The sequence below is a fragment of the Sinohyriopsis cumingii genome, chromosome 5 (genome assembly GCF_028554795.1).
Source record: "Sinohyriopsis cumingii isolate HCF-2022 chromosome 5, ASM2855479v2, whole genome shotgun sequence".
In the NCBI taxonomy this organism is placed as follows: Eukaryota; Metazoa; Mollusca; class Bivalvia; order Unionida; family Unionidae; genus Sinohyriopsis; species Sinohyriopsis cumingii.
The window spans coordinates 89,606,153-89,678,241 of NC_142965.1; the positions used below are offsets into that span (position 1 = coordinate 89,606,153).

The following is a 72,089-nucleotide window of genomic DNA, read 5'->3' on the forward strand; positions in this document are numbered from 1 at the left end:
AATGGTAGTTTTTTTATATTTGATTTTTTTCTTCTCAAATTACTGCTAATTTAACTTCGTTTCTGTTTTTATAAAAAGAGTACAATCAGTCATACAAATTAAACAAGACGTTCAATTAGCAGTATGCAGACACCAAAGTTCCCAGTTTCACCGGAGAGGTTGATAAGTATATATATTTATATCTGGTGGTAGATTTCACTGTTGATTTTATTTTTCAAATGTTTTTGATCGTGTACATTATAATAAAATATGTTTTTTTTTCTCTTGTAAACAAAGGTACTGTCGGAAATACTTTACAAGTTTAAAAAACAAGTATATTCTTGTTTGAAAGCTATGTACGAACACCAGATGGACTTATCAGATATTTTAATTGCAATGTGGGAGCAAGACAAGGATGTGTTCTAAACCCAATTTCTTTTTGTCTTTTTAATGATGATGTTGTTCAAAAGTTACGAACTAAGTGTAATACTGAGTGTAATAAATGTATTTTCGTCACATAGAATAGACCTTTGCCTTGTTGTTTGCAGATAATGAGACTGTTTGTGATGAAAATGTACGGTTACTGCAACAACAAATGAATTCCACAGATGAAATTTGTATTGAAACAGGAACGGAAATCAATGTGGCAAAAACAAAATTAATTTCGAGAAATTATGAACGTTGTTATCGTAGGTGCAAACGTATTGAAACTGATTTTATAAATATATGGGGCTGCTTTTCACATCTAGGTTGAGCTGGGCTAAGGCTAAAACTACGTTGGCAACACAAACGTTGAAAACAGCATACAGATTTTCTAGGCATCAAAAAATATTTGGAAGATTACATTTACAGAATATACCGGTACTTAAAATATTTGATTCTATGGCGAAGGTAATATTATGTAACGGTTCAGAAATATGGAGATTTAAATATTCATCAGAAATAGAAGCAATTCAACACAGATTTTGTAAAAGATATCTTAACGTATCAAATACTGCGAATAGCTACGTTATTCTTGGTGAATGTGGACGATGCCCTTTGAGTGCAACTTATATGTCTAGATGTGTACAATACTGGACTAAAATTATTAATATGCCGGCAAGTAGATATCCATTCTAATGTTAAATTATGTTAGAAAAAAAACTGTATGAGGCCGGCAAAAGTATATGGGCCAGCAAAATTAAAAAATATTTTTTCTCCTCATGGTTTTTGGTTATGCACGGCTAGCACAAGAAATAGCTGAAGAAACAATCTTCTATGTTCAGACAACGTCCTTTTAATTCCTCGTTACGGATTTGAACAACTCAATATATTTTGTACAGTCAATACAAGTGTTATTGGAAACAGAAATGTTTGACATTACATATACCTTTCATTTTCAGAAGGAAAAAAAACGTTTGTATATTTTCTTTCTGCTAAACATGATTTAATGATTGAACGGGGAAGACACGCTAAAACTGGAATAAATCAAAGAGTTTGGAAAATATGTCTTAAAGAAAATAAAAAGTGTGTAGAAGACAAGTATCACATTGTATGTATATGTACTTCTAATAATAACTGAAGACGAATATATTTCGACGAGATATATTATATCAACCTTTCAGAGGATAAATTCACTCATAAAATAAACCTTATTACAAATGTTTCAAACGATTTGCATTTTGTTTGAAAACTCAGAGCTGAGGTGTTTAAATTAACAAACACCTAAACAAGTGTATTTTAATATATTGTTTATGGCACACTGTGTGTTGTACTCAGTTTAACATGTCATGTATTATGGGCCAGAGGCCTAAAGTACTGATTAAACTTTCTGTTCGGTTCTGTTCTGTACTCTTTTTATTGCGAATGAAGTAAAATATGTAAATTAATGACATAAAATGAATGAAGGTAGTCCAAAAACAAAAGTAGGATGAATTACTTGTCCAAAAAGAACAAGATGAAAAGGAAATTACTTTGCTTGGGCTGAATCACATATATAATTTTTCATGTCTATTAGCATCGGTAGCAGCCTTTACAAGTCGAGACACGGCCCAAGCCTGTACAAAGCAGGCTGTTAAATGAACAAGGAGTGTGCACCACAAATGAGGTTTACCAAACAATGCCGAAGGCTGTATCATATTCACGGATATGGATTGCATGACTGAACAATAAACATACTGCATGCCATTATTAATTCCCAGTAATGTAGATCTATCTACCTAAACGCAATTGATGAAAGTTGAGACGAGTAGTATACCCTGGCCATATCGTTATCCCAGGAATGTTGAAGGTGAACCTAAACGCAACTTATGAATTTTGTCTACGAGCACCATGCACAGAGCGTAGTTTAATCGACTTTTCAGCACATCTTAAATTGAGCGTTCACGGTATGACAACCGTATGGCTGAATAGCAAACCACAAGGCAGGATACTTCTTTAGTACGATGTACATTACAGTAATATAGAAAGTAGAAGCTGTTGCGCATTTTAAAAATGTAAAAAAAAAGAATCACGCGCAAAACACTTTAGAGAAATAATAATATCATCAGCACGATTTATTAAGCGACGTTAAAGACATAATTGATTGTTAACTGCGGTATCAAGTTTGGAAAGAGTTTTAATGAAAACATACGTCCACATTCTAACACGTCTACTGAGTAGGTTTTAAAACTGTTTTTTGCAAGTTTCTTTATAAAACATTACAATAAACTAATTCATCATAAATGGTTTAACACAGTGGAAGCTTGGCTGAGTTTTCATTATGTGGCTTTTTAATTTTTGAAAAATGCGGATCAGCTGTCATTTTCTATACTGCTGTAACGTACATTGTACTAATGTTGTTGCTTTTGCTGTTGTAGGGTTTAACGCCATTTTTCAGCCCGAGATTGGCTGTACATGGCGGCTAGTATAAATGTTGGAGGAAGTATATAGAAGTCGCAAGTTTGCGCTGTTGCCTTCAGCGCCTCCCCATAGGAAATAAAACCACAAACTACGCGGTGGTGGGAGTGACTATTTCTATTATCTTTGGCTAGTGTACAGGTAATCACACCTACTCATCAGCTTAGCACATTATATAAAATCAAAGTGTTATATGTTGACATTTACCTTACGTAAATTGGTGTTGATTTTTTTTTTTAGTGTATGCTGTATACGTCATGTAAAATTGTTAAATAATGTTTACGTCATAATGATTTGAATTCGTATATGATAAATAGTGGAGTCTCCTGTGCATGTAAATCAGGTGATGATCTCGATTATGTCACAGTTTGTCGGTGGTTTATATGTATTGGCACGTGCCATGGTTTGAATGACAAATACGTATTGATTAAGGTGCAATATTTGCTGCATAAATTAGCTAAGAGAAAAATCAATCATTTCAACACTGAATTACGAAAACTTTTTCAGGAAAGTTTACAATAGTGCCTCATACCTCCATAATAAGTGTTTCTTGGGGGGAGGGATATGTCCTTCCTTGTTTGTAGAAATCCTATCAAAAGTACTTCCTGATAGAATAAATGTGTTTCTGTTTGACTGTTTAGTTATTTAAAAACACTCTACTCTATAGATTTTCGAATAAATGAAAATAGATCTAAAATATTAAATACACTTGTGTGTGAATATGCATTTAACTCAGTACGTATAGTCGCGTGTCCCAAACAAGATTAACTGCATTCCGTATCATTTACAAATGTGTTCCTTTAAGTCGGCGGATAAACAAATCCGTTTTTTTCCATTTGCTTTTGGGATAATTTTATTATAATGTTACAGGTGTATGTCCAGATCGTTACTTTGCTGTATAATGATGATTTATTTCACACACACACACACATGCACACATAGATATATAGATAGATAGACACACATACATACATACATACATACCTACATACATACATACAGACAGACAGACATACAAACAGACAGACAGAGAAGTAGATAAATAGATAGATGGCTAATTTGATTACCGAACTCATGACGTTAAACAAGAATCTCAAACACTTTTGCAGTTAATTATTCAGGTTGATAGCCATGAATTGTAACGTGTCAAGGGTCAAGGTCAAATACAATGGGATAGATGGACAGCTCACGCTTTTTTTCAGTTACTAAATCTCTTCAGTGTGTTGTAGTGTCAAGAAATGGTGTGTTTACCACAAAAGGTCTTATTCAGATCATAAAAGCACAAAACAACAAATATAAATAGTCAACACAGCATAGTATGCGACTTCCAGGCTTTGATGTGTTTTCTCACAACATTTAGTGCTCAAAATGATGAAATATAGTATTTTCAAATAAGTAGAAGAGATGTTTGATAAAGCATGTTGAAAGAACAACAATAGTCGCAGTGGTAAATTGCATGTGAAAATCAGCATAGATTTTAAATTTGTCCTAATTCACATAACCGTTAGCTCAGATAATCCCAATTCCCAAACTAATCTTACACAGGAAAATAAATTGATTGTTCTCAAAATTTGTTCATATGACGTACCGAAGTGGTAACGATTTTGTGCATCCAATCAAGGTTCGAGACCAGACCCGGGTTTTTGTATTATAGTCCAATGGTAAATATGTTAGAGACACAGTCTGGAACCGGATGTTAATAGAAAGTCGCGTTTGTTGGCTGAGACACAGTTTGTCGCTTTGAGCAACAGTCTGGAACAGGATGTCAATAGTGTGTCGCGTGGGTTGAATGCAACAAAGTGTGTCATTTTGCTGCAACAAAGTGTGTTGTTGTGTCGAGTATATTATTTTGACATCTAAATAATAATGTAATTGAGTTGGAAATTCGATAATGCTAATCGGAATAATACATTTTCAATGGATAACAGACGGCAGTGTTAACGACACAGTGACAGTGTCGTCAGCTAAAGCCGTCTATGGGAACTTTTATCTTATATAACTAGGAAATAAACGTTGAAACAACTTCAGAGAAACATTATAGTCATTATGAGTACTAAATGTAATGAATCGGTAGTGACTAATTTAAATTTAATGTATTGGTAGTGACTAGTCTATCTTGCTATTGTACTGATGCTTGAAATTATCAGTTGAGATGACGAGAGACTTTTGTTCTGTTTGCTTGGTCTTGAGATCTTTACTCGAGTCCAGTAGAACTACAACTGCCTAAACGGCGGATCTCACCCCTATTTATATGTTTTGGGAACACACTCGGGAAATCCACGATAAAGTTTTCACGAATATGAATAAATATGGAAGAATTCGGAAAGATTAACCTGAGCGCCCCCTAGTGGAAAGCCAAGCGCCCAATACACACAATAGTAAAAATGGCGCTCGATTTCAAACGACAAAAATTGCAATTATTTCACAATAAATTATACAAAGATTCAATCAATGATGAACAGTTGAATCACACTGTTGACGAAAAATTATGAACTTACATGAGTATTGCCTTAATCCTGGAGAAAAATGGATACAATTGCCTATTTCTCTATCAAGATAGAAGGTAACTGATAACAGTTTATAATCCTATCATGTACACACTGGGCTTTAAAAATCTTTACCCAGATGATAACTATTTAAACACATCATTTTTATGTGATTTAAATATTGTATAAAATTACTTTTCTTTTGTGCAAGGGTCATATATCAAAAACTGTTACTACAATTACTATTATTTCCACTGGAAACAGGAGCACAACTTTCCAACATGAAGGGAATGTTAACAATAAAAAGAGATTATACATTATCCCAAACATTAATGATATGTGCCAATGCACTTTATAAGAATAGGAATTGGTTTTTACAATTATTCGACCTTCATTCACACATAGTTTTTGACAAAACAAATGTATTTTATTTATTTGACGGAAAACAAAACAAAGTCTAATAGTTATATAAGAGCTGAAATGGAGCACCAGAAAAGAAAGAAGAAAAAAAAAACTACATTTACAACGGTTGTTTAACACTAAATGCCACGAAATCGTGTTAGACATCCTTGGTTTGACCCATGTACATGACACTGCTAAGATGCACTTTATACTACAATATTATCTGATACATGTCACAAGCAACACTCTAATGTCCGCCTATCCTAGTGGAGAAAAGGAATGTGTGTGTGTGTGTGTGTGTGTGTGTGTGTGTGTGTGTTCGGGGTGGAGACAGTGCTTCACTGTTACGATAACTACTAGTCGTAGCATGGGATAGGGTATTTGGGACCTGACATCGAAACCCATTGTCCTGCACTCGCATGTATCATGAGTGGGTAGTGGGTTATCATGGGTTTATAAAGGGGTTTTACTTGGAAGCGTAAATCTTGTATCATGTGCTTGTGTTGGGTGTGTATTTGAAGATTGACTACACCACCAATCATTTTGGTTCATGAAATAACTGTATCACAAATGCGATAAATATTGTGCATTAACATACATACATACATACATACATATAATTTATGCTCATTAAATTGCTACCAATTAGCCATATATATGGTACTCTGAAAGACAGTACTAACAAATCCCACAATCCCACTGAATCATCTAAATATCTAAATATGACATTACATAATGTACATTGATGTGTGTGTGTGTATATATATATATATATATATATATATATATATATATATATATATATATATATATATATATATATAACACTATCTTATACTGGGCAGAGCCTAAGTAAAAACATTTAACAGGTTGTCATGGTCACAGTGTCCACCTGGACACAGTTTTAATTCATATATTCAAAACTGAAATGAAAATTTTACCGTTCGGCAGGTTATAAAATATAGTAAATAATCATAAGAGGTGACATTGTTCAGTTCGAAGAATACAAATGTATAAGATCAAGGGCAAGTCACTATTTACAAAGGTTTGCAAAAACTCTCTCTCTGAGAGAAAGCATTACTATACACACAGATGATGTGGTTGCAAAAGGCAGTAGTTCTAGTGGTCATTAACAGCGGGAGAACAATATGAATATAAAATACAGATTTCGTGTTCATGATAAAACAAAAATCATCCGTGTTTGCTACAACAAACATATTTTAAACATTTAGAGAGCAATCGGCAGTTATTTCGAGGAATTCTGTAAAACTGACAATAAATAATTGAGCAATTCGACATAAAGCCGAACAATGAAAATGGGAATGAAAGCTGAAACATATACTATAAACAAACAGATATAAAAAGTATGAGCTATACTTCATGCATATTATATACCAAATTATACTTCACGCATATTGTATAATCTACAGTGTACATTACAGTCACTTCTCATGTGAAACCCTCAGATTGACTGGCCGTGCATGTATTTCATCAAGCTGCACATGAATTCACTAAATGCAGTGATACAGCAGAAAATGCCACACATCATAATAAATTATTTTAACTGTAAAATGTCATGATTTAAGTAGAGCTATGCAGTGTAAACACAGTTTGTAAATGCGAACCAGCGCTATGGTAAGCAATATTGTGAATAAGATACGAAATATACAACATAGAAAAACATGTCATCAATCTATGTATAAAAAACTTGTATAAAAATATAGGTACAATATAAACATTCATAAGTAATCTAGAAAAAATACATCCTAATGGTTGTGTCTCATTCTACCAATCCGTTTACATCATTAGGACTCGTCCTGATGGCCGTGTATGATTTAAAAGCATTTATGAAACACTACCACACACAATATTCAGACAATCCCTTCGTCCAAAATAAAAAATAAAAATTATCATTCATAAAACAGTTGAACCTGTAAATGATAACTTTATACATTATGTCCATTGTGTACAATATTTCATAGTTTCATCGACCCAACTATTTTGACAACCATACTGAATTTGCCCTTCATTTCGTCATGTTACAGCAATGTTCTATTTCGACTGTATATATTCTATGTCTTTGTCACAGGGAATCTCTCTCCGAAAGTTTTCATTCTGCCAACACTCCTCGCGGTTCGTTTTGTTGATCATGGTGAATTTGTTTATTGCTTTAAACCTATCTCACCACATACACCATCCTTTTCCCAGAATGTCTGTTATCTATTTCCAGCCTCTCTTAATCATCCTCTTCGACATAATACGTCATATGAATTTTCTCACAAGAGTGTCTATGTTCTATTGTTTCGACACTCGATATATTTTCCCCTTTGGAAGTCTGTATTCTCCCAACCTATCTCATGTTTTATCACAGCATTTATGATGAATTTGTCCACTGATACCATCTCCTATATCAAAGCGGTAAAATTATTATTAGTATTGTCCAGTTTTGGTGACTTCATGACTTTCTGTTCTTTTGTAACTGGAAATGTCATTTCTTTCTTCCGGTTTTTATTGCCATGACGTCAGCTTTCATTAGAGCAATCATCCATGTGTATGTCTCTCGTCACAATCGTATTTCTCTAATCAGATTGTCTGTTTTGTTGTGACTTCCTGACTAGAGCTTGCTACTTCCTCTAAAGCTAGTTTGTTTGCTTTTTTCTTTTTGCTTTTTAAAAGTATCCATGAGGTTTCATTCCGAAAACCAGCAGAGATTGTTCTTGTCTTTGTCACACATGAACCTTCCATAGGCCCGTCTATATTTCTCAGTGTACCTCATGAAAATAAATTAATGGAGTTTCGTTTTTCTTTTGTCTTCACAACTCGAGGTATTTTGTTATGCCAATTTATTATTTCCTGAGTTGTTTGACGTTGTCCTTATTCTATTTTTAATTTCTGAACCTTTCTTGTGAAGAACTAGAAAAAACGCATGCGCACTCGTGAACGCGTTCATTTTGTTTTAAAAATTTCATCTTCCCCCCTCTTGACAACTCTAACTTAGCAAAGTGAAAGAAAGCATAAGTCAGCCAAAAAGGCTCGTACGAGTATTATCATCGAAAAGAAATCTACAACATTTTAAAAACTTAATAATTTACTCGTAAAATTATCCAGTGCCAGACCAGAATTATAAATATTTAATGATAAAACAGTAAGTCACTTAAATTTCTGTTGTTGAAGTTTCTATTGCTTTTGTTGGAAAAAATATACATTTTTCTAAACGCACATTGTTCGACCCAAATCATATTGTTTTGTCGTTTCGCATCCATTTCCTTTAAGCCTAACGTTGTAGTAAGAAGCTTTGAACATTTCGCATAATGTATTGAAGAATGATAATGCGAAATTTGAATTGCAACATGTTATGATTCTTTCCCTTTTCCTTTTAAAACACTTTTAATATCAAAACGTAACGGATAATTAAAATATTTCGATTCATAAATATTTGATTTTAAAAGTATCTTAAGTTTATATTCCTATACTTTGAAAGACAAATGTCTGAATAACGACATTTACCTTATAAACAATCAACAGGAATGCTTTAGACGTCAATCTAATTTATGGCGCGCTACTGTTGCTTCAGTTTGGACTGATGGGCTGCAGTGGATTAGCTGATCGTAGCACACGATCAGCGCGAAAATTGTTTTTATTGCAGTGGAGATTTTGCATTCAAACGTATTTATAATCCTAATGCGGCAATAATAACGGATTTATGTTTAACTTTCGCTTTAAGAACAGGTCAGACCTGCCTTCCGACCACTGGCCAAAAAGTTCCGAATGGTCAGACGTGATTGACCGTTATCATTATGCGTCATCACACATCTTGTAAAGCAGCAAGGTAGGAAAGAGTATCGGAAAAGGATTTTACCGCAAATTGAAGATTTTTCGTCGAGATGGCTGGCTTGACACAAAATTTACGATATTTTGGTTTCTTTTAACTTCACAGATTTTATCCAAGTTTTGGTAAATGAATAGGAATATAAACAAATTACGATGTGGGATCTTCCCTTCATGATCAATATATGTGACAATGTTACAAAGCATTTAAATTCAAGAGTTCTTATGGCAACGATGATAAAATTAAATGTTAACCAAAAAGTTAGAATGTGCCCCCAGCGAAGTGTCAGAGTTTCACTATTCAGACTTTTTTCGTCATTGTGTCAGCCGTATTTGGTAGACTTAACAGATGTGCGTAGAAAAGTCCGTGCTCACGAGTGCGAGTGCGTACTGAGTATGCGTGCTCACGTATTCCTTTGCTGAACATGTGTTATTATTGACCGAAGTAAGTTGCTCAAGTGATACCATTTGGATTTCCGGTGCTTTTCTGGAACATAAGCACAATGCTGAAAAGAGATTTAACGCAAACCTTACAGGCACTGAAAACAATTCAAAACTGTAAACACTCTTTTATCCGAATTAAAAGCAGAACTCGAACTGGTTCGAATTTTTTAAAAAGTTTAAATTTAAGGATGTACTGTTGGATTAAATAAACAAATTATCAATATCTGATGAAACAGGGTCTTGAGAAAAGGTGGGGTATACACTGTGTATGTCTTATATAGATGTAGTGTCTAGTCTGTAAACAGTGTCCACTACGTGTCTATTTACATACTGAATGATACATGCACTTTTAATATATATATATATATATATATATATATATATATATATATATATATATATATATAGTTTAAGAGAGTTTACTTCGAGATGCATATTTGTCATTCAACAATATTGCAACCGTACTAAAATATCATCACAAAATTAATAATAAAACAAGAACAAAGATATGAAAAAGGAATTATATATATATATATATATATATATATATATATATATATATATATATATATATATATATATATATATATATATATATGTGTGTGTGTGTGTGTGTGTGTGTCCATTGTAATATGAACGCTGTGTATTTACCTTTCAAGGCTCTTTTTATTGTCAGACAAATCTTTCATGGCGGATTCTGCTCCTAGCCGTGTTTCGTTGAGTCTGAAAGTAATAAAGTGGACATAACTATAACATTCGAGGCTCTTCGGCTGACTAACGTAAAAGACTGAGGGAAGCAGGGATTGATGGGACGGAGGCGAAAAGAGAGATGTTTGTCAGACTCCTCCCTGATGGCATTGGTAAACTGCGTAGACCGTTTAATTGTGATCTCTTGGTCATTTTACAATTATCTTCAAGGTCGCTTCAAGGTTACACTATCGACGTTTTACACACAAGAGTGGACAAATGAATTATTACATTCATATCGACGTTTTACACGCAACACTGGAAAAATGAATTGTTACATTACTTAGCTATTCCGCAAAAGAGTGGATAAATTAATTATTATGTTATCGACGTTTTACACACACAAGTGGATACAATATTAATGCATTATCAACTTTTACACACAAGAGTGGATAAATTATTACGTTATCGAATATTTACACACAAGAATGCATGAAAATATTATTACATTATCAAATTTTACACACAAGTGGATAAATTATTACATTATCGACTTTTTACACATAAGATTAGATAAACATATTATTGCATTATTGACGTTTTACACACAAAAGTGTACAATGTGTATACTATATGTAAATTGCACGATAAACTTTCCCCGTTTTTTTTAAAATAAGTAATCTCAGTCACAGAATGTCTTCTGCTCTATATAAATGACCTATGACTAAAAGTAATTTTAAAAATGTTTATATCCTTTACACATACTGGTAATGTGCGCATAGAAGTGAGTCGCATTTCCAGTGCTGGTGACAGCTGTTACCTATTGTTAACCGAATTACTCCATTTCTTTCGCGTGATGCATTGCTGACGATCTACGTTCCAAGCCAATTATAATGAAATCCTCAAACACAATTAAGTATATTCGGTCCAGATGATATCCTTACAAAAATAACCAGGGTACAGCGGTATCCATATTTTTTGCTACTGTTGGGGATGGGCTGTGTGTGTGTGTGTGTGTGTGTGTGTGTGTGTGGAAGGCATTACAGAACAAGAGCTGCTGAAATAGTAACACACCTTTATATTAATTCTGAATATTAACAATGTGTACATGATGAATCCAGTGTGCATACGATCCATTACGCGTGCGTTATGAGTTCCCCGAAATTCCACAGGGCACTAACAAAATTTTTCCAAATATCGGCTTATTATTACAAGATGCGTGAATATATGAACAATACACATATCATTTACTCCTGAATAAGTAAATAATTTTATTTCATGTTAGTTTTATTGTTTTTCTTTTCTTAGATACTTTATTTTAATTTCAATGATTCTAAATTTAGTCGATGGAACAAGGTAGATAAAATACATGAATTGCCTTACTTTCTATTCAATATTCCAACTCTAATGAAATAGTCCTGGCATTTTCCCAGCAAAACTTATTAAAACATCGGAAAATGAAACTATTCAAACGAAGCATTTAATAAATGGATAATGGAAAATAAAAGGTTGGACGGAAGTTTGCTTGTTTTAAAAGGTTGGACGGAAGTTTGCTTGTTTTAAACTGCACAACACGTCCTTCAAATCTTCCTTTATTAATTAACAATCAAGTTTAATACAATTGTTATCACACCTGAAAACGAAATAAGGACAATAATACACCCATGTTACAATGTTTAGTGTGACTTCCTATAAAGAAATATGAAATAGTTACTTGTAATGAGATTAGCTTTTGTCGTATTATTCTGTATTGGAGAGAGAGAGAGAGAGAGACAGACAGACAGACAGACAGACAGACAGACAGAGATGACTTACTGTTTTCTGAGATCACAATACATCTTTGCCTTAGATATAGGGCCTGATTTTGACGTTTCTTCTTTATCTGTAAAATCGGTTGCACCATATTGCAAAGTACTTTCTTTCACTGCTAATTTATGGGTACTAGACTTTTCGTTTACTAAAGAAATGTTTCCGTCAGGTTTTGAGTGACTGGTCTCTGAACTGCGGTGCTGTAGCAGCTGGTACAATGTCGCTGCGGCTTCTTTATGACTTGCATCCAGCTGTAGGAATTAAAGACGTGAACAATCAAGTACAAAATATACGCTTGCACTTCAATCTTAACTTCCTTTGAAGTACAGAGATTTTTTTTTTTTTGCTGTTTGAAGTCACTTAAGAAAATTAAAATGGTATAAAATGCATGGACAACAGGAGTAAAGGACCTTGCCCAAAGACACTGCACCAGATGAGGCAAATATTACGTTCGTGACAAGTTTATGGTTTTCCGCCTAAACATTTGAACATTTAGGTAACATATTTTTCAACCGATGAAATTATCCAACAATATCACTTTTTGATCGAAACAGTCCCTTTATTTCTTGGCTGTCAGACAAATTGCAGAAGTAGAAAAAGAAATGGAAACAGTGAGGATAAGCCGCCATATAAAGTGTTTACAGGAATTAGCTTGAAGTAATGAGATGCCTTTTCTTCTTCATATTTCAAATATTCGCTATTCGAACTGGTATCGATATATATTCACTCCTCGAAGGGACATCTACAAGATTTTCAATCTTCGAAGTGGCATCTATAGATACTCACTCTTCGAAGGGACATTTATAAAATGTTCACTCTTCGAAGGAACATCTACAAGACATTCCCGAGTAGTCTAAAGCGCTCTCTGTTACGGATTACTGCCATCTCACTTCTGTTTGCGTGGTTCGAGTCTAGGATTCGGCCAATTTGGGTATGTGAGACAGCTTGCCAGTAGCTTCTCGTGGGTCGGTGGTTCTTCCCGGGTTTTTCCCGGGTTCTTCCTCCACCATTAATACTGACCGCCATGCATAGCCTATCGTGTGCTGAAAAATGGCGTTAAACTCCACAACAACAACAACAAGACATTCACTCTTCGAAGTGGCACCTATGAGACATTCACTCTTCCAAGGGACATATATAAAATGTTCACTTTTCAAAAGGGCATCTATAAGATATTCACTCTTCGAAGTGGTGTCTATAAAATATTCTCTCTTCGAAGTGGCACCTATCAAACATTCACGCTTCGAAGTGGTGTCTATAAAAATGTTCCCTCATCGAAGGGGATTTATACAATATTTCTTCTTCGAAGGGACATTTATAAGATATTCACTCTTCGAAGTGGCATCTATAATAAAAAATTTCTTCCTATTAAACAGAAGAGATTTATATCTAATCGTCTGTAGTTTTTAACAAGAAAGCCCTTTAAATGTTTGAAGCACACATAAATTAAACATAATGGGGATTTTCAATACAAGTTCTCCACGTTAAACACAGCCATCTCCCTACAAAAGAAACACTTAACCGAATACAAGAAAAGCGGAGGGGCTGGGGTGATTTAAATAGGATAATGCACATCTTAGAATATTTGAAAAAATGTAAGCAAATAAAAGAGAGAAAACAATGTGTAGGAAATATTTAAGGAATTGATTATTTGATCTTCTGGACAATATATAGTGAGGTCTGACAACACGCGTCGCCGCTATCAAACACCCACCGTAGAGATGATTCTAGTGAGCTTCACAATTTTCTCGTGATACCAGTGGTCAACTGTCAGAGATTTCGTAAGCCTGAGATGGTTGATTGTTGTCGAATATTCATTTGTCACTAATATCTATTCTTAACATGCTCATTTTGGACCAGACTTGGGACTGGTTTACAGACATATATTTGAACTTACTCTTCCAAGTCGAACGTCCATCTCTCTATGAAATTCAATGACGCAGTTCATATTTACTTCGACTTTCTTGGCACGTGCTAAGTGTTTCAAAAGAAGTCTGAAATAAAATGCATGATAGATTGTTAAAACTAAAGTGGACTAGATGAATTTAATTTAAAAAAGACAATAATTGCGGAATCATTAACTGTGTGTGGTAATTCAAACTGTTTTCAATCCTTGATTTGTTGAATTCATTCCTCCGGCTGATAATGATACAAAGTGCGTGATACGATAATGATACAAAGTGCGTGATACGATTACGACACAAAGTACGTGACACTTTAAGTCATCTAACCTATGTATCTAATATATAAAACTAGAATGACATCGATAGATTGCCATGGCCAATGCCAAGGGTTTTATTATCTACTTTTCACCCACCCCAGTCCCTGACCAGCAGTAATATCCATACTCCGCTTATATATATTTTGCATTATAATGATATAGCTACATTTAAAAAGTTTTTTTGTCAAACTTCACTGTGATTGCCAATTTAGTATTCTAAAGGCTAATCTCCTCAAAGGACCACAGAGAAAGAGGAACCAAAATATATTCTTCGTGATATTGTCATTACATGGGCAACGCATGTACCAAGTTTGGTAAGGAGGAGATAAAATTACAGAGAGACGGACATACGTACGAGAAGAATCACAATATCTCCCATAAAAGCATATATATATATATATATATATATATATATATATATATGGAATGATCTTTTAATGGAATGATCTTTTAACATATCCTTAGAACTGAAAAATAAGCGTTTTAATACACCAGCATAATAACGTAATTTTTACATTGCACAATTATGGATAGTGATTATCATCATATCATCATCGTGATGACTGGTGTGTGTGTGTGTGTGTGTGTGTGTGTACTTTCGTGTAATTTTATTCATACTCACCCAGAATGCTTCTTTACTTCTCCATGAACTCTTTTTAAATTGTCAAGACATCCTTGGAACACTGACAAAAGTCCTAAGCTGCTCTCCTCCAGCTTATGCCTTTAAAAGTCAAATGATAATAATTACCACACTGATATTTCTTGTCGCTAACAAAAAAAAATGTAAAGTGTTTCGGAATAAAATATTTCTTCTTAATTCTTACCTGAAACAACAATTTATCGAAAAGACGGATACTCCGCAAGTAGAAACCTATTTACAGGAATTCCTGAAAAGACCATTTCGTGTCTTAATTGCTGAGTGTTGAAACCATCTAAGATATTTTTGAACAATAACAAGATTTTTAAATTGACCGCTGTGACGGTGATATTGGATGTGACATCGGCACAATTTTCATTCAGAACCAACTAGACATCATAAGAAGAGTCTTGGTGAAAACCATGTGTCAAGATGGTCATCCAAACTGAAGGCGTGGCGATAACAAGATTTCCAGATCGACACAATGGCCGCCATGGCAGCCAAGTTGTAGGTCGGTAGGCATCGTTTTAATTTAGAACTAACTGAATATCGCATATATTCTGGTTACAACTCCATGTCGATATGACGTTCCGTTGAGGAGATGTAGCAATAACAATAACTGCAATGTATCAGCCATGGTGGCCATATTGGATATCAGAAAGCAATTTCAGTTAGATCAAGTTTGGTTTCACAAGATGTCCTTTCGTGAAAACCCAATATATATGAAGATCAATAGAGAAGGATTAGTGATAAAACTATGTTCAAGTTGACTGTAGTGGTGGCCATATTGGATATCAAACTGGTACCATTATTAGCTATGACTGACTGACTATACGTCAAAGGAAGTCTTCTGGTAAAAGCCCCACGCTGATATGACCCTCCATTCAGGACAAGTAGCAATAAAAAGAGTTTTACATGACGACTGCTATGGAGGACATATTAAATCTCATTAGTACCATTTTCACTTATGACTAATTAAACCTCTATGTGATGTGTTGTGGTGAAAACCCCATGTTGACAGGGTTGTCCGTTCAGGATGAATAGTGATAATAAGGTTTTCACGATCGATGGTGGGTCATATATATCTGAGGTACTATTGGAAGCATTTCTTTTGGGACAGTATAGATACTATATTCAGGAGAAGTTGCGATAAATAGATTTTTAAAACGGTCGCTACGACGGAAATACCGGATATTTAAGCACGGCCATATTCACTGCAGACAAATGTATAAATGTGAGCGTAAGGTTTTATTGGCAATGCTCAAGGTAGCTGAGGAATAGTAGCGATAATTATCTTCTAGTAGCAGACGGACGGACATCGGAGAACAGACTACATAATAAGCTCTTCTGGCTAAAATTCTATATATAAAAACTTCATTTTCCACATTATCTTTCTGTCACATTTGATATATTACTGATTTTCATTCAAATTTAATATTTACAGCTAAAGGGTTTAGTCACGAAGCGTTTAATACGTGTAATAATAAATAACAACGAATAATTCTCATTGAAAGTAACGCAGAAAACATAAATAAGATAAATCAATGTTCTACAAGACACTTTGTTACACATTACTTCTAAAGAAATCATCTGCTCGAAAGTTTTATTCTTCTTCGATGACCAATATTCTTTACAACTTTTGCGCCGTTCTGTCTCTATTTGCTTTAGAGATTTGTGTGAAGAACAAAGAATCAGTGGGTTGCGGGTTCGAATCCTGCTTACAATAGTTTTGCCATTCGTCTACTAAAGTGTCGTGAGAACCAATCGATTTTACTGCATGTAAATGTCTACAGTATGCACCGTGAGAAACCAATCAATTTTACTTTGTGCAGATGTCTGCAGTATGCGTTGAAGAAATTACTTACATTTCTGACTTGTGGATGAACACTTCATGAGAATGTAATTCACCGTATCTTTTGTGTTTTCCGAACGTAGTGAGAACACCGTTAATTGTCTGTCTGTATTGTCGAACAGTTGATACACTGAAAAGGTGAAAATGTTTGGTAAAAACAAGAATCTAGCATCAGAACGCGGAACTCCAATAGGACTGAGATAAAAGAGCGTAATTAAGAGAAAAGAGGTGAAATATTTAATTTGTTTTAAAAATAAAGAATTATGCATAAAATATAAAAATAGAAGTTACGAGCGTTATTTTGTCATGCATAAAATAAGGCATTGTGGGATTATTTCCATATTTATATACGTACGTGGCATTGCTATTAAGAAAATAATCAATATTATATTTAGCTAGACTTTAATTAACCTCAAAATAATGAGTACGCAGGCAAACAAGTGCGTCTAATTTTGCATTATATGAGATGGTAATGGGAGATAATGGATTTCTCTTTCCAGTTCGTGCTTCTTAATGTATAAACATTCATCTGTAAATAGGTTAATAATTCAGGATATACTTAGATGCACTGAATTTGGAGAAACATCGAACATAAAAGATCCACTCACAGTTTATACAATTAATTCAAGCTATCAAATCGATTTTCACTTCCTGTATGAGTTTAATTTGCATATTCTGAGTTTTGCAAATCGTACATTATTTAAATCTGAACACGATTTTAAAATTAAAATGCTACGAAGAGAAAACTGAGTTGGACCTTTCAGTGAGGATCAATTATGATCTAGAATGGATACAAAGCGTTCAGTTTTCCAACTTAAACAAATAGCTGTCATTTACCTATCATATTTCGTAAAGATAATAATGTTTTATGTCTCTGAGAAAAAATTGTCAACTGTGAAGATTTAGTGCCAATATTTATCATGAAGTCAAGTAAAGTTATGTTTGATTATGTTTCGAGATAACACGCATACCCTATCATATTTGACTGAATATGTTTCGAGATAACACAAATACTCTATCATATTTGACTAAGTATGTTTCAGAGATAATACCTGAATATGTTTCTGAGATAGTACTTGAATATGTTTCAGAGATAATACTCATACTTTATCATATCTGATTGAGTATATTTCAGAGATATAACTTGAATACATTTCCGAGATAACACTCATACGCTATCACATTGACTGAATATGTTTCAGAGATAATACTTGAATATGTTTCAGAGATAATACTCATACGCGATTATATTTGACTGAGTATGTTTCAGAGATAATACTACGCTCTATCATATATAATTTTATTTTACGAGAAAATATGGCTACCATGTCTTCATTTTTAGCAATATGTTTCGAAAGAAAGTGGCAATCACGCATAACTGAACTGTCTCGTTTTTGCGCTGCAAGAGGGAGAGAAAATAATATGATCTCTCTCACTCCCCCTCTCTTAAATGGAGGATTATACGCATTCCGATATGCATCATAATAATGAAGTAACACCTGTTGAAACTAAACTAAAATAAATGTTTTGATGTTTTATGTGTTTTTAGTATATGAGAGAGAGAGAGACTCACCAATAACTTTCATCTTGGCATCCCACTGACGTCACATTTTCTTCTTGTTCTTTAATCCTCTCCAATAGTACTTGTAAATAAACGTCTATTTCCTGTATTCTTTTATCTTCCTACAATTAACAATTACCAAGACAATATCTTATTTACTGGGGGGTTTTCCCCTAAAGATTGCATTTTTGTAATAAAAAAACAAACATCCGGTTAGTCGTATACAAGTGTCATAACGGGGCTGTCTATCAAAATAATTGGGCATGTAACTGACCAATCAGGTGCCTTTTCAGATGTTTGTTCACCTCCACAGTAGAAAGAAAATGACTCATCTCAGTTAATTATGATTTTAAAACCAAATCTTGTCTTTCATTAGATATCAAATTATACAGATATATTTTTTTTTAAAAATATTAATAATAAATTAGATTCCTTTGGCATTTCATTCGTATTTTTCATAAAGATTTGTCCGCTTTCTAAGCTATAAAATATTGATTATATCGGGTGTTCCACACATTTTTGACAAGAAATAAATCCTTTCCAAATTGGAGAAGCATCACAGGCGGCCTTACTGTATGTATTAAAGCCGATAACATTTTACTTTATAGTTACAGCTATAAATAAACTAATAGCTTTTCTGTTTTTATGCGTCACGTGATGTAATTATTGTTGATTATGGGAGGAATATTTCGACAGTATTAAATTCTTTAAATATCGAGAAAATATTATTATGAAACAGAGCACAAAACGTGACTTCTATAAGTACTGATTGCAGTATTTTGTTTCTTCGTTCTGTCTCGGTATTACTTCAGTAAAATGGCAGATTAGGGTTAAAACTGTATATGACAAAGTTGAACTTCATACAGGTAAATTCATGATCATCAGGGCTTAAAATTCTTTGTTAATGACCTGACCAAAAATAATATATTGAATGTTTTTCTCTTTTGACATGTACATTATTACTAAGATCTGACTACAACATTTTTAGCAATAGGTCCAGAGGAGTATTTTTGAAAATTACGCGATTTAAAACCTAATCCTGGGGATTTAAATGTATGATTTCTACTAAAACAATACCAAAGGCCTCATCAACACACACAAACACACACACACACACACACATAATAATAATAATAATGAGGACTTTGTATAGCGCCTAATTTTTAGAAACTCTAAGCGCCTTACAACATTAGACAACACCTATAAGATATATATAACAAGAGTATTGATTACAACAGAGTTCGATGTAAAATCAGGGTGATACAAACATGTTAAATATTGTGTCTATGTGTTTGTTGTTTTTGATCTGAGAAAGAGAGAGGGATGAGAGAGATTTCAGAGAGAGGAATGAGAGAGATTTAATTACCTTAGCTAAACCCGATTTCAGATTTGCAACGACATCTCCTTTATTTACAAATTCCGCTATTTTTTCACTGTCTTTATAAAGCGTCAACTTTAAAAATGGTAACATAGTTCCAAATAACGTTAGACTAGACTCCAAAACTCCCAAGCTTCTTTTTGATTCTGACGCAAGCTTCTTTGTTTCTGATAACCATGCATTTATGGGATTCAGTAAACTCCTGATATATTCCCTGAAATTTAAAGAAAAGCTGTTATTTCTTGGATTGATTAAAGATAAAGTAATAAATATATACCAAAAACGCAGTAATAAGACTGTGGAAAGAAAAGAAAAAGAAAACATGTACTTTATTTGAAGCCAATTTGTGAACATCCTTTGTCTCACTTGAAAGCTACGTACAAGATTTGGTATTCTTCGTACTTAAACTTTGGACCGAAAATCCGTGTGCGGGTGGTGGAGTTAGTAGTGGTTGTGGGGTGTTGTTTGTGGGGTGTTATATATATATATATATATATATATATATATATATATATATATATATATATAAACTTTAATGACAATATTAATAATTTACAGACTACTAAATGGTAGGAATCATTTTGTTATTACCTAGACGATTATAATTATTTGATGATACAAGAACAAAAACAGAAGCTTCCACATTATACGGTGGTTGTTAGTGTTGACAACGACTGGATGTGCACAATCAACCACGGGACAAAATATTTTTTGAGGTATGTGCATGTAAAGTCGTTGTATACTGCAGAACAGAGTTTAAGTGTGATTTAGTGGTAAGCCTATATTTTAATAACGCTCGGCCTTTCGCTAAATTACAGTATGTCTTTAACAGAGAATACCAGTTTACAAAAAATACATAAAATTGCCCCCTGCAATCAATCATCCGATCCGGAAATGAGTACGCTCTTTGAAATATTATGTGCAACTGATTTTAAATTATACTGATTACATTGTCATCAAAATTGTCTTTTAATATTTTCAAATGTAGTTTCAATGGGCGTATACCTGTAATTACAATAGCACACATAATGAAATTATATACCTTAGGTAGAAGATAGACTGTTTAGCACGTTTCTGGCAGCGGACAACTTTTTCTGTGTGAAATTCATAATAATACGCCACAGAACAGCTTCGTTTTGCTAATTTCACATCCTCACTGAGATCACAGGCTAGACTGCACTGTGGAAATTGCACTATGGAAGAAAATATTCAACACTAACCATGTAAAGAAATGTCATGTTTAGAAACATTAATCAAAATGTTGCTTATCAACGGCTCGTTGTTTCAAGTAAAATAGTGCACTTTATCAATGCAATATGGGGGAAAAAAAAGACCGCATGAAGCAAAGCGAACACCCCTTCCTTATGAAAATGCAAGGATCCGGAAGACATGAGTCCTATGAAGAACAAATAATGGCAAATACGTAGTATCGAAAAAAGCATGCCGCTGTCACTTGTGTGTTAAAGGAAGTTTATTTTATAAATGATTCATGCAATATCATAACCGATATACAGTGAAAACTTGATTCTAATACAAATTCTATAATATGCACGGAAACTAAAGCGAGCCATCGATCGCAGATTTAACAAATAATGAGCATACCATTCTCTCCACCCAATGCAAAATGAAGAATGAAATAGGCAACGCTCTGACAATGTTCTTTTCAGAAGTAATTAGTCACGAAGATGAAGAATAGAAAATTCTTGCCTAAGCCAATACCATTTTATATTTATAATGTAAAATTATACTTTGTAGTTATAAATTGTTATGGGTATTAAATATTTAAAGATCACTTAAGTTAATTATTACAAAAAAAAGGATAGGTGTATCGATTAACTATTGGAAAGAAATAAGAAAATCATTAGAAATTTAGACCAAGTTATGTTTCCAAAATCCAATTACTGTAGGATACCTACACTACCTGTATTTTTATTATTTTGTTTTTATAAAAAAAAAACTTTGTGTTGAAGACATTTCAGTACCTGTTTCTAGTATGTAAGGCTTCATTTCTACCAGAGTATCCACGTTGAACAAACAAAGGTCACCTTCTAGAATAATTTTCGGATACTTAGAAATTTCGTCTGTTGTAGACACAATAGTGCGCAGGTCTTTATCTCTACATAACAAAAGTTGATTCTCAAGCATTACACCCGTTTGAGAAGCCACTTCTTCTTGGATGTTTAAGTATCTAGAACAAGGTGAGGTTCAAATTATGTAATTCATAAAATTATTTGAATTAACCGTGTAACTATGTACATGCAAAACTTTCTTAGCAAAGATATTTATAAAATTCTACAAAGGATTAAGTGTTATGTTTCATCAAAGTTCAGTGCTTTCAGATAATACCTCAGCTGATAATGCCCTGCCGCCTTCCAAAATCAGCGTACTAAAAGTACTGAAGAGTTACCCATTAACTTGTCGTTGATTTATGGAAAGAGTAATCTGGATATTTATGGAAAGAGTAATCTGGATATTTATGGAAAGAGTAATCTGGATATTTCTCAAAAAATAGTATTCCAACAGTTATATTCTGAGCATCTTTCAGTGACCAAGCGCTGATATGTTAGATGGGCATGGAAGCATTTGTCAAAAATAATAATTTCATTCCGAGATAGTTTGCAATGGAAAGAGGGTTAATACAAGGATATCCATCATTAGAATACTTCTTTATGATAAAGTTAGAAATTTATTTGGCATTTACTTGCGGTAATTCGATATATCATAATATGTCATCTGTAATGAACTATATTCTCCTATGCATCTTCTTGACCTAAAATTATTTCTGACTTTAAATCGGCAGACAATACGAACTGTTTAGAAATCACAAAAAAGTCTACATATACATGACCCTTATAAAAAAAATAAGCAATTGAGTTAGGTTACTTTTTTAATACTGTATGTTTCTTAATCCTTTACTGTTTGGTCATCATGATGAAATCAATTAGAGAACAAAAGGAGAGGGGACTAACAATTGGAAAAAATGAAAGTTATTACTAACCTATCATTCCCTTTCATATAGAGAACAAAATATGAACATGTCGCCGGTAGAAAGATTTCAATCCGTTTTCTATTGACGATGGATTTAACGTGATCGAAAAACTGTTCAAACGTGTACGCCTTGGATTTGTTTGTCTCCATCAGCCCTGCAAGCACTGGTGTAATTAGCTTTTTTAGAGATCTGTAAGAAGAATTATAGAAACGTCAAGTTTGTCCTACTGATAGTTAGATTTCATTCATTTCTACAATCATTCATTAATTTTGTATATCAATTATGTACTAATTATTTATAATTAGCACTGACTTCATCACTGAATTAACTGCAATGCACATTTCTAAATAAAAGATGTTGGAGCATAATTTATATTAATAATCATTTCAGTTTGTTTGGTTTCATGTTGTTGATGTTGCTGATGTTTTGTAGAAGATAACGCAATATAATAAAGAAAGGTAGTACTCAAATCGATGCAAAATTATTGATATTACATGGAAATAAAAGATAGAGTACTCACTCAGGTAGTAAGCAGGTGTTTGGAAGAACTGTAGACCATGTGATGTTTCCATCAGGTTCTGTTTGTATTGCAGAAATTACCCCAGACTCTTTCTCTGACGTTATTTTATGCCTTAAAGAATATAATCAACATACATTTATTTATTATTTCGCTATAAATGACATTTAAACAATCACATGCAGAAAGAAAACACACTTTCGCTAGAGAAGGATCCTCGATCCATTCCGGTGTACATCTTTATCTACCCTATACGTTGCTGAAAGTGTTTCCAACAAGAGACCTCTTCCGGAGCAAAGAGTTACAGTCCTTAGCAACTGATCTCAAGTGGCCAGTGAGAGAGCTCGTTACACTTGTTAAGTGTTCAAAGTGACTTCCATAATTCGAAAGCAAAACTGACTGACACGTGTGTGTGTGTGTGTGTGTGTGTGTGTGTGTGTGTGTGTGTGTGTCAGTGTGTGTGTGTGTGTGTGTGTGTGTGTGTGTGTGATTTGGATTTTTAACAATGTTTCAATCATATCGCTATGATGATGTCTGCAGTGTGGCAGCTTATAGTGATGTGTATCAGAGGGGCATCATGCTGCAGACATGTAGCATGATGTCCCACCCAGTCACATTATTCTGATACCAAGCCGACCAGTCCTAACACTAACCTCTTAATGCTGAGCGTCAAGCGAGGCAGCTGCTAGTACCGTTTTTTAAAAGTCTTTGGTATGACTCGGCTGGTGTTTAAAGCCACTTAGGCCTCCGTAGCGGTAGGGCTCACTCGGACAGAGGAGAGATGTGTGAGTGATCTGTAAAGGCGAGCACCTTAGGCCACTCGGCCACACGGGGCTACTTTGATCAGAAGTTTAAAACAATAATTGTTTACGGTCCAAAAGTATTGTCCCTCCCTCTACCTCACCCACAACTATCTCCGCCTTCAATGGATCCATCAAAATTCTAAAACATTTGTGTACATAAACAAACTCAGTACCTGCTTTGGTTTGGTTGGGCAGACCAGTTCTAACACAAACCTCTTAATGCTGAGCGCCTAGCGAGGCAGCTGTAAGTACCATTTTTCAAAGTCTTTGGTATGACTCAGCTGGAATTCGAACCCGCGAGCTTTCATCTGAGACGGACGCTCTAACCACTAGGGCCACCGGAGTGGTCTACTACCTTGAGATATGTCATGTTATCTATAGAGGCTGTCATAATTATTCCCAATTGTGTTCCTTGTCGAATGTAACAAACAAGCAATTTTGTTATCTTGTTATCCTTTAGCTGCATCCATTTAGTATGCGGATCGATGGATGCTGTTTCAGCTAGATACAAGGGTTGAATATGAACAATGTAGATTGGCTCCATTGTCTAGTGAAGATGCAGCTACCTGCGCATTTTAAAAGGCCGTTCGTATCATGTTGATTCATAATCATTTATTTACTTGAGAAGTGCCATTTTAAATATCATAAGAAGAGCGCTGACGTTTTCTTTATTATTTTGAAAGGTTCTATAATAAAAGCATGATATATATTCTTTTGAATTTATTAATAAATGAATATAATTAAATGACAGAATGAGCGAAAAAGACACCAGTAAAAGGTTCTTTCAGGCTAACGAAAAGAAGACTCTTCTGTAAAAGTCGTGGATAACTGCTTTAATAGATCTATAGAACAAATTACAAACCAGCGATACTTACGTGAATATGTTTATGCATAGCGTGGTTTGTTGATAGCAGTTTTTAAAATACTTGATATAAATTGTTTTGAATCTTTTTTATAGAATTGAAAGTTGTCAGTATAAAGGTCAGTTAACAGATCAATAACGCTACGTTGATGTCGTTGTTCTCTTTCTTAATAATAATAATAATAATAATAATAATAATTACATCACAGCAGTGTTGTTACGTCCTCCGTATGCTTGAAACGGAAGCTGGCCTGTGGCCACATGATAGATGGTGCAGCCTAAACTCCACAAGTCGACCGAGGCATCAAAATATTGCTGACCAGGCTCCCTTAAAACTGCTCTCTGGTACATATCCGGATGCTGAAATTAATAACATCAATTAATTAGTAATTGACTTTATTGCATGATCAACCCAGATGACACAATATGTTTTGATTTCACCGACAAAATAAGGTTTAGTAAGTTTAGGTATTTAATCCAGTGATATATTTGGTTGACACCCATGTCTAAACTAAAATTGACCAATCCAAATGCCTCGAGCCTAGCGTTATTTCGATGATTCCTGCATTGCATTAGACGTTCAGAACATGCAATATTCTGTCTGAAGAGGCATCAGTTGAACATTTCTGTACCACAAAGAGGAAATCTTCAAATGTTTAATTCCGTTACTGACACAAATATAAACTTTTAATGTTTATAAAAATATGAAGCGTCTTTTAAAAAGTAGAAATTGAATGAAAATTCCTTATAAATTTTATGCGGATCGTAAAATGTAGTTTGCTCCACCTTCTTTTTCGAGGACACCAGTTCGCGTTTGCGCTGTAAAGATTTCCACTATATGTCTACAAGACTACTGGGAGTCGGATACCTGTCATATGGACCGTTTGAAAGAAAAAGAATTAAATAATACAGAATATATTGGTGCGATCGGCTGAATCTTGGATCTGTGGAATACAAGACAAGATTAGGACAATGTGACAATGGAGTGGCACAATCCTAGTGACGGCATATTCATATGACCACGTGAGTTTGTTTAAACATCAGTTCGAATACCTAAAATGACTCGAACAGTGAAGGTTATAGAAAATATAAATAATCAGTTATTTACTGCGTTACTATGCACATTTGCTGCGTATTAAAATTTATATCGACGCCTGGTCACCTGTTCCACGCGCATTCAATGACGTGTATGCAAGTTTCTCAATGTGGTGTGTAGATCATCACTCCACGTGACCCGTCCTTTTTGCCCTTTCATCATTATTAGGACAGTGTTAAACATGAAGATTGCACTGTGCATGGTTCAAAAAAGCGAAATAGTAGTGTTCTCATGTGAGGCAAGCTCTGCACTACCCTAAACGCATTTCTCCAGTTTACGAATGTTTCAAATTAGAGTTCAACCCACCTGAAACCGACAGATCGTTTAGGTTAATCTCTTTGTCGTGTTTATGGTCGTTGATTTGTATATAAAAGTATCGATTACAGAATAATGCTAACAAAAATCATCTTTCAGTTTTTTTTTTCTAGTTGAAACTATATATATATATATATATATATATATATATATATATATATATATATATATATACTGAAAAAAGCAAATGCCTCTTTATTCTCTAGATGAAAACGAAATCGTAAAGAAATGGGGGAATTCTATAAACTGATTTACGCTACTAGCCTACTACTACTACTACTACTACTGTTATTATTATTACATACAGATGACACAGAATCAGTTCAGCGCGATCGAATAAACATTTAGCTATCACCTCTTACATACATTTTTCTATGAATTAATATTGTTTAAAACGTATTTTAAAAACAATACTGGAAAAAGTGTATGTTCTACCATGGATTTAGAGAAGGAAAATGTGTTACATGCCAGATATTCCTCAGTGCCGTATATACTCTGAAACTGCTCTTCGTCATGTCCCAATTGTTTTGCAGCGCCGAAGTCGGTAAGCTTATAAACAGACCTGAAAGAAAATGGGAAAAAATGAAGCTAGATGTGTGTGTGTGTGTGTGTGTGTGTGTGAGAGAGAGAGAGAGAGAGAGAGGTGGCGAGTTGGGGACGGGTCATTTTGTCCAAGTTGCTGAAAGAAATGAAGTTGTTACCGTAAAATAGAGACCATATTCAATGACACTGAATTGTCAAGCACAACATGCACTAGCACTGATCTGCAGCAAAATTTCGAAAACACAAAACGCCGCGAGATCAATGTTTGGTGTGATTTAAATTTTAACGCAGCTTTAACAATTTTAGTCATATCGCTACGGTATGGAAGTTAATAGTGATGTCCCTCTGCGGCATCATATCGCCTCCCAGCCAAATTATCCTGACACCAGGCTGACCAGTCCTAACACTAACACTTATAACACTAGATTATTAATGCTGAGCACCAAGCGATTCAGCTGCTAGTATCATTCTTTTAAGTCTTTGGCATGACTCGGCCGGGGTTCGAACGCTCGACCTTTCGCATCCGAGGCGGACGATCTAACCCTTACTCCACCGGAACGGTAAATGTTCGGTTAGAGTTTTTGTTAGTTACGTGTTAAATGGGATTGAGTTTAAAAGAAGGCTTAAAACTAGGACTGAGGAAGTCATTCGAGTTTTGCCAGGTATTCGACTTATTGTTGTATGAGCTCTCGAAGATTTTGAGCCAACCCATATTCATGTTATCTCGCCATAACCAAAAACAAAGAAATTGAGAAACAAATTATGAAAGGAGAGTTTTCTGAAAATATATTTTTAAAATTCAAAACTAATTACGGACATTGTTTAAGCTTAGAATTATTTTAATGGGCTAAACCAAGATCGACTGACATTGTGCAGTGATCTGCCAGCTCTGAAAGCCAGTGAGCCCCTTACTGTATAAAGCAATTGAAACTGAACAAAATGGTCAACTTGAAAATCGAAGGGGCTACCAGTAAATGTTGATTGGACCAGCAACTCTTAGTTTCTTTTATTGGAGCAGAAATATAAGCTATATTTCAACTGGTCAACTGGTCATGTAGGGGGGTCCAATCAAAACATTATTTCACAGTAACTATTATGCTTCTCTTGCAAACTAATACTAGCCAATCATAGGACGATCCCTGAACTATTGGTAAGGAAATGGAGCTTGGGGATTCGACAGTTAAATAAAAATATAATTTTGAGAGAAGAATTATGACTGGAAAAATAAATAAGTTGATAAAAAGAAATATATTTGTTGATAAACGTGTTAACATGCCTTATGATAAAAGATAACGACATATATGTTCGCATAAAACCTACAACGAATCATGCTTACTCAAAGCGTTGCTCTTACTTCAAATAACCTACATGGTGTCCCTTTAATCATGCGACATATGAGGATGTGCCACGAATTTCTTGCGAAGCAAAGAACAAGCTAAATAATGTCACTTCCTAGTTGTGTGATAGTAGGTTTAGTTATATATCCCAAGTCCCATTTAAGTGAAGAATACATGTTGTGCAAATATTATTTTCATCATCGTGCGAGCATGTTTGTGTGCGTGTCTGTGTGTTTGCGTGAGAGAGAGAGAGAGAGAGAGAGAGAGAGAGAGAGAGAGAGAGAGAGAGAGTTTTTGGTGACATAGTGTAAATGGGTATATCAGAGACATTGGCACAGTGAAAGAGTTTTCATCCATCCCAGAAGAATGGGTGGTTCGAAATGGGAAGGGTTGGGGTCTACTATTTGCTCAATCAAAATCTGATCAAAACATTGTACGAAGAAAATAAATAACAACTTGTACTCTATGAAGTCATAAAGGATCGGTTTCTTATCTTATGATTTTGAAGTGGACCTGGTGCATTTTGACCAAAGAACAATCACTATCACATGTGTGGTATATATATATATATATATATATATATATATATATATATATATATATATATATATATATATATATATATATATATATATATATATATATATATATATATATATGTGTGTGTGTGTGTGTGTGTGTGTGTGTGTGTGTGTGTGTGTGTGTGGTTTCTTAACGTAACTTCAACAATTTTTACTTATATCGCTACGATGTCTCTGCAGTGTGGCAGATTATAGCAATGTCTAGCACTGGGGCATCATGCCACAGACATGTCCCACCCATATATCACATCTACAGGTCTATAAAACACTTCACAATGGCGTTTATGTCCACACACACACACACACACACACACACACGTCACTTTTAGCGGCATAGATATGTGAGATATTTGTAAAAGAATCTGTCCGAAGGAACCAGTAGAATCTCTTAAACACAGAACCTTTCTTAATCTGTTCAAGCGGAGATATACAAGACATTCGAACAATTAATTTCATTATTTACAATGGCAAAGATATTAATAAAACGTGGCACGAATCTGACTCCATTAGTGTGTGGAAATTTGTGTATATCAATCTGAGAGAATAATTTCAACATTTTTAAATGTATTTCTATTTCAAAGTAGATTACTTGTAAACTGTTGGAGAAAAATATTGTATTACTGCCTTAAAGTACTTTTAAATGACGTACTAACGACAATCTGTCAAAGAAAAGTAAAATGCGTGATGCTTTTGTGCTATGATTTATTATTAGAAAACACTTACGACTTAGATATTCATATCTTTATTTCAATTACAATGTTGGGACAGACAGACATACAGAGAGAAAGATGGAGATGGATGTGGGAATATGCTATCGTGATGACATAGTGTTGATGCGTGAATCAGAGAGGAGTGGGCATGGAAGGATTTTTCATTCATCCCAGAAGTATAGGCGATTCAGAATGGGAGGGGATGGGATCTACTCTTTCCTCAGCCAACCTCTGCTCAAAACATTGTACAGAGACGATAAATAACAGCTGGTCTCAATACTCTATTACATCGAAATGGCGGAGTTTGTTATGATTTTGAAAGGGACCTGGTGTATTCTGACTAAAGAACAATCCCTATCACGTGCGTGGTGTATGCATATCTATAGTAAGCTCAAGGGTAATAAACCAGAACCAAAATTATATAAATAGTTTCAAAGTCCATTAAGAAAGTCACACTGATTGTCATTACGGTCACCAATCTATTGAGGGTTGTTTTTGTTTTACATATATAATTTTAGTGACGAAGGTGAAGAATGACAAGTTCGAACACCATTTTGCCACATAAATATCCTACATTACAAAAAAATGTCCCATATTCGAAATCACAATTAGCTTTTTGTATTCGTGTAGCATGTTCTGCGTAGAAGAGAAATGTTAGAGGGTATCCACCCGATTGCTCATTTATGATTTAGCCTGTTTACTTCGTGCCGGTTAAAAAGTAGGATTTTTATTATATGCTATTATTACTTCTTGTATTTGTTACGGGACTACCTGTTAGGTGAGTAGCACACAATTTATAAAGTTACTGCGCTCCTGCTTACCGTTTAGAAAAATTAAAGCATATACTATTTCCCTTTCACCAAGCAAAGGAAACAAATTTTATCTGATACTTCTGACTTTGAACCGTACTTATTTTGCCCAAAGTTCTGATATCATAGTATTAGTCCAAAACTGTACAGCGTCATGGTTGTTTACGTACTTTCATGCGTACACAGCCATTCATGTTTCATTTTAAATGACGTATTAGTAGCAGAGTTCAATCAACTCTTCACAATGCGCAGTGTATCTAGTGCTCTGCCATTCGAGAAAATCTTTCACAATTTACGTCAATAGGGAAAAAAGAAAGTTTAACGAGGAATAGACATGGGGAATGTAAATACCTTGAAAGCAAGTCTTAAACATAGGTAAATGTTTCCTCTCTGCACCGGTTATTGATCGTGCATAATTAAAATATAATCCACTGATAATCCATAATCGATATCAACCATTATATCAACCAATCAGACATCGACATTACCTCACCTAAAGCGGCGATTTACACTGTGTTTATCCCTACAACTCTGATATATTTAGTGACAAAACATAATACAAAAACAAAGCTGCTTTTTATTTTGGGAGGAATGATATCAGTGAAAAGCATTGTATCGTTCGTTTCTATGATTTTACTCGCTGTAATACAATATTGGTCAGGAAACACAGCGGTTACAGTCTTACTTAAGATCAGAGTTAACTGTATGTTTTCGCTTGCCAGAAGAGGCCATTAACTCGTATTGTAAAATCACGATCCTGTGGTAAGCAAATCTTAAATTCGGTCACACATTAATTTACGCACTAATCATGCGTGTACCGGTCTGAGCTGTAAAAACAAGAACAAAACAAATACCAATCTATCGATTACATCTATGGTGATAGCTAATTCAGCAATAACAATTTGTGTTTACCGTAGTCACGTTGTTGCTAGGTACTAAGTAAGCCATCTTTGTTGGTCTTTATTTTTCTGATAAAATGAAAATGATCCCCCTTTGCTTCAATGGCAACTTCGACAATTTTTACAGCATTTTGCCTTAGATAAACAACATCCCCGCTGTTGTATACACGCTGTAAATAGCAATACAATGTACGTAGCAACACATAAACCATACACATATTAAAACTAAAAACAATAATACATTATCTTTAGAATGGAAGCTAAGGTAATAACACAGTGAATGAGACGTTTAAAATACTGAAACAAAATAAAATAATAAAACCAATTATTTGAACTATCTTTCTAACTTTCAGTTCAGAAATATATTAGCCATGTTGTTCTCGCTCTACTCCTAAGTCATTAAAAAAATCATTAATTAGTTTTGCTTTTTCCTTATCATAAGTTTAAATATATGTATACCTTGTACATGTCTCTCCTTCCCTATCCCCCCACCCTGTCTCAACAACGATGAAAGAAATTAAATATACATACCTTCCATTATCCTCTATAAATCTCATAATATTTCCTGGTTTGATATCGCGATGAGTGATTCCTGTTGATCGAAGGTATTCTATTCCTCCCTCTGGAAAATACGATATCATGTATTTCATATACATGTATATATTTTGCACACCCACGTGTGTGTGTGTGTGTGTGTATATATATATGCATGTATGCATGCATACATCCATACATGCATGCGTACGTACGTACTTACATACATACATACACACACATACATACATCCATGCATACGTACGTACGTACGTACATACACACACACACACATACATACATACATACATACATGCATACAAATATACATACATACATGCATGCATACATACATACACACACACACACATACATACATACATACATACATACATACATACATACATACATACATACTGATTTTTTGTAGGTTCAGTATATTTAACACATTTTTGGCTACATTATGCCAAGGAAATGGGAGCTAAGTGACTCTCCCAAAAATGCACTGTGACAGCCAATCTGGGCTGGCCTGGCGTGAATCGAACCTGCGACTATTTGATTATGAGTCTGACGCTCCACTACATTTTAAAACTCAGTAGATGTCTATATCAACAAAGTTTTCTTTTTAGTTTGTACCGGGCATTTAAGAGGGTTGTGAGTGTATTACATTTACTTCAAAATCCGATCACATGATTTTCGCCACTTACCTATATCTCCAAGGAATATAAGGAATTCTTCTTCCGGAAATCCAAAACCATATTGAGGCTGCTCAAGCATGGTATGTAAGCTGCCGCCCTGACAGTACGGCATAACAAGAACTTCATTTCCGGTTGATAGCTATAAAAAAATTTATTAGACAAATAAAATTCGACCTGCCAAACAAATCAAAAGTCAAACTTAACAAACTCCTGATATATCTACTACTGCTAACTAAAATATTCTAAGGTAGTGTAGTGGACAATTTGAAATGCTGTATAACTTTCAACTTATCAGTCTCTTAAATTAGGAATACTGGTTAATTGATACACGATACAATTAAATAAAGGTCATTTGAATGATATTTGGTCGGATTCAGTAAATATAACTGATGAACTAATTTACACTGCAAAACAAATGAAGAAAAAAAAACCCACCGGAAACATTGTATAAAAATTAGAAACATCAATTCTGGACGAACTTATTTCTCAGCTTCATTAGAATGAGCCATAGCCAAATTGAAGGAACATTATTCAACTGTAAGGATTAAAAAACACCATGTTTCTATCTTGTTACTGCGATGAGGATATCATAAGTCCATCTAACAGTCTTAATCGACACACAAATACAAAACGTATTTGTATGGTCAAAGATATATATTTGAGAGGAAAACAACAAACAAATAACCAAAGAATTCAATGATGATTTTTTTTTTCACTTTCATTTTAAAACACGTTTAAAACAAATCTCCTTATAACAAGTCTCCTGGTAATTGTTCTCTCTCTCTCTCTCTCTCTCTCTCTCGTCACCGCTGATGTTAAACTTGAAACTGAACAAAAGTAGACATATACTTTTTGTATTTCTTTTTTCTTTCTTTGTTTTTTTTCTCTGTCAATTCTTTTTCTTTTCTTGCTCTTTCGTTTCTACGTAACTTTCTTCCTTCCTTTACAATGTTAAACTCATCAACAAAAGGCAAAAACGTAAAATGTCAATAACGTTAATACACACCTCATATTCGGATGCCACAAATTTGATAACATTTCTGTGATCCAAGTTTTTTAACAATTCTATCTCTCGTTTCCGTGAAATTGCTAAGGTCCTAGATTCTCGTGGATTAAACAGTTTAATGGCACAAACATCTCCCGTTACCTGAGTAGAAAGAAAGAAAAAATGGTAACTTTGAGTCAGGCTATGCTGATTTTCCAGGTTTGGAATTGCCAATTTATATTTTGCATGCTTCTTTTAGCACAGTAATATATCATTAATAATAGAAGATTCCAAGATAGAGAAAACTCGGTCTCTGGTCAGACTGAGTTAAAATATCTTATGTTAAGCACGTATAAATGATACGTGTATTTTAGACATAGTTTCCTTTGATGGAATCGGAAGGTCGCAAGATCAGAAGAAAAAAACAAAGAATCGTGGATCATGGGTCCTACTGACGCTTTCTTAAGTTTCCAAAAATACATAGATTTTACTAACACAAAAATGTGAAATTTGTAATAAAATAAACGCCCCAATCATTAAAATCAGATCTCTACTGTTCTGCGTCAAAATCTGACAGCGATCGCTTATGGATCATGTTTTGGTGGCCTATGCTATTACCGTAATCACTAATTTTATCAGCCATTCAGATGACGTCTTGTATCTTGGCGTTTGGGAGACTGAGCAGTATGGCTGAAAAGCGTCAGTGTGTGCCGAACGATTTGATTCACTTTCAAATATATGAAAGCTGCATTTCTACTGTCTAATTCAGAGGTCACCAGAAGATGGTCCCAAACAGATTGCTGTCAGATCTTCTCGTCAGACCTTGCAGATCTGATTTAATCAGATTGATAAATGTCCAGTATTCCGTGTTTTCAGTGCACAAAAGTTGCACATAGCGGTCCATGGACCACTACCAATCAGTGGGTTTTGGGTTTGATTGGAACGTTGCACAGACAAGCCTGAGTCGGCTTTGGGGATTTGTAACTGGTCAAAGCACTGTAACCACACTCTGCTAGCATATCCAGCACAGCTGATATTACGTATTTTTAACATATTTACAGCTTTAACCTATTGCTTTTAGATAACCGAACTCCACGTTTGGAAAAATGGTTATTTCATTCAAAAATGATATGGAAATATCATAGTGTACCTTGAACTTGTCAATTCCCACGCTTCTGGTTAATTTCAGCTCAAATAATAAGTTTAGCATTGCAGCAAACTAAAACTGTAATCCGTAGCACATTTTTTTTTACCACTTTGTACGCCCTCTCACACAAAATAGACTATTCCATTTTTAGAAAATGAGAGCTCAAGGTCAATCATTGATACTTTCATTTGATAAAATAAAGATAATGTGCTAAAGTCTTTAAACTGTGGTTACGTTTTTGTTCGAGTACATATGACAACTCAGACTATACACACGTCATGCAGTAAATAAAAAGATCGAAACATGACAACTGAAAACAATATGACATACATAGAGTGATTGAGTAAGGAGAATTTCGATTGGACGCTGAAAACAGCAGTCCGATAATGCAAGTAAAGGTAATTCGCAGAATTAAGACTAAATAAGTGATGTTTTTTAGAGCAAGACAGGTATGCTTATTTCTGCTTACATTTTGTACGAACTGACCTGTTTTTTAAGTTAAGGTAGATGTTTTCAATGCATATATATATATATATATATATATATATATATATATATATATATATATATATATATATGCGTTTTAAACCCTACTTTATACATTATGTTCCATTTAGTGACCCTGCAACAAACATGCTCATATTATATTCAGGAAGCTCATAGATTACACTGACGATTTATTTGGTTTGTTTACCGTGTGTAATCGTTCTAGTTTTCATTTCCTGTCAACTATTTATCTTTCTTCTTCTCCTTCTTCCTGTTTCTTCTATACACAAAAGCAATAAAATATGAAAATGGGACACAACTATTTTTTCCAATTACATTCTGTTTGTTTTTTGTTACATATCACGTACATATCTGACGATTTCTTCATTAAATTACACAAATCATCCCATAGCCTTTGATGGGTATGAAAAGATACAAGTCTTTAAAGGTAACCAATGGTTTTCGACTGAGAAACAGTTAAGTTGGCTTCTGCTAAACAGACATAAAGCTTGTGTGGATATTCCACACTACAAATAGCTCCGACTACAAAAATTATATTGTTGAAATAGCACACGCTGCCCTGGCTTTGAGTGTTATTTGTTTATAAATACCATATTCATGCAAGTGAAACCGATCTTCCATATAAAACTGTTTACAAACTAGGCAGAATTTAACGGGTTGGCTTTTGCTTTTGATCGTAATTCTAGCTTTGGTTCCAAATATAACTTGTACAGTGTTTTTTATGTTGCTCGACAGTATTTTTATACGAGAAATATTTTTTAGATCATAGCACACACTAAAGGGGAAGTATTCCAAAATTGTCTAAAAATAAACCGAATGTTCCCGATATGGTGACAGAAGCATACGTGACACTGAACATAGAAATTTTTCAAGAATGTTCCAGATTGACAATCAGGAACATTCCCTATCACGAAACCAGGTCAAAAAAGTAAACACTTCGAGAACGGTCGACGTGGAAAATCAGAAATATGCAAAATCATCAAACTTTGTTCAAAGTAGTCCCTGTTTTAATTTTAAAACAAACCCGTGCAACAGTCCTGCTGTGATCAATACTGCGTAAAACATTTGCCAAAAGAAAGGTGTGCCGATGTGAAGTTGAGGTTAAGAGGTGATACAGACAGGCAGATAAAATTTGTAATATGTCTTTTGGTTTTCGTTTCTTTTCTTTCTATTTTTATCTCTTTTAAGGCATATATCTTAACTCAAATTATTGGTTTTAATCCCCGACTTCTGAGTTTATTATTTCTACTATTACAATAATGCCAGTACGATATTTCTTTAAAAAGACAAATTGGAAAATGAACTCTCATCATCTGAAAATGGTTTACTAACCATTTTATAAAAATATAGTATACGCGTAGCTCGCGTTCCTAGATTATAACTTCGGCTTTAACATAATACAAAATCTTAACATCATGCTCTCTCTCTCTCTCTCTCTCTCTCTCTCTCTTCAGTAACAGATTTGTTTTTTAACAAGGAAGTGTATAAAATATACTACTAAGCAGCTTTACTTCCTAGACGGCTTAACAAAGAGATCGAGTGTTTTTTTTTAAATATATCTTCATTGTTTAGTATGATATCAGCACAAATGTCACTAAAGGATTTTACTGCACATATTTAGACATAATGAAGAAATTATTTTATTCTCTCTCTCTCTCTCTCTCTCTCTCTCTCGTTCCAGAGATGGGGAATCATACAATTCAGGTTTTAATTTGTTTTGTTTTTCCAACCCTTATGTAAGAGTTCTGACGTACTTTATGCCGACCCAAGTATACATCTGCTGTTGCGCCCTTTCCGATGCAGTCAGCATTATTCCAGACGTAATTCTCGGAGCGACTAAGCGGGCCGCTCTTTTCGTTGCCATTCGATTGCATCTGAAATAAGACAAAAGTATCGGTTTGCAACTTTTCTGTATGTCTGTCTTTCACAGTGAAAGTATGTATGTATACACGAATGATTGATTAAATTACTTTATTTTCTACTGAATAGCAATTACATAAGGTTTATAAAATTCAGGATAATGCATACTGATCTTGGAGAACGACAAAGAATAGACTTAGGAAAAACCGCTCCGGTGGCCTAGTGGTTAGAGCGTCCGCCTCGGATGCGGGAGGTCGTGGGTTCGATCCCCGGCCGAGTCATACCAGAGACTTACAAAAATGGTACTAACAGCTGCCTCGCTTGGCGTTCAGCATTAAAAGGTTAGTGTTAGGACTGGTCGGCTTGGTGTCAGGATAATGTGACTGGGTGGGACATCATGCTACATGTCTGCGGCATGATGCCCCAGTGCTAGACATCACTATAAACTGCCACATTGCAGACATCGTAGCGATATGACTGAAAAATTGTTAAAGCTATGTTAAAAATCAAAATCACAAAATCACAAATCACAACCATTACAAAAGTCCTAATCCTGTCCTTAATGTAAATAAATTAATCCTTCCTTAAATACTAATCTACTAATACTAATCTACTAATCCTGTCCTGAATATGATGATGACAAATGCTTTTAAACCTTGAGGGGTGGGGTGGGCGTGGTATTGCAAATGTTTAACATTTCAGCAATTAACATATCTAAAATATGGCGAGACCTGAGTCAGTTGAACAATAATACACTTTCATTCAATTAAAACTGTTACATGGATGTAGTATTACTTCATTGGGTATGGGTCAAATAAGTGTGGATGTGGGTGTGGGTGTGTGTGTGTGTGTGTGTGTACGGTTATTTTGTCTTCTCTGTTGGCAACATTGATTAAATAATATTAATTCGAACACAAATAAAATGAGCTCATAACTGGTTGGAAATTTTGTTCGTTACATATAATTATCTGTTTGACAGTATATGTACACGTGGACTAACCTGTCTTTTGACAAAGTTTCTATCCAGTTAAAGAGTACCTGAAATGAAAAAATGCGATTTATCCGACTACAGAAAGACACCAAAATAAAATTAGCATAAATTCGTTGGGAAACGTATGCCTTCAGGAGATTCTAAATTCTTTCAGCGTATATTCATGCCTTCACACACACACACACACGCGCGCGCGCGCGCGCCAGTATACCCACACCCTTTTTCGCCAAAATGTGTTACATAACTCAGTCATCTAAAGCCAGCTATCCACAACGTTTCGTAATAATTAGGCCTACTAACTAACCCACGTGACTCAATAGTGATAGCGGCGATACAACAAATTTGCAAAAGTAGAAGGGGGATAACAGTGTTAAACCGCATTTCTTCATAATGATCATTTAATAATGTAAAGCTTACCTGAGACATTATGTAAAATATAATGTATTCAATAACTCCATCTTGTGCTGAACTGAGGGCTGGTTAAGATACTCAGCTTTTAACGCATATGATGACGCGTTTTGGAGTTTCCAATTTCTATTTATAGAATTCAAGTACGTGCGTGCTAGTAGCACTGAAGAGCGATTCAAAGCAGTGTACGATACAGAGGCGTAGCTGGGGGCTGGGGGGTGGGGCAGGGGGGTACATATGTCCCCGGGCGCCAAGGTACAGGGGCGCCAAAATGAGGCTTACAACGTTACATTATAATAAGTAAACAAGGGTAATATTCAAAAATGTGATTAAACGGGGAGGGGGCTGGGGCGCCAATTTTATAGTTCGTCCCCGGGCGCAAAATATCATAGCTACGCCTCTGGTACGATACGGCTATGGTTGTTGCTGTTGTAGGGTTTAACGCCATTTTTCAGCACAAGATAGGCTATACATGGCGACCAGTATAATTGGTGGAGGAAGAACCCTGGAAAACGCCTGAAAGAACCACCGACCCACGAGAAGCTACTGGCAGGCTTTATCACGTACCCACGTTAGCCGAGCCTGAGACTCGAACTCACGCAGACAGAGGTGAGATGGCAGTGATCCGTAACGGTAAGCGCTTTAGACCACTCAGCCACTCGGGGCCCCGATATGGCTATGGAGAGGATCTAGGACAGGTTCTCTCTCTCTCTCTCTCTCTCTCTCTCTCTTGTTTTGTGTGTCTCTTGGGGAAGGGGGACATATATTGAATCATAATTTATAAATACATCCTTGACAATAAAGCATGTAAATCGTTCGAAACATTATCAGATTTGCTTTTTAGCTTAAGTCGCGAGCTGGGAAACGTAGAATAGGCTCAGTGACAACGCGGTATCAACTACTTTTCTACAGACCATAATGCTATCGTTCCGTTAAATAAATATACCTTCTGTCCTACATCGGCATGCGTGTCACACACACACTGTCATCGAAAGCAATCTTAGATCGACGATTTGAGGAGGACAAAACCACGTACTCAGTAGTACTTAATAGAGATAACTCTGCCAGAATTGGACCTGTAGAAACATTTTGTAAAATTCATGAAAAATACAAAACACGACCTTTTATAACATGTTCAAGCATATATGAACAATTATTTCGACCCTTTTTTTTTTCGTTATTTAGAATGGCAAATGTATTGATAAAACGTGACCAGAATCTGACTCCAACAGTCTATGGAAATATAAAGATGCTGTGATTTATTATTAGAAAATACCTATCATTTTCATTTTCATATATTATTTATAATCACATACTTCACGATATTATCAAGTTAAAAATAATTTTTGCATAAAATTCAAAATAACTTTAAAACGTTTTGAAAAGATGGAATGCAAAACTTGTTTGAATACATTTTTTTTTCAATCAGACAACACACACACACACACACACACACACACACACTATAAAAATAATCCATGAAATATAGTTTCCGTAAATTCTCGAGATGTGAACAAAAACATTTTCTCGACTTACAAACATCACATCAATTCAAGAGACCTAACTATGACAAGATCTCGTATTATACTTATACTTGTTACTTCCCTTTCAATGACTCGGTTTACATGTCCTTGTATGGCAGGCCAGTGCCACTTCCTCCAGAGCGCTGGTCAGATAAATAATAATAATAATAATTTAAGGCCGCTTTCCTGTCATATAAGTGGATGGATGAAAATAGGGCCGTAGGTTGCACATGCCAGTTTTATGACAATAAAACACGGAAATAAAGAAATTACCTATCAGTTATAAACCATAACAATAAACTATTCAAATAAACCATATATAAAATTTTAACAATCTTGTATGAATTTCAAGACAATTGTCTCATTCAACTTACCATATATAACAAGCAAAATTTTAATTTGGCAAATCTGGTCAAACCAATGACCATAATATCATTTTTTGCAAATTTGTCTCTTTCGTCCTTCTTATTCAAGTTGCTCGCATTTATATAATATATGTGTGCTTAATTGACCGGCAGTTGTACGATTACTAACCAGATTCCAGGTAAAGAGATGACGTGTTGGACTTTTGGTTTACAGAAAGACCAATGTTTCAGCTTCACGTTTTCTATTTCGCCTTGTTTTCTGTAATATGTGAATGATCTGTGAGAAATGCCCAGCCTGTGTCATTCAATTCTGTCTTAGTCACTGACGATGGGAAGTTCCGTCATTAGTCGTACGGATTAATCCTATTTTCAGTTATTTTAGGATTTGATTTGATTTGAACGTTTCTATGACAACGACGCTAAAACTAAATATTTAAAAAAAGCAGAAAAGTTGCTGCCTGAGGTTGTTGTTGCTTTTGTGTGCTCGTATACATCTGTGGGAAAGGCAGTTGTTAACGAATGTGGGTGCGTACTATGTAATCACGCACATTTGCTCCATCTGGAGATCAAATGCTATGATTGACTAAATAACTGTGCTCCATTGATGCCATTTTGGATTTTCGAAGCATTTCTGAAGTATAGTTAAAGATGTAAAGAGACCAAGCGCAAAACTTACAGACACTGAAAAGAATTAAAAAATGTAACAACTCCGTTATAAAAAATAAAACAACCATTGGACTTACATAAATTAGTACAACTGAGATGCACAGAGTAATACATTTAAAAACGTACCATTGTATTGAGCAAACAAGTTACTATATTTTTATCAATGCGAATCTGGTTATTGACGATGGGGGTGGGGGTGGTCGGGTTAACTATGTATGCAATAAATATTTGAAGTACCTAATTTTGGACACAATGTCCATTAAGTACCAATATACAGATACAAAGGTAAATGCAGATGCAATACATTTTACATACTTTGAGGCAAAATTCAAAACTTTCATACAACAGTATCCCAATTTACCGGCAAATCATCTGTAAAAAATAAAAACAGGAGACAGAAATAAATATTTTACAATTTTGTCGCTAAAATATATTGGTTGTGCTAATGTGTGCAATTCCACTTTATAATTACTAAACTTCATGACAACATACTGCTAAGTAAAGTAACGATAATCAAGCATAATAAATCAGGAGTCGAAAATCCAAGACTAACGGTTGCAATATAAATGAATAAAACGACTGTTGATGTTCCATGTTTCAATATGAAAAATCTGTTGATATTCCATATTTCAATATGAAAATTATACTGATGTTACATGTTTCAGTATGAAAATTACATTGATGTTCCATGTTTAAGTATGAAAAGTCTATTAATGTTCCATGCTTGAATATGAAAAGTCTATTAATGTTCCATGCTTGAATATGAAAAGTCTGTTGATGTTCCATTTTTAAGTATGAAAAGTCTATTAATGGTCTGTGCTTAAACATGAAAAGTCTACTGATTTCCCATGTTTAAGTATAAAAAGTAAATTAATGGCCCATGATTAAATATAAAAAGTCTATTGATTTTCCATGTTTCAATATGAAAATTCTACGCTTACACTTTTTATTCTCTACCAAATCTGTCATGGCAAATTTCAGTTTCTAACCGTGTTTCTTTGAGTCGGGAAATAAAAATGAACAACACTATTTAAACTATATCATTCGAGGCAATGGGATGTGTGAGACTTGTTTATTAAACTGCTTGCTGGTGCCACAAGTAAATTGGCTGGAATGACCGTTGGACCTTTGGATCTTTGTTTCGCTTTATTTTGTTCAGACAGGAATTGATTGCTGAATTATTACATTATCCGATTTATTTGATCAAATGGTAAAACTTCCGACGCACTTCTTAAAGTTCTTTGTACAAGACGGGAGGGGGGTCAGAACAAGGGTGCATGTGGGCAAAATTGCTGCCGAAAATGGTTTGCATTTCTAGCCAAGTAAGAGCGCCGCCTGTGAGTTCTATGGTTCTACCTGAGATTCTCAGTACATCAGAATACACCCTTCGAGTCATCAGTGTGGTAAAATTTGAAAGGGGATAAAGACGAAACCGGAAACTAACATTGCTGTTTCATCCAAGGGTTTGTCAATGTGTAGAGTCTAACCAGTATAATAAATCACTCTTTATGCAGAAATCAACCAATGCAATCCTTTCCCCATTTTTAATACACTGCCATAGTCTTCATACATCCGGGTATTGTTCGCTTATATATGTGTTGTTCTTGCGGTACTGATGTGACAACAGTTACCTGCATTCAGTAAAAGGTAGATACACTGTTTCTTTCGTCACTGAAGTTTCACTCTCTGTATATGTCAGCAATCAGTGCTTTAGGTACATATGTTACACCATTTCACTATACGCAGCTCTCAGGTATCACTGTATTGTGTGTAGGTGTTTAACTATACTCCGATCGCTGTTATTATTTTTGCATTGTGTGTATGTGTTTCACTATATGCAGCCCCACGCTGTCGACGTTCTGTCTGTCTACATTATGTTTGAAACAGTTCTGTGTTTAATTTCTCATAGTGATAATATACTGTCTATATTTCACTACGTACAGGTCTCAGCCGTCAGTGCAGTATTGACCGATATTTTCACAGCACACGCCAAGGTATTGGCTTTTCCAAACCTGGCCAGTCAGACATAACTATATAGAAAATTTAAATCTGCACATCCCGTAATTTTCACGCATAGAAAACGAGTCTGTACGTTAGAGGTCGTACTGTTAAAATCTTTGATGTGCAATAATAGTGATTTTGCAGCGCCACAATTGTAGCATTGTATCAAATCCATTAATTTTAGTTTTTAATAACATTGACCTAGCTATGAAATACATATATAAAGATGGGGTTGGTGGGGAGGCGAGTACAGAACCGAGAGATAGTTGGAGAGTTGGCATTTGAATTAATCAATCCCTTTTTTATATAAAAAGATTATACTATTTTAAACTTAATAAAAACAGCCAGGACTCCCACTCTACCACCCTCAGCGAATCAGATTCCAGATTATTTAGTAAATATGGCTAAATCTCACTTATTATAGAAAGTTTTATAATTATGATATAAGCGTTTCTCAAACCAAGTTTGAGCACAATCTAATTGAAGCTGGGTCTCCAGAATAGTACCAAAAAAACCCGATCGAATCCGATAGAAGATTACCTCATTAATACGCATAGATATTGAATTTAATCAAATTCGTACAATTTCTTGATAACATACACCAAATTAACAAGTTTGAATATTGATCTAGTCAGATGAATAGTCGCTTCAGTGTTAACAAGCTCAGTCAGTCAATTGCAAGACCAGGTCATCATGATAATCAGTTAAACATCGTGCGGAAATAAGCCTTATCACCAGGTTTTATCACAATTATTTAAAAATATACAGTCTTCGTGAGTAGTTAATGGGGATCTTATAGGGTCTATGGGATTTATCATTACAGACCCCCTTGGGAACATATAGGGTCTATGTAAATTTAACATGGAGAAAAATCGTGGGAACATATAGGGTCTATGGGAATTAACATGGCCAAAAACCCTGGGACAATATAGGGTCTATGTAAATTTAACATGGACATAAACCCTTGGGACTGTATAGGGTCTATGTAAAATTGAAACAGGGAGGGTCTCTATTTTTTTTTAAAAAAAATAAAATAAAAAAAGGGGTAGGCAATTCAAAGACTATCTCTTTTCGAGAAATATGGATGGCCCTGAAAAGGGCCTTTGGGTTTTTCTTCTTCTTCTTTTATCTTCTTAACTTTTTCCAACATCTTCTTAATTTGTCCATCATTCCTTTCTTCTTCTTTTCTGTTTCCGGCAGCCAGTCCGGGTGGCCCATGGCCCGGAACTTCTCTTGGATTTTCATCCAGTTTGTGTTCAGTTTTTCGAATTCATCCTTTTTTCTTCTATTTTCTTCGTCTTTTCTTTCATTGGACCACTTTTTTTTGATCTTCTTGACCTCTTTGGTCAGCACATTCCTCATTAGTTCTTCAGCTTTCTTAAGTTTTTCTAACCCCCACTTTGCGAAACACCAATCTGTCCATTCTACAACGTCTTCTAAAAAGCACCTTGCACTTGTCACATGATCTATTGCTTCTTTTAACTTACCCACTTTGACATACGGTGGGTTAATTAAACCTCTGATTCTCTTCTCCTCATCCTCTATCATTTCTTTCACGATGTTTACGGCTAAGTGCAGGCTGTTTACTTGTCTTGAGACGAAGTCTTTTGTCACTTCATACCTCCATTCCTGTTCAACCCTTTCTGCTACACTCAATCCATCTACCATCCAATACCAACTTCCCATAAGATCGTTGTATAAAGCTGAAGCTGCTGGCATCTTCTTGTTTGCTTATTCCGTAGAATGAGCTCCAATGGCCAACACTGTTAGTTTTATACTGAAAGTGCGGACGTGATGGAAAACATCCCCCTAAAAAACATAAAATTGATCTTACCTAGATCATAACCCAACAACGCGCGGACGTGAAGGAAAACATCCCCCTACTTTTTTCATTTCATATAATATAACCCCAACTATACTCTTCACATACTCTAAGAAACCCATAATCTACTATCCACACCAACCTACTTTATCACTTACAAACACAAACACACAATCACACAAACACATACCCTCACATTTTTATAAAAAAGAGTTAGTGTTTATATTCACACTACTCTGCCTACACACATTGGCAAATCGATCATTATTTCTTTTCTAGAGTATTGGGTAGCCCTGAAAAGGGCTGTTTTGTTTGGAACTTCATGGACACCTGGTTAATGGTGGCACCTTCCAGGCCTGGCGCCACATACACATCTTATCCCCCAGTTACTTTTTACCTTTTGGGGGCAGAGAGCAGAGGCAGGATATGTCGCTTCAGAATCCCAATTTTCGCTCTCTGGGATTTTGAAATTTCTTCTCTCCTTTTCCTCCTCCTCTTCTTTGTTTCTTCTTTCCTCTTTATATCTTCTTTCTTCTTCTTCTTTATATCTTCTCTCCTCCTCTTCTTTGTTTCTTCTTTCCTCCTCTCTTATCCTTCCCTCCTCGACAATGGCTTCCGCGGCCAGTTCATTTAATATGCGCCTGGCATATTCCAGATGCACATGAAGCTCCAACAGTTTCTCAAGTCTCGTGTTCATTCTTCTGGCTGTGTTGATCAATCAACAAGGGTAGCTGGACTGCCGAACTAGTTTCAATTTATACTGAAAGCGCGGACGTGAAGGAAAACATCCCCCTAATAACATAAAATTCATCTTACCTAGATCATGACCAAAAAAAACAACAACGCGCGGACCTAAAAGAAACACTCACTTACTTTTTATGCTACCCATCACTATTTTAAAATTTTTTATAAATCACTTCAATAGACTATCCACATACGCAAAGCAATTCAATCTAACTCCAAATATACACCTCAAACACTAAGAAAAGATATCATTTTAATCTACTATCCACACCAACTTACTTGAGCTCTTACAAACACAAACACACCAACACATACACTTTCACTATCAATAAAGAGTTAGTGTTTATTTTCACACTACTCTACCTACGCACACATTGGCAAATCGATCGTTACTTCTTTTCTAGAGTATTGGGTAGCCCTGAAAAGGGCTGTTTTTTTTGTTTTGCTATGGCATTCTTTTTTAGTTTCTAAGAATGCGATGTCCTCTGAGGATAGACTTTCTGGCGATAGGTCTGCTTCTTCGGAAAGAGAAGAAGAACTCTTTGGTGTCGATACGACAATCGACAAAGCCTCTGTCAGGTTCAGGTTGCTGCTGCTGTTGTTGCTGTTGTTGCTGCTGTTGCTGCTGTCTCTGAAGTCTGTACTTCTCCGTCCATTCTTCTTTTTCCCTGTTCACTTCTTCTCTGAAGAGCTCTTCTATCAGGTCTTCAGTGATTTTTAACATTCTCACATTCTCTATTTCTTCTGGCTTCGGTATCAGACTGTGTCTGACCCTATGCAAATTCACGTAGGCTTCGTTGAGCTTGGCTAGTTTGGAACACATCTTCTTAGGAGGATGAGTCGACAATGGATGGTTAGACTGGAAACAACCCCGGTTCTTATAGTGAAAGCGCGGACGTGAAGGAAAACATCCCCCACACGGTTTTCGAGCCGCAACGTTCAGTGAGTGTCATGAGAGGGATAGTAAGAAATCAAAGAGCATCAATCCAATATTCTTATAGCTAAACAAACCACAAAGGCTTTTTTTTCTAAACACAACATTTTTTATTCAAAAATCACTTAACACTAAACAACAACTCTAACATTTTTTAACAATAATCTAACACTATAACATCAAACAATTTTTTTCTTCAATTACAATCTACTTTAAACAAGGCTGACAACGTTGTGAATGAAATTGTGATTTCCACTGTTGGAAATCATTAGGCCATTGATGGACACTACGTTTTCTAGCTTGAGACAAAAGATAAGCATAATGGTCACAAAACCATCGATCTACTTTCACATCGTTTCTAGCAGAAGAACGAGGATCAAAATGAGTCACTAAATGTTCTAAGGAATAGCCCAGGCTGCGATGATGCAGAAAATACACACAGTACTGTCCACACACCAAAGAATCTGTGCCTTGTAATTTCACGTTATTGAATCGGGTGGTTTGAGCATTTCTTCTCATAAAGTCGATGATATCGTCTTCCAAAGGGGGCAATCCGTACGAATCGAAATATTCCACACATCCTTCTTGAGGAAAGTAAACGGCTACCCAGTGGGTTCCTGGGAGATGACTGTCGTCCGTGTTGATCACGTAAGCTTGATGGTCTTTAGGTTTGCGATGAGGGAGTTCATCTTTAGCACAGACGACAGGATTCCAAGAAGACGTATACGAACTGTGGTTCAAAAGGTAATAAAGTTCCCAGGTATCCATTGTTTTGTGTTTTTTCTTCACAGGTAATAATAAGTCGTCAATTCGATCCTGACTTTTTGCTTGAAAATGTCTGACGAATAAACGGTTATTCGTTCTGTTTCCTCACTCTGATTCAGGAGAGCTTCGATACGATGGATCTCTTGAGTGGTTAATGGTGGACAAGAATGTTCACGCAAGTCTTTATACCACTGGTGCAACACGTCTTTGTTCGAGATGAGGCTCCAAGCTTCGTCCAGATACTCGTCCAATTTTTCTTCTTGACTTAACATCAGGCATTTATCGTGTTGAATTTGACTGGGATGATCGTTTTGACATCCATAGCAATTTTTCTTGATCAATTCCGTCATTTTGTCGACCAAGTGTTTGGCAAAACAGGAGACTAAATGGGCTTCTTGTTCTGGCCATCTCGACTTCATCATGATCACTTCTTCTTTTTCCACAGTCTCCTCACATTTCATCTCCAAAGTTTCTCCACTAGGTAAAGAGGGATAACAATCTTCCATGGTTTCTAGTAATCTAGAATGACTTCTCTCAAACTGTTGATTTCTATGGTATTATCGAATTCTGCATACAGGATGACGTTCAACGTTGGATTAGCAGTAGCGGGGTCTGGTTGGATTGCAAACTGAATTTCCACACGAATCTGGCCAGATTTTATAGGGTGGAAATGTCCCTCGTCGCTGCCTTGGTCTGGAGTGAAATCGAAAGCCCACAAAGCATAGCCTCCTGCGTAATCTTTGTACGTAATGCCGTGACTGGTGTTGGTTCCTAACTGGCCGGTGGCTTCGTACAGGGACAAGTACGATCTCAAGTAATTTTTGTTGGCAAAGTCAGGTTCGAAAGGTCGGGTACACAAGGTCTTGCCATCGCGACTGACTTCGATCTTGGTCACGTCAAAGTGTTTAAAGTTGAACGGATTTTTATTGATAGCTCCGTTGAAGGCTTCATTCTCGACGATACCAACGATCAAACGTTTGGGTAGCTGTCCTTGGAACAGATGATCTTGGATCATGGATCGCTGTCCCTTGGGAATGGTGAAAGTTTTCACTTCCACGCGTCGTATGGGATACTTGGCAGTTGTTCTGCTCAACGTCTGACTGATGTCGTTTCCCACTTTAGGTAACACTTCCACACGGCGTACGTAGAGTCTGGCTTCTAGGATTTTGGTTTTGTACTCGTCAGCATTAGCCAATAAGTGGAAAGTGGTACTGCTCCGATTCAGTCTCAGGCGGACATCCACTCCGTTCAGCAAATACTTTTCTTGCAACCACATGTCCAAATGCAAACGATCCATCAGTTCTAAACTTTTGTTGTCTCCTTTGATTTTGTTTCTTCGTTCTGTAAATCCCTCATTGTATTGTTTATCTTTATCATTTGTAATAATTTCGAATTCTTCAAACTGGTCTGCTTCGTCAGCTTCCCATACCACACAGGCATCGAGATGAGTGTTCTTGGCGTCTATTCCGTACGTCAAGAGATTTTCCAGGTAGGCACGGTAAGGGTAAGTATCCATGCTGCTGCTGACCAGTTTGTTATTCAAGTACAAGTCCACTCCACTAAACAAGGAATGCATGAAATTGTTGACGGGAGCTACTGCTTCAGTGTCTATATCACCTCCTGTCTTATCTAGAACTTTGACTTTCAGGTACAAGTAACTGCTATTCAGATCGATGTAATCTTCGGGCTGTCCTTTGATTTCAAACTCGATGGGAGCGGAATCGGCCAATGAGGAGACGGGGTGAAATTCCACCCATTGGGATTCTGGCATGGTCATCATGGTGGGGGGCATGGCAAACAGATCCAGTTCCGTCTTGGAACAGGCGCAAGATTCTCGGTGCATCATTTTTTGTTCTGTTCTTTCTCAATAATCGAAAACGTCTAAGTCTCGAACGGTTCTTCTTTTCTTGGCCTTTCTTGCTTGAAGTCTAGTGAAAGGGTGTTTTCTTCTTCGTCGTCTCTTTCTGCCTTGTCCTTGCTGAATGCCTGATTCGGTAGCGTGCAGGGCATTTATAGGTGTGTCTCGTCGGCCCAAAATGTCTTTGCCCGTTTGCAGCAAGACATTTTTGCCTGCCCTCATGAAGGCTTCTTTAGGGTTTTGTTTGTCGATGATGACATTTTGGAGAAATTCTTTGCCTTGCGTCAGTGCCGCATCTTTCAAGGCGTGCAATCCGCGTGTCACCATCGGTTTCAACACTGGGGCCACAGAACGAAAGGCCGATTTCAGCATATCTCCTAAACCGTGTCCTCGTTGTCGAGCCACCCCTTGGTACACTGGATACATGACTTACTTACGAGTCGTGAGAGAACCGTTTTCGAAAATGGAGTTTCACCGTGACTTTTCCTTTGGTGAATGGAATATTTTGTCCCAGATCTCCTTTTATAGCAATGTTGACCGTGTCCAAATACGACTTACTGACAGGCAAATAGTGAGGATGGACAAATTCGCGGTGGACGTGGTAAGTGTTTCCACCTTCCTCGTCAGTGTTCGTGGCAGAATCCACTTTGAAAGGAATGACACGCAGTAATGGCACAGAGGTGTGTCCCACCACGTTATACTCCACCACATCGGAGTACACGAACATTAAATTCATTCCTTGGTTCAGTTCTACCGGTTTTCCAAAAGCTTTGTAAAAATCCATATTACTGTTGATCTTGGGGCTCCAATTGTTTGTGACCATTGTTGAATGTCCACCCAAAATTTCAAACAAAATACCATTGAACCTGAAGGACAATGTCTCCGTATCTGGAAATTTCATCAGTAAGCGACGAGCCACTTTATGGTACTCCAGGGTGACACTTTTTTTGGCTCTGTTCAGGGCTTTGCCAAAGGCGAACTCGAACCTGTCCACAATAGTGTCCACCAAATGTTGACCACTAAAATAAAACCCTGCTGGAATTTTCACGGTGTAGATACTGAAGGCTGGTTTGCTGGCTGGTCTTGTGATCCCTGAAAACCCGATGTCAGTCATGGCTTCTTGTAATTGTTGGTTCAGGATTTCCACCTCAAAAAAGTTTTGTTTTTCGGTGATGTTTTGGATTTGTGTAGGGTGAATCATTTCTACTAAAGCCACTTCCCAATGGGCTTCGTGATCTAAGGGGATGGCTTGAGGTAATTTGGCCGTGTAACAGCACAACGTGTTCTTGGGAAACACCTCCATGGAACTGTCACTGGGTAAAGTTAAGTAAAATTGGTTTTGGTGACTCATAATTCCAGAGTTCTGTGGCTGTCCGAGGGGATATTACTGGATGTCAGAGGTGTGTCTCCGCCCAAAATGGGGTTCTGGTTGTGGTTGTTGGAGTGGTGACTGGCACTGGCACTGGACACAACGTTCCCGTTCGAGGAGAATTTCAGGGAGGGATTGGGAAGCAGGTAACCGATGCAACTGCTCAATAAAATGGTCCACAATTGTTTGTCTCCTTGTTGCAAACTCAAATTGGCGATGGCTGCCCCGATGACACAATACACCACAAAGATTTGACAGAAAAAGACGATTTGCGTTTTAGGCACACGTTCTCCACACCACACCCACAAGGGTTGTTTTTGTAAATCTTGCACAGAAGAACTGGGTGAAGAAGGAGTAGTCGACGTAGCTGCGTCTGCTGTGTGAAAGGGCATGATGGTCACTTCTTTTTATAGTCGATGACTTGCGAAGCGTCGATCCAAGAATCGAAACTGGGTGGATATCCTTTCCAACGTACTTTGACTTCTTTGACACGTCGTTTGCCCACTTTACGGGTTCTGCGTTCGAGAATGCTTTCGATGTCGTACACGTCGTCTTCTTTTTTGGTGACACGTTGTAACTCGGGCAAATAAAACGTTCCTTTGAGTACTTCTCCGTTCATGTCTTCCAATTTATAGACGGCAGGATGACGGCCATGCACTCGTCCAGTGACGCGAAACAATTCGGTCGTCCAGTTAGGTAAGTAACCTTTGTCGAAAGTGCGTTTGGTTTTGCCAATGCGCACCCAATCTCCTACGGTCAACTCTCCACTTTTCTTGGGGACAGCCCTCGTCGGGGACGTACCGAACAGACGCTCAAACACCAACACTTCATTGTCGGGAGTCACGTCTTGCGGGGCACGTCCGATGCTTCGATGGTAAGATTGGTTGTACGCTTGCACCAGGTGCGGTAAGATGTCGATGTACTTCAGAGTGTGGTGATGCGTAAAATATTTCCACATGCGTTCTTTCAAAGTGCGTTGAAAACGCTCCACGATGCTGGCTTTGGTTTCGGGATTCTCGGTGGTAAAAAAATGAATGTCACGTTTCTTTAATTCTTTTTGGAAAGCTTGGTTCAGAAATTCGGTGCCTTTGTCCGTTTGCCATCGAAGAGGTTGACGGCCACTTTGTTTCAACACTCGTTGCAGGGCTCGCACTAACTCGCTGCTGGATTTGGAAGTCAAGGGCACGACCCAGGCAAATTTGGAAAAGACGTCGATGACACAAAACAGATATTTGTAGCCACGATTGTAGCTGGCCAAATGAGAGACATCGGCTAAATCGGCTTGCCATTGATGATCGATGCCTTCCACTCGGGTGCGACTTCTGGCAAACTTGCGTCGAATGGGTTTGTGCAAAGTGTAGGTAGCTTGTTCTTGTAACCATCGTTGCACTTGAGGTAAACGGAGACTTTTCAGTCGCGTTTTGGCAGCACGATACAATTTTTGAACTCCTGCGTAACCTGCAGGATGCGAGGGATCGTAGTAAATGCTAGCTAAGACTTTTTCCATTTTTTTGGTGTGTTAATAAGTCACCCACTCTTCGGTGATGCTACTTTGGGTGGGTCGAAAGGGTGGTTTGGAAACGGATTTACGTGTCCGATGGGCTACGGGAGTAGAAGTCGAAGGTAGTGGTGGTGGTGGAGGTGACAATGGAATGGCTTTGGTTTTCTTTTCTTTTTTCGCTTCTGGTTTCCCTTCTTTCTTTTTCACTTCTGTCGAAGGAGGCGTGGACATCATCTTTTTAACCCAAGCTTTCATTTCTTCTCGTTGGGGTGTGGGGGACGGGGTCAACAAGGATGCTGCAATCTTACTCGAAATGGGAGCTGCTGACGGTGTTTGAAACACTTCGCGCATCTCTTCTTCCTCAGGTCTTTGTGGGGTAGCATCTCTGGTGACCCTTGGGGATGGTAGTGGTGGTGGGGGTAATGATGATGATGGTGCTGGACTTTTCATCAAGGTCTTAAAATCTTTCAGAGTGGGTAAAGCTGTTTCGTCTAAAGCTTTCTGGTGAAAGAGTTGCAGTCGTTGCAAGAGTTGACCGTACTTTTGCGATTTTTCTGTTTCGGACAAATCTTGGCGATCCATCAAGGATTGCAATTCGTGTTGTAACTGGGACATCTCGCTCAAATTGGGATTGGGAGATAAATGCGGGGTGCGTTGTTCTTGCCACCGATGGTATTCCATCCATCGTTTGTAAGGCACTAAAGCTAGTTTTCGTCCTTCCATGGGGTTGTCAGGGGTCGATTCTGAGATCTTGGAACTTCCGAGGCCTTTTTATCTGGCTCCCACCAGTCCTCCCAACATGGTTCCCAAGACTCCTTTCAGTATGGGGCCTAACAAGAGAGGTAAAATGCCTCCACGTTGGACCAACATCTTCTTTTTTTGACGAATGGGAATTTTCTTTCGAACCATTTGGCGAAGAACGTGACGATGTTTGCCTAAGCATTGTTTCTGGTGTTTGGACAAAGGGATCGTGCCTTTCAAAACGTTCAAACAACATTCGCACACGGTATCGATGACCTCTTTGGAGGCCGTTTGAATGAGTTTTTTTCGTAGGGGTGAAGAAGCTTTGGACAGGACAGATAACATGTCCCCATGTTTAGCTAAACGTGGTGGCAGTCCTTTTCTTTTCTTTCCTTGGGGTTTTCTGGAGGGTGACATTTTTGCTTGTGGGTTTCGGGACATTCACCGAACAGACACTAACGTCGATGACTTAACGCACACCCTTTTATCTTTTTTTTGGGACTATCGCTTTGTCATAAAGGTGACAATGTTTACTTACTCCCCTTTGTTGACGCCTCTTTTTCTTGGAACGACTGTGTCTTTTCTTAGGGTAATGTCGATGCTTGGCTAAGCGCTTTGTCGGATGACGCGTCTGCCTTTGTCTCTTTCTTTTGTGGCTTCTTGGAGGTGACATCTTTTTTACAAGTTCACTGATACCCCGACTTGGTCACAGGCTCTTTTTATACTGGAACGCGTCGCCACTGATTGTCTTTACGTTTTATCAGTTTGAGGACAGGCATGACACGTCGTGCAGGGGTACGCAACGGACTAAATCGAGCCAGTTCTTGCTTGGACAAATCCAGTAAACTTTGTAACATGCCCGATCTTTCTTGGACTTTGATTTTGGGAGAAGGTACTTTGTGAGCAGCAGCCACTGCCACTAAATTGGAGGGTCCTGCCACTGGGGAAGTTCTTTTGGGGGTCATCAACGGAGATGTTCTTGGTGTGATCAACGTCTCCAAGTACTCTTCAGTTCTGGGTGTCATCAACGGAGAAGTGGATGAACGTGAGGATGCCGGAGACGCAGTCACTGCCGTGGCAGGTCGTGGTTTGCGAGTGTAAGGTTGCGTCCTGGCCGAAGTGCCTCTCTTGCGACTAGTTTTCTTCTGTGGACTTTTCTTTTTCTGGGGACTTTTTCTCTGTTTCTTTTTCTGGGGGCTTCTTTTCTTTTTCCGGGGTGGTGGTGTCTGGTAAGAGGAGGGTCCTGCCACTGGAGAAGTTATTCTTCTTGGGGACCTGGTCTTTTCCTTTTTCTTCTTGGGGCTTCGTTGGACTTTTGTCTTGGGGATAACTTTGGGGGCATTAGGATCCCATCTTAAGAGTGAGCGAATGATGACCCCTCCTAGAGTACCGCTCCCTCCAGGTTTCAAAATGATTTGTTTTTTGGTTTGAGTGTCGATGCGGGGATCGGCCAGTTGGACCAAAGCGACTTTGTTTCGATCGAAAAAGCGTTGGGTTTGATGAGGAATCTGAATGATTCGTTGGAGTAATTGACGTGCCGTCACCGTGAACCATCGTAAGACTTCTTTGAGACTAGCTTCTAAGACACGGGCTCGTGTTTGTGGATCTTTTTCTCGACTGATGCCATACAAGGCACGAATCAATTTGACGGGAAGATGCGACTGAAGGGACGTCATGTTCACACTGTGTGAGACAGACGAAAAAGGGTCTGAGGTTTTTATAGATTTTTTGATGGGGAGTGAAATGAAGTCGAGGACCGAGACGTGTACAGGACAGGCCCTCCGTCTTGGCACCAGTGGTGAAACAAGTGGGTACGAAATCGCAAATCCTCGGGGGTCGTAGGTTTCAAATCGACGAGTAAATAGGCGTGTGGCGTTTGAGTGGCATCGTCGTACGCCTGAGTCAGCCAAGGCGTTCCTAACTGTTTGGCTAAGACTTGCACTTGCGATTTATCTCGAGGGCTTTTAAACAAGACCACGTAATGCGCATTGAGACTGATGGTGCGATGGGCTTTACTTTGTTGAAACAAATTTTGGGTGATGTAAATGACACTGGCATTACGGTGATGCCCTTTGCGCGTGAACCACAATTTAATTTCTTCTTCGTCTTCTCCTAACATGTCGTCGAAAATGACCAAATGGGTTTGACGGGAGTCAGAGACGATGCCGTCGTCTTCTTTAGGAATGCTTTCCACAAACACGATGGAATCGCCTTGACTTTCTCGCAAGAGGCTGTACGCCGATTGCCACTCTTTGTAACACCACACGATCCGTTGAGGTGGCCGATCGATCAAATGATGTTTATGTTCGATCAAACGTTTGACGAATTCGGTTTTGCCTGAACCGCTAGGTCCAGCAATGAGCATGTTAAAGGGATGGCGAAGATACAAAGCCTCCCAACTGGCACGATCTAAGTGTTCGTCGATGACTTTGACAGTAGAGGAAGAGGGAGCAGAGACAGCAGAGGTAGCCATAGTGTGAGAAATGTCACTTGTGACACGAAAACGAACAAGACAAGAGTTTATATACTTTTTCAGAACACGTTTATTGAATGTTTTTTTATCAAACATGAATACGAAAGACAAAAATACATAAAAGCCAAAGGCTTAAGTACAAGGATAAAAGGCACATGATAACGATGAACGTGGAATAAACACAAGTGTCTGTACAACAATCACATCTTTTGGGTAATGTTCTAACCAGTTCAACAGAGGGTAAGGTCACACAAGTGTCCTCCCGAAAGGGTCTTTCAGGTCTGTCCACGACAGTCCTGTCCTGGGTGACGGGTTCTTCTGGCACCGTCACTAACACGGGTTGAAAAGTAACTTTTTTCCTTGAACAACTCTCGTGCATACTGGGCCACTTCTTGGGTCCAAGCCTCAAAATCCCATTCTTTCCAGGCACGGACATCTGTCCAATGGGGATGTAAGTCACAAGCTACACACACATCGTCATACACGTCTTGGGTAGCTAAAAGTTGACGAATCTTTTTTTCCCGTAGAGGTCGAGAAGTATCCAGATGAAACCGCAAGGCTTTGAGCAAAAGGAGTTTTTCGTGACCATTTAAGGCCATGGAGGTGGTAAGTACTGATCGTAAAGAGTCCACAAAGAATCGGCTGGTAAACGAAATCCCAGAAAACAAGTCACTAAGACACACACCACTTGTCGTCCCAAATTGAATGGATACAGTTCTTGTAATAATCGATGGTAATGATCCACAGTTTGAATATGGTCATTGAGTTCCTTCCACGGAATCTGTTGGATGACATGTGACATAAGTCGTGGCATGGCAGCCTGTTTTTATAGTCTCTTTGTTTCGGAAACAATACACGTACTTTCTAGCCAGAGATCTTCGTTCTCCAGTAGGGAATCTAAATCTTGCATACTGTAACCGAAACTTCAGAGTTCGTTTAGAAGTTTCCTCTTCCTCTAAGTAGATTCCACGTAAAATATGTTGATAATCCTTTAACTTGTCTTCCTCAATGTATTGCTGTAGGTGAATCTCGAAGTAACCAAAATAATGAACATTTCGATCATTCACTAACTCAAAGTGTTGAACAAGGTCTGACCACTGAAACAATTTCTGACGAATCAGTTCTCTTATACCATTCAGGTACCAGTGGTTAAAGATCTGGTGACGTAACGGATGCAATTGTTCTTTACGTTTGACTTGTATTTTCACCAGCTCTCGGTAAATGCGTTCTCTCAACTCCACAGGCAAAGCACGAATGTTCTCTAGCAAAGTATCCATGAATAGGTCATACTAAATCCTCTTTGGTCTGACACAAGAAATGTACTCTTTGCACAAACATGGTTTCACTTCAGTGTCAAATTTAAATCGTTGAGTCACTAATCTACACATGACAATTCGTTCAGAAGTTTCCTCTTTCACTAAGTTGACATTGTGTTCAAGATGTTGGTAATTCGTTAACTCTTCCTCTGGAATTCGATGCAGTACGTTTACAATGATGTAGGTAGAATCGTCCATACCAAACCAATCCTTTTTAAAACTAGAGGTTCGTTGATCAATGTCTGTCCGATGGAACACTTTCAATTGAATCAATCCTTGTATAGCCTTCAGGTACCAGTGGTTCAAACACCGGTGACGTAACGGATGCAATTGTTCTTTACGTTTCACTTGTATTTTGACCAGCTCTCGGTAAATGTGTTCTCTCAACTCCACAGGCAGATTATTATGGTAAGAAGTTACTTCAATGTCTCGGTCCCACTAAGGGTAAGTAATGACAATTCGTTGACCATCGAGCATGTTCTACGTAGGCCGAATCTTGCGGTTCCCAGTGGTGAAGTGTCACATCGCAACTGAAGCACCTGACTTTATCTCCTTCGCCCAAGTAGAAAAATCCGGCTCTGGCTAATTCTTCGGGGGTCGGTCCTCCCAGATACTTTGGCCATTTTCCTTTGAACGATTGAAGACGATTTTCAAAGTCGCAGTATTCCGACAAACGCACAGGAAACGAATATTCGTTTTTCACAGGTTCGTTTTGATGAGGGTTGAGTGACATGGGTAGGAGTTTGCTCAAGGCTGGATGACATCCGTAGGGGGGTAGACGTGAAGGTGAACATTCCCCTTTAAAACGAAACCCAGTAAAATGTCCAAGAGGACGAGCGGCATCACTTTCGCATCCGACAGGTTTGACACGCACAGCATCACTTTCCATGATAGGGGTAGGGGCACTAAAGTTCCCATGATGCTTTACGGCATCGCTCAGGTCACAACGTACAGCATCGTATCCATCGCAAGGCTCACAATCGCACTCGTCTGCAAACTCCGTGACGCAATTATAATGGTAACCACATGGACAATCGCAGTTTCCTTCCGGACATTTTCCGTCGCAATGCATGGGTCTTATCCATCCAATATTAGTCACACTAGAGGAAGATACAACTTTTTTACAATCCCCAAACTGGAACGATGTCTCTTTCAAAGTATTCATCTTGTTTGCTCGGTCTTGGTAGTCACAATGAACTATCGATCTTGCCTAGGGTTCCTTTTTATATACAGACCAATACCGACGTGACCGTACGGTAAGGTGAAATGATTGGGAAGTCGAACTCGCTTCTGGTACACGATTTGATAAACTTTTTCCAAAGGTCGACTGACGATGTGGTGAGTGGGTAAACGTACAATCTTGTTCGGTTGGTAAGTGGTCACTTTAAAGTTTCCATCCTCTTTCGATTGCAAGGCTTCTTTCAATACCCCAAAGTTGACCACACGACTGGTACGATGATTCAGAGTCAGTCCTTTCACTTTGCACGTCGTGTGCACTTCTCCTTGTTTGTCCCGGTATTCGTAGCCGTAATTTTTGGGACCGCCACTGACGAAACTTAGAATCTTGTCGTCGGGATGCTCGTCTGTCCAGGCTCCTAAACGGTCTCCTTCGATGTCAGGGTGATGTTGAATCGGGTGATGGATGTAAATGCAACTGTCCGTGTCAAAGTACAGGACGCGTTCTTCTAACAGTTCTAAAGCTTCGTACAATTTTAAGCGAGCATGGGCTGTCACGTAAGCCGCAATGATGACATTTCCAAAGGGGTCGTCTTGTACAAAGTCCAGATCTTCTTCGTAATTGACTAAGATCAAATCCTCGCGAACGACGTCCACGTGTTTCATGAATTTGGTTTTGTCGTGAATCATCTGAAAGTAGCGGGAAGGTTCTGTCAAATATTCCGTCTTGGGTAAACACGGGCGTTGTGCCATTTTACCCCACAAGCAATTTAACATCACTTTGGCAAACGATCGCCTGCCTTCGTTTTTCTCGATGTGGTCTAAAGTGATGCCTTCTTGTTCGTAGTATTTCTCTTTAAATTGTATTTGGTCTTCGGGAGTGTGACACCAGGAAGGATAGCCGCTGGCTTCTTGCTTCAGTTTCAAAAAGGCATCCACGTAGTCTGCGAAAATGCTTTTCTGAGTAGGGTCACCCTTGTGGTATTGTTGTGTCTTGGGAAAGTGGCAAATTTCGTACACTTCTAACAGTTGGTATCCCATGTCCAGAGCTTTGAACAATTCTACGCTGACCCAGGTTCCCGTCAAGGCCCGTTCTTCCTGGCTGTGATGACAAGGCTGGTCTTGGTTGCACGTTTCGGCACAAGTACGGCACAAAGGAAACATCAGTTTGCCTTGACAATGGTGAGGTAAGACGGGATGGTATAGGTTCGTGGGAGGCAAAACTTTACACTTGATCAAGCCTTCGTATTGTCGAATGTTGACCAGGTCGATGTGTTCCGTGAACAATTGCGGGTGCCCTACGGGAAAGCGACAATATTTGCACACGTAGGGATACAGCGAACACACGTCCAAGTATTTGATTTCTTCTCCGTTCTCTTCGTCGGCTTGGTACAGCAAACAGGTGGCATTGGTCCTTCCTCCGTACAAACTATCCCTCGGGTTCAGCGGGTCCATGAACTGGTAACTTTCCACGAGGCGTTTAAACTCGGGATCGGTTTTCATACGGTGATCGTACTCGTGTTCCCACATTTCCACCACTTGGTATCCTTCCTGTTCCAACTTTAGGCGCCGCTGACAAGTGTCCTGGTACAAGTCTTCCATGGTTCGTTGTAAAAACTGATTTTTAGTGCCACGGTCAGGATAACAAACGGGACATCCGTGAAATAAGCAACCGTTAAACTCGTACACGATCTTGGGGTTTTCTAAGTCCCAGCCATCGACCGAATACGTTCCGATGGTCTTTTCGCCCCCTCCGTTGCGGGCATGCTGAATCCACTTGTCTTCCTTGTCGCACAAGTAATGGAACCAACGTAGGGCTTTGACCGAGTATTGACGCTTGACATAGTGGGTCGTTTGAGGGCTGATGACAGCCACGGTGTTTTCAGGCATGAATCGTTGTCGATACACTAAGGAACACGCTTTGGCAATGGTGCAAGCTTCTTTCAAAGGATCGACCCCTCCGTGTTCCATGAACAGTTCTCGAAATTTTCCACAGCAACGCCGTAAAATGTCCACGTCGGAACGACAATACTTTAGCATTTCTTCCTGAAAGTCGAAGGGGTCAGAGGCATGAGCCTGGTACCAAGCGTAGAAAGCTTCTCGTTGTTCGGTACGCATGTTGTCGGGGTCGTAATAGTGAGCCTCAGGTAAATGGGGTAGAACGGCGTGTTGATTGGCTTCCGTATTGAAAAAGTGTGGAAAGTACCCTTTAGCCATTTCTGTCATTCCAAACGTTTTAGGCATTCGACTCAAAGGCATGGCCAAATAGCTCATCGAATCTTTAAACTGTACTTGTCCCACTTGCATGAAAATGATTTTGGCTCCGTTCAAAGTCACTTTAGGACGTTCGGTGCCATGTTCCGTATAGTATCTGAGAAGAAACTGTCCATCGTATCCGGAGAAATTGTGAGCCATCACCGTGGCATGACGATGACAATCTCCGTAAAGTCCGATGTCCTCTTGGCTCCACGTCTTGTCGATGGGGTCTAAGACCCATTGGGCAAAATCGGCTAACGTGTTTGGCCCCCGAAAGATTTTTTCACGCCCTCCAGGAATCTTGCTGCAGTGAGGGCAATGACTGAAGATAGGTTCTTGAATGCACTTCTCGCACGCTCGATGAGCCACGCAGAAATTAGGAATGTGAATGCCAGTCTCTTGCATGCATTCGAAATCGAAAAAGATGAAATTGCCTTTCTTCTTGTGACCGTCCTCTTTCTCTGGTGGGGGCTGGTATTTTTGCACGTAACATTGGTGTTCCAAGTCCACGATGTGGTGACAAATGTGACATTTCTTTTTTCCTGAACATACGTGTGCCTTGGTACTATTGGTACGTATGCCTTGTCCACACGTAGGGCACAATCTCAGGAGTTGACAAGCACATTTCTGCTGTGAACCTTGCGTTTTCAGATGTTGTTGGTAACAGGTAGGGCTGACAAACGTGCGCAGACAAGTGGAACAAGGCACTGGTTCTTCGCTCAGACAGGGTGAAGAGGCCAAACATCCTGAGCATTTCGATCCACAATGCTTGTGTTGCTCTCGATTATTATAACCATGGTCACATTTCTCACAGTAATAACCGTATCCCAGGAATCCGGTGATACTGGTAATGGTATCGAAATGGTCATCGTGATGATAAACATGAATGTATTTTCCGTCCTTAAAATCTTGCCCTCGAAACAACAGAGACCCGCGCACTTCTTGAGGGTGCACTTTCAAAGTGTATCGTGGAGCTAGGGCATCTTGCAATTTTTGCATCTCAGGAATGCCACAGGGTGTGTCTTTGGACATGCCAGCTTGTCGTAACAGGAGTTCTGCTTCACTTCGTTGTTTGGCTCGGTCCGATTGTCGAATGTTCTCCCAGTCTCTTTTCCATTCTACCGTGTCGTTCTTGTTGGCATAGGTTCGTCCCACCACGATGGCACGGGCTAAACACATCTGGTCATGAGGATTGTGAATTTGGACAAGGCTACGCTTAATGCTGCGAAGGTCGTTCACCAATAACATCTTTTTGCGTCCGGTCCCTTGAGGAGGAGAGACGTGGGTCATGTCCAATGTGGCTTTTCCATCGGTGATGTCAAACTGGTCATTAGATTGTTGCACGTGTTGAATCTTGTCCATGACTTTGGAAGCGGTCAATTCTGCAGGGGTGCTAAACTCGATCCAAACAGGGGATTTCAAACCGTCGTGTTGTATGGAAAGTCTCAAGCGATCGTCTTCTTTGGGTTGACATTGTCGCTTGAGTGCAGTGAGCAGAGAATCCCACACTCCGGTGATGAACCCTTCTGCTTTCTCTAACGGTACTTCGGACTTGAAATCTTTAAACTTCACCGTGTATTTGTAAGCCGTGGTTCTAAATTTTCTAGAGGAGCGCTTTTCCGTCTCTCGAATGGAATAGTACTTTTCAGGGTTGACAAAGGGTGGTGGACTTGGTTTAGAGGGTTCGGATTCTGGTTCACTCATGTCCTCTTCAAAATCACTGGCATGAATTTGTGTCAATATTTCAGCCCTGGTACGAGGCGATAGATCACGTTTCTGCCTCTTACTTTCTTCTTCTTTCTTCTCGAATGAATGGGATCGTTTCATCTTGAAAGCAAAAAGTCAAATGACTCAAGTTCAAACACCATGAACTACTTTATAGTCATAGCAGACCAGCGTATATAAAAGGGTGTGTGTCTTGTCCTTTCACTATTCATTTCACTCTCAAGCCGAGCACAACGATGGAAGAGACTAACCAGATGGAACGTTTCGTCAGAGCTTTGCGAGGGGTCATTAGAAAATTCTCTTCAGACCATCCTACGGACTACTCTCCTTCCTTTCGAGATAAAAGTCAAGATACTTGCTATATCTGTCAGAAGAAAGGGCATTGGTCTTCAGAGTGTCCAGACCGTCAAAAAACAGGAGCTAAAAAAGACAAAAGTAAAGATACCTGTTATTATTGTAAAGAAAAAGGACATTGGTCTCCAGATTGCCCAAAAAAGAAACAAGAGGAGTCAGAAGAAAAGAAGGATTCTTCAGAAGAAGAGAGGGATTCTTCAGAGGAAGAAAGCAGACAGGTGAAGAAAAAGAAACAGGAGACGAAAAAAAGAAGGGAAGAAAGCGAGGAGGAAGAAGAGGAAAAGAGTGTGACGGTGAAGAAATTCAAAAAACCGAGAGACTAAACAAGGAGAAAAGAAGAAATCAATGAACTTTTTATTAAAGTGTTGTGTTGTGAATTGTGAATTGGATTGTAAAAAATGGAGAAAAGAATAAATGAATGATATAAGGTAAGAGTCTTTGAGTTATGATTTTAAAATAAGAAGCTACACTCACGCACTCATACACAGGCACGTACTATAAGGGTAAAAATGGGTGGGTTTATTTTTTTTTTTGAGTTATTGGCAAATTGAAATTGTATTTCTTTTCGAGATATGTGGGTGGCCCTGAAAAGGGCCTTTTTTCTTTACGATGTAGGGGTGAGTTTAAGCAATCAACTTTAACTGCCTTATGCCTTTGCCACGGCCAAGGCCTACTTCTGGACTGCGTAATGTTGATGATGATGATAATGATTGGGTTGAAATCACTAAGGGTGGTACGGTAGGCTTAGTCACAGGGTTGACGTGTTTAGCTCGGGAAGGTCGTATTCTCTTCGGTCGTGATAAAGAAGTCTGATACATTTGTTTCAGACTTCTTAACTCCGCTAAAATATCCAACAGTACCGTGACCGTTTGATTCTCACCCTCTTGTTTCTTTGCTGCTACTTCTTCTTGCTGTTGTTTTTTTCTTACCTCTTCTTCTTGTTGCTGTTGCTGTAGGAGAAAAGCCTGTTCCGCTTCTTTTTGTCGTTGCATAAATTTCTCCAATTCTTCTTTCTGTCTCTGTCTAAAATTCTCCACTTGCGGTAATGAAGAAGGTAACGAAGGTTCCGGAACAAATTCTTGCGAGGAGAGAAAATCCACAAAATCCCAATTCACCTCTTCTGAAAGTAAGTCCGGGTTCCCTTGGGCGGTCTCCGCTGCTGGTGCACCCCATTGGATCGTTTTCTGAGTTTCCGTCATGTTGAATGACTGTCGCATAGATTGACTTCACACAAGCGCTAGCAGATCTATATTGACTACGTGACGTCACAGACTGCTCTCTTCGGATTGGATGCAGCTGGCTGAATTTTGTAACGCGTGTTCGGATTGGTGAATGAACTCAATCCGTTTCAATCCTACCTGTCCCTATAAATAAGCGCAGTTCAGTGCATTGATTCACCTATTCTCGGAGCCTCAACATGTGGACCGACGTTGAATCTTCAACCCTTGTGTCAACAATGATGTTCAGGACGGACATGCTCATGTATGTCCGATCCAAGTGGACCGTTGTCCACAGGACCAGCAGCAGCCTGTGGATAAGAAGAGTCTATATAGAGAGACAAGGTTGCCTCAAGAGGACTCTGATGTATGGCCCTGCTGTAAGACGAAGTTTGAGGACAAGAAGATGTCGCAAATGCCCTTTATGTTAAGGGCATATTAACATAAACCAAAGGCCCTTTTCAGGGCCAGCCATATTTCTCGAAAAGAGGTAGTCTTTGAATTGCCTACCCCTTTTTTTATTTTATTTTTTTTAACAAAAAATAGAGACCCTCCCTGTTTCAATTTTACATAGACCCTATACAGTCCCAAGGGTTTATGTCCATGTTAAATTTACATAGACCCTATATTGTCCCAGGGTTTTTGGCCATGTTAATTCCCATAGACCCTATATGTTCCCACGATTTTTCTCCATGTTAAATTTACATAGACCCTATATGTTCCCAAGGGGGTCTGTAATGATAAATCCCATAGACCCTATAAGATCCCCATTAACTACTTTCGTGGTAATTAGAAACTCAGCCAATCGGATTCAAGACCACCACATACATATGCAAAGGATTCGCTCAAATATAAAAAGCATCGAACATTTTGACAATATTAGCCTGTTTAGCAATGTTCTAAATTTGATCGAAATACGATCATAAATATGGCCTAAAACGACTGTTAACAACGTCGACCAGTCAGATTTAATAATATCACCTTTTAATATGAGTTCATTATCAAATCCGACCAAGATCGTAATGCTATAAGCGATCATTCCAAGTTTGGTCGAAATATGATTAGAAATAGAGTCTCCAATGTGGTAGCACCCAATTGTTGAAGTACGAAAAAATTATTTACTTAGATTACATCAGCACGATAAAATCTTTCACGTGGCGATGTGCCGTGAAACACCACTGAATGAATCAGAAAAGTGTAGACCATGTTATATTGCCGTCAAACACCATGGAATGAATCAGATAAATGTACACCATGTTACGTTGCCGTCAAACACCACTGAATGAATCAGAAAAATGTAGACCATGTTAAGCTGCTGTCAAGCACCAGTGAATGAATCAGATAAGTGTACACCGTGTTACGTTGCCGTCAAACACCACTGAATGAATCAGAAAAGTGTAGACCATTTTATATTGCCGTCAAGCACCACGGAATGAATCAGATAAATGTAGACCATGTTACATTACCATCAAACACCACTGAATGAATCAGAAAAGTGTAGACCATGCTACATTGCCGTCAAGCACCACGGAATGAATCAGATAAATGTATACCATGTTACGTTACCGTCAAACACCACTGAATAAATCAGAAAAGTGTAGACCATGCTACATTGCCGTCAAGCACCACGGAATCAATCAGATAAATGTAGACCATGTTACATTACCATCAAACACCACTGAATGAATCAGAAAAGTGTAGACCATGCTACATTGCCGTCAAGCACCACGGAATGAATCAGATAAATGTATACCATGTTACGTTACCGTCAAACACCACTGAATGAATCAGATAAGTTTACACCACTTACGTTGCCGTCAAACACCACTGAATGAGCCAGATAAATGTCCACTATGTTACATCCAGAACCGCAATTAAAAAACCAATTGCAAGGCTAATTATTTACAGTCATACATAAAAATCTTTAAACGTATATATAAGTTTAAACTTATATATAAAAGTGTGTAAAGAATTTAATTTGTTTTTGATATTGCACCTACTTTTAAACTTAGATGAAAACATACTCTTAAATGATGAAGGGCGAATAACAAACTCAACAAATGTCTCTAAAATTTGGGACCGTGCGTGTGTGGTTGTGTGTGTGTGTGTGTGAGAGAGAGAGAGAGAGAGAGAGAGAGAGAGAGAGAGAGATGTGTCAAAGTACAGAGAGAGAGAGAAGGGGTACGAGGTAGGAAAAGAGAGTCTCTAGTAATGACGGCAGGCGTAACAAGGTTAATGCCAAAGCTGATGACTGAGAGGCAGGATAGCGAGCGGGGGATGGGGGTGGCGCGTTCTCTTTCATTCGACTTCGGCTTTACGTCTGTGCAAATAAAATCATGAGTCGGTGTATATTTTCTGCTTGTGATAATAATTTGCAGACTAGTTCAATGTCCTATAGTCTCTATCACGTGTATAAATTATAAATGTTATTCAGTGTCAATTTACGTAGTCACTCAGACTAAACAAATATTATTCATAAAGGTCAAGCTTATTTATTTAAAATTTAGCATTTGGCATAAGTATACAAAACGATGACAAATTAAATATTGTGTCGTCAAGATGATACTGAACACATTGAATATACTGTTACACGCACAGGGGTAATTACTTGACCGAGCGCTTGTCAGACCCTGGCGCGATTCTCGCTAGAAGTCATAAGTTTACCACAACTTCAGTTGTAAATTAGAAAACCCGACGTGTCCATTCTATACTTAAATTTTACTTTAATTACTGTAAGATCACAGATAAAACAACCTTCCAAATATCTATCAACTGCACATCTGCACGTTTTATCTTCATCATGTTTCCGTACCGCCAACCGTTCACGCCTTTGAAAATATATGAGTACTCCCTAACACTTGGAACTACGTTAACTCCGCCACCTTAGGCCAGTCAACGTATGCCTTCCAGGCACATTTCGCCAATATAACTGCACCATATTTGCCTCTATGGCGACATAAACGGTATCTGCCAAGTCCCTTCTTATTTATTCCTTTGTGTAATTTACCGTTTTCCTACCGTAAATACTGCCCTTGCAATCACACCACCCATGTACACCACTAGATTTTAATATGGACTATCTTACGACGGGGACATTCGTTCGGTTTTGGCCGGAATCACTACTAGTGAACCATGGCATCATGGAAACTCACTAACACTTCACTCCGTGACGTTTGCTCCAAATAATTGGCTAATTATTTCGGGCTAGTAATATTTCCATAGCGCCGAATTCCAATAATCACACAAGTAATCACACAAATCTAAGAATTCCTTAAAACGGGGCGCTATAACCAAATGCGCATACTCCATATTTATTACAATACATATAGTATACAAATCCTATTAGCTGTTCCCCTAATAGGCTGTAAAACTTGCATGATCCCCTAATATTTTGTACTATTTGTAATAACTCCTAATAGGTTGTACAATATGTAATAACCCGTAATAGACTGTACAGTTTCTATAATCCCCAAACAGAGTGTTCAATTTGTTTGATGCCCTAAAAGGCTGTATAATTGGTATGATCTCCTAACAGGCTGTACAACTTGAATGATCCCTTTATAGGCTGTACAATTTGGATAATCTCATAATAGGCTGTACAATTTGTATGATCCCCTAAAAGCTGTATAATTGGTTTGATCTCCTAACAGGCTGTACAACTTGAATGATCTCCTTATAGGCTGTACAATTTGTAATAACACTAATAGGCTGTACCGTTTGTGTGCTCCCCTTCTAGGCTGTACAATTTGTAATAAACCCTATTAGGCTGTACAGTCTGTATTCTTTATAAGAAAGCTTAACATATGAACAGCGTTAGAGATAGAAATCCATAAGCTGCTAACGAAACTCAATTAAATGTGTGCCCCATATAATTATTTTCGATTATTAATGCAATTCGTTAAGTTTTTAATAAATACAGTTCAGGAAGGTTAAAATGTAGGACTTCGTCACATTAAGTATTTTATGTTTTACTCCCTTGATTTCTTGTATTGTCACACCTGAAGTATATGCACCAAGGATACAATTTTTTAATTCTTAGCTTTTCCAAAATATAAACAAAATTATAAATATGTGACTGTGAGTATATATTTTCTATACTGTATCATGATTATTCACCAATGACGCACATTACACGTGGCTTTGAGAGCGGGTTGTGAACAATGACGTAAACGAAACTAAGTCCCTTTTGAAACCATGATAAAATCTAAAACCCTGAATGTATAGTGAGGTTCGTTTTACATTAGGTGGCAGGGTCCATTTTCGTAAATTGGCCCCTTGCAAATTTCTTAACTTAAAGCTTTGGTGTGACTTTTTCAGCTATCATTGTTTCCTATTTAACGATATGGATATATTTATGAACTAGGTGTTTCAGGCTTGTGTTGTTCTTGAAACTGATGTCAGGCATGTACACCTTCCGTAGTTGCTCTGCATTATGTTGACAGTGAAATACCAATAGTCGGATATGAAGATGAGCTAGCCTCCCATAGCAGTAAACACATGGGTTTGGGGCAAGTAGAATATCTCAAAAACGGCTTGGATGACTACTAAACTCAGTTGCATCAGTCTGTTAAGTACGCACTTTTATGCACAATTTCCATCTAGAAAAAGGGCTTGTGTTTCCACTGTGAGCATCACATGGTGTCAAAAATGACCTTCGGACATGAAAATTGCAGGTAGAAATTTTGGGGTGGGGTGCATAGACTTATTTTGCTATGAACTGCCATTGACTTCTTTTGGTCAAGTGGATACAATTCTTATGCTTTGTTTTAATATAGGCATCGAGAAATATGGACCTTTTTGAACTCACTTGTATATTTAATTTTTTATTATTTTTTTATTCATGGTCGCTGATCGCGGAATTAAATTTGTACATAAAAACTGGCCCCTGCCTCCTTAGCAATACACCCGCCATTATTACACAATTGACGACTCGGCAAAACATTTCGTTTATGTTTCACGCATGATATTGTTCTTTGCTGTAAAAATATCGTGGCAGAAATAACTATTTATATAAAATCAATCAATCAATCCTCTCTGCGCCGTCTGGTGCTTGAGGCGACAGCAAGGGAGCACCATTTTGGTCTGTCGCTGCTGTTATGGGGGCGGTCTGCAGGGTGAGGCCTCTGGTCTTGAGTTCTCGCTCCACGGTACGGCGCCAGGTCTCTTTGGGTCTGCCACGGTTCCTTTTCCCCTGTGGAGTCCATCTCAGTGCCACCCTTGTTAGTGAGTCAGGGGGCATTCTGCAGACGTGGCCGAGCCATCTCCATCGACGAGTTGCAGTGGTCTCAGCGATGGTGTTTGCGCCCGCTCTGTACCGGAGTTCCTCATTCGAGATCATGTTTGGCCAAAACATCCTCATGATCCGTCGCAGGCATTTGGTCTGGAAGACTTCGAGCTTGCGTTCTATGTTAGCAGTGGTCTTCCAACACTCTGACCCGTACAAAAGGACGCTCAGCACGTTGCTCTTGAAAATACGGATCTTTGTGTGGGCGCTGAGGTTTGTTGACCTCCAGATGGGCTTCAGTATTGCGAAGGCCTGGTTGGCCTTGCTGATTCTTGTGGTGACTTCCCTTGTGCAATCTCCATCCGTGGCGACCTTGCTGCCCAGGTACGTGAATTCGTCTACTTCTTGCAGAGGCTGGTCATTGATGGCGATTGGGTCGCCCACTCTAGTGTTCTTCCTCAAGACTTGTGTCTTCCCTATGTTGACTGGAAGACCTATGGTGCTTGCTGTCTGTACCAACTGTTGTGTCTTCTGTTGGATATCCTGGTGTCTGCTTGCCAGCAACCCGATGTCGTGGGCATAATCCAGGTCAGCCAGCATTGAGGTCATCGTCCAGTGTATTTCTTGCCTCCTGCCCTCTGTGGTGCGGTGCATGATCCAGTCAATGGCCAGTGAGAAGAGAATCGGCGAGAGAATGCATCCTTGCTTCACTCCGGTTTCCACCTTGAATGGTTCAGTGAGTAGGTTGTTGTGGATGACTCTGCACTCAAAGTTCTCGTACAGGGACCTGATGACGTTGACAAGTTTCTGGGGGATGCCATAATGTCGTAGGATCTTCCACAGAGAGGCTCGGTGCAGGCTGTCGAAGGCCTTCTCAAAGTCCACAAAGACCACATAAAGGGATCCATTCCACTCATGGGACTGCTCAAGGATCTGTCTCAGAACGAAAATGTGGTCGATGCAGGATTTGCCCTTCCTAAAGCCTGCATGTTCCTGGCGTAGAATGCCGTCCACAGCTGATGTGATGCGTTGGAGAATGATGCGACTGAAAATCTTACTGGTGATGGATAGTAAGGAGATTCCTCGCCAGTTGTTGCAGTTCCCCAGATCTCCTTTCTTGGGAAGTTTGACGATGATTCCTGTTTTCCAGTCATTTGGTGCTTCTTCACTATCCCAGATCTTTTGGATACTCTGGTAAAGAATCTGCGGTGTCTTTGTGTCTTCTGCATTCAGCATCTCGGGGCATATTCCATCATCGCCAGGTGCCTTCCCATTCTTCAGCTTGTGGATGGCCTGCTTGACCTCCTCAACAGTGATGTCGTCGCAGTTGATGTCAAGGTCCTCCTCTGCTTCAGAAATGTCAGCCAGTACTGGTGGGTCTGGGCGATTCAGTATGGACTCAAAGTGTTGCTTCCATCTCTTCAGCTTCTCCTTCTCCACTGTGACATGAGTTCCATCTTCATCTCTCACTGGAAGGTCGTGGTGCTGGCCGTAGTCGCCCTTCAGCTTTTTGGTGTTCTGGCACACCGTCTTCATGTCTTTCTATTCTGCTGATGCCTCCGCCTCCTTTGCCAGTCTCTCTGTGTATTCTCTCCTGTCTCTCCTTGCTGATTTCTTCACCTCCTTGTCTTTTTCTCTATACTCCTTCGAAAGTCTCTCTTTCAGTCTTGGTGACTTGGCGTCCAAAAGTCTCTTCTTAATCTGTCTTCTCTCGCCTATGCGAGTCCATGTCTGTCCTGATATCCACTCTGTCTTCTTACTATTCCTATAACCTAGAACTACTTCTCCTGCTTCCTTCATTGCTTTGCTGAAATTGTCAATGGTCAGCGCTGTCTCGTCTTCTAGAACACTAAACCTATTCCTTAGGGCCAGCCTAAACTCTTCCTTCACTTTTGGATCTTTCAGCTTGGCCACATCGAAGCGCTGATTCCTAGAGACCCCTATCCTAACTTTCCTAAGCTTCAAAGTCATCTTGGCCACCAGAAGACTCTGGTCGCTGCCGATGTCAGCATGCCGCATCACTCGCACGTCCTGCAGGGAATGTTTCCATCGGCCGTTGATGATGATGATGTGGTCGATCTGGTTCTGAGTTCTGCCGTCTGGTGATGTCCATGTGAGCTTGTGGATGTCCTTGTGCTCGAACAGGGTCCCTTTTATGACCAAGTCATTCTCCTCACAAAAGTTGACCAGTCTTTCCCCGTTGTCGGTCATCACACCTACTCCATGGCGCCCCATGGTCCTCTCTCTGTCTTTATTGTCGCAGCCGACCCTAGCGTTGAAGTCGCCAAGTAGCAACAGCACGTCATGTCGAGGGACGTCCTCTAAAACGGCTTGTAGAGCGTCGTAGAAGGTGTCCTTGTCCTCCTCTTCCGTGTCGTCTATTGGTGCATAGGCCACAACAGCAGACAGCTTGGCGTACTTGGAGTTCATCCTGATGTACAGTAGGCGCTCATTCACTGGCTTCCACTGTAGAACGGTATTGGTCTTGTTCTTGCTGATACTGATGGCGATCCCTTCCCGGTGGTCATTGTCCTTCCTCCCACACCAGATGATAACTTCTCCGGAGTTCAACTTCTGCTTGCCGGCACCAGTCCATCGTGCTTCTGTTACACCCATGAGGGTCAAGTTGTAGTGATTCAACTCGCTCACTGCTTGTGCCAGTATTCCAGTCTGGTTGAGAGTTCGCACGTTCCAGCATCCAGCTCTGATGCATGCTTTTGGCGTCAGGAGTTCCGCTATCGGGATGGGGACGTCCTTGCGGTTTTGTTCTCCATCCGTCATAGAGCCAGTTATCTGGTCTGCTTCGCTCCCAGCACCGGTTGTCGTTTGTTCCCTTGTTGTCGTTTCCGTAGCAAGAGTTGTTTTAACGGGTTGGGGTTGCTAGCCCCACGCCCAATCCTCCACTATTTATATAATAGTGAGATAAAACGTGTTGTTCTATTTTTAAATATGTGCTTTTTCAACATAAGTATGCCAGTACCTGTACGTGTTATAAAGAAATGTTGTGGCGTGAATGTTGCTCCATGGTGATATCTAATTTAGTGGGAACAATATATTTATGACGCTGTTGCCATGTTACCGTGTTTTAGACTTAACGTACTCGTTTAACATACCCTGTTATCATTATCTGAATCGTTTTACTTCTCACTGAATACTGTTCATACAAAAGTTGATGAAAATCTTTGATAATTACGATAAAAAGAAAAGTTCTCTGTTGTTTTATACGTGCTTGACAGTAGTAAACAAATGTTACAATTTTTCCTTATATTGTTTCTGAAATATTGTAATATTTTCAGAGAAGCCGTTC

General features: G+C 38.1%; 2 protein-coding genes across 3 annotated transcripts; both read right to left on the reverse strand.

Annotated features, from left to right (window-relative positions):
* Positions 1-6,614: 6,614 nt before the first annotated feature.
* LOC149799718 (serine/threonine-protein kinase TBK1-like) lies at positions 6,615-38,854 on the reverse strand. 2 transcript variants are annotated; one of them, XM_089959086.1, is made up of 20 exons: positions 38,762-38,854; positions 38,354-38,391; positions 37,248-37,367; positions 33,861-34,001; positions 32,864-32,993; positions 32,154-32,244; positions 27,212-27,305; positions 25,535-25,692; positions 23,671-23,781; positions 23,160-23,339; positions 22,144-22,349; positions 21,204-21,354; positions 20,150-20,375; positions 18,796-18,905; positions 17,236-17,352; positions 15,356-15,454; positions 14,410-14,506; positions 12,519-12,763; positions 10,668-10,739; positions 6,615-10,078 (listed from the first exon to the last, which is right to left on the reverse strand). In XM_089959086.1, the coding sequence occupies exons 3-20, from the start codon at positions 37,365-37,367 to the stop codon at positions 10,027-10,029; spliced, it is 2,400 nt and encodes a 799-aa protein (XP_089815212.1). In that variant the 5' UTR covers positions 38,354-38,391; positions 38,762-38,854; the 3' UTR covers positions 6,615-10,026. The 2 variants fall into 2 exon arrangements, with proteins under 2 accessions (XP_089815212.1, XP_089815211.1); XM_089959085.1 differs by lacking the exon at positions 38,354-38,391.
* A 31,470-nt stretch (positions 38,855-70,324) lies between these two features.
* On the reverse strand, positions 70,325-71,563 carry LOC149799719 (protein CFDP2-like). Its single transcript, XM_089958264.1, has one exon. The coding sequence runs from the start codon at positions 71,561-71,563 to the stop codon at positions 70,325-70,327; it is 1,239 nt and encodes a 412-aa protein (XP_089814390.1).
* Positions 71,564-72,089: the final 526 nt, after the last annotated feature.

Bases quoted from the DNA above. Each gene is read 5' to 3' on its own strand.
- LOC149799719 (XM_089958264.1), bottom strand. From the start codon at position 71,563: ATGACGGATGGAGAACAAAACCGCAAGGACGTCCCCATCCCGATAGCG.
- LOC149799718 (XM_089959085.1), bottom strand. The intron at 25,693-27,211 runs GCATGTAACACA...TATTAATTTCAG, and splicing joins ACGGCACTGAGGAATATCTG to CATCCGGATATGTACCAGAG. The intron at 21,355-22,143 runs GTACTGAAATGT...TTTCTTCCATAG, and splicing joins GCCTTACATACTAGAAACAG to TGCAATTTCCACAGTGCAGT.